The 65,754-nt window shown below is 38.6% G+C and overlaps 4 pseudogenes; 1 reads left to right on the top strand and 3 right to left on the bottom strand.

The window, feature by feature from the left end:
- Positions 1 to 25,807: 25,807 nt before the first annotated feature.
- Positions 25,808 to 28,971, bottom strand: LOC144364759 (ubiquitin-protein ligase E3C pseudogene; annotated as a pseudogene).
- Positions 28,972 to 34,980: 6,009 nt separating this feature from the next.
- On the top strand, positions 34,981 to 37,448 carry LOC144364736 (H-2 class II histocompatibility antigen, A-R alpha chain-like; annotated as a pseudogene).
- Positions 37,449 to 40,430: 2,982 nt separating this feature from the next.
- LOC144365781 (eukaryotic translation initiation factor 4E pseudogene) lies at positions 40,431 to 47,575 on the bottom strand (annotated as a pseudogene).
- LOC101968867 (HLA class II histocompatibility antigen, DQ beta 1 chain-like) lies at positions 47,572 to 60,024 on the bottom strand (annotated as a pseudogene).
- Positions 60,025 to 65,754: the final 5,730 nt, after the last annotated feature.

Below are 65,754 nucleotides of genomic sequence, written 5' to 3'. Positions count from 1 at the left end.
TATGGAGAGTATCCTTGACATTCATCAGTTCTTTTTATTTGAATTGCCACAAAACTCTAAAACACCCTGCTGGTGTAGCTGCCTTGCTACCCAAAATGATATTTACCCATGTGATGCCCAAACAATTCCCAGAAGATGCAAGGGCTAAACATATGGGCACATTTTTACTGGAATATTCCCTATGTGGACAAGGTAAAGTAGAAGCTTACTTGCTTATTACCATTTCTGTATATATCCTGTTCTGCCTGGTAAGGAAGAAGGTAGAGAATTTAGCATCAAAATAAATAGTTTATTCTAAATCACCTAGAAGAGGAGCTGGGCAGCTTTGGCTGGTTTAATAGGTATCCATTGTTTGTTTCAAGGCTTTATCTGAAATAAAGAAACAATGATAAAATAAAGAAACAAAGAAGGAGGAAGAGGAGGAGGAAGAAGGTTAGCAGTCAGTTGAAGAGGCAGCAGTTTCTTCCCTGCAAGTACATGTGCTGTCCTAAAAGAGCCTCCAAGCAGCAAACACCATGATGGAAGGAATTTAAAAAAAAAAAAAAAAAAAAAAACAGGTTTATTCTCACACCTTAGACACAAAAATTCAGGAAGTATATGCAAAAAATAGATAGTTCTTCAGATTGTACATGAAGGCCCCCAAAGACTGCAGTCTCTAAGAAAAAGGGAATGGCCAGGTGAGGCCTGCTATTGTCCATCTGTCTTCCTGCAGAGTTTCCAGGACACAGTGCAGGGAGGAGGAGCTCTAAGCAGGCCAGCTCTCTCAGTGAGTTGAGGTGGGAGAGTTCTTAATGTCAGGAGTTTAGGGAAGCAAGAATGTGAAATGAAGGCACCTAGAGAAGGTCATTAAAAATAAAAGCAATGGAGGTCAGCAGGAGGCTCCCCTCAGTCCTCAGCTCCTCAGTAAAGGCACATTAGAAAATTATCCAAGGAGAAGGAAAGAATGACCCAAAATGACAAGATGGAAAAATGGTACCTGAGGATACACAGGGCCAATGACAGTGTCTGTTTCCAAAAGCAATATTGAGAAAGCTCATCGTTTTCTGGGCCTTGGATAGAATACTCAGAAGGGTCTCCTGTCTGTAGTGGTGAATAATCAGACTACACTAAACACTTTCTGATTTACCTAAGAAATGCTAAATGACTTAACAAAAAAAAAGATGAAACAGGTTCAAATGACTCAATTTGCTAAAAGAAGTTTATGGCATAAATAAATGTCTAGTACTAACTTGGTTAACTCATAATGTCTGGCATTAGATTAAAAGTTGCCCAGAAAAAAATGAGACCAAGAAAATGCGATTTAGAAGACAAAGAAAAGCATCAATCAGAACTAACCTGAAACTGACAGTAGGGTTAAGATTAGAAGCTCATGATTTCAAAAATGTTTATGGTAAATGTATGACATACATTCAATAAGTTACATAAAAGGCATGAAAGATACATAAAACATCCAAAAGAAACTTTGAAGGAATAAAATGTCTGAGATATAAAATACACTGAATATGAGAAGGGATTAATGATAGATTGTATTGTAGAAAAGATCAAAGTCTTTGAAGGCATATAAACAAAAAATTTTCTTAAATATATAAAGGTGTAATTTTATAATATACATGAGGTGTCTGACATATTCAGGTAGGATATGTTTAATACTAATCATAGAAAGAGGAAGAAGTAAAAAACAGAAGTATAGAAGTAGCATTCCTATGTTCCTATACAGTAGTTTCCAAAGTGGTTTCTAGTAAGACCAGATATATCTAGTAAATCCTCCAAGTGAACATTGAGAAAATTCTAGGGAAAAACAACTGAGGGTATTAGTATACAACAAAATATTCACTTGACATATGCATAATGAATACAGGAAAAATTGAAGAACAAAAAAAATGAGACACATAGAAAATAGGAGTAAAATAACTGACAAATTCAACTGAGTAAATATTGACAACCTTTCCTTCTTTTTTTCCTTTTTGTGTGTGTGGTTAAAATTTTTAAGGTCTGCCCTCTTAGCATATTTTAAGTAAATATTGGAGTATTGTTAAGTAGAGTGACAATTCTGTATGTTCATGAATTACATCCCCATCACTTTTTCATCTTGCATAACTTAAGCTAGTTCTCTTTGACCAATAACTTGCCCCACACCAGATTCCACATAGAGTGAGGACATGCAGTCTTTCTGGATCTGGCTTATTTCATTTGGCATAACATCTCCTGATTCATCCATGTTACTACCAATGAGATTTCTTTTTTTAAAAGACTGAATATTTTGTTACTATTTGTTCCACAGTAATAGATACCTACAACAGACATTAGCACTCATAATAGGTTCTGCCCTAACAAAACTTTAAAAGGATGGAGTAGCTTGGAACTGGTCAATCAGTACACTTAGAAGGACTTTGAGGGGACTCTTTAGGAAAACTACAGTAAAAGAAAGACTGACTTTTTGATGCAATGGACAGAGGCAGTATGAAAAAAAAAAACTTAGAGAGCCCCCAAGTTCTATTAGCAAGAAGCAGTGAAGAAACTATATAACTGCAAATATAGGTTGCATTCAATTTTTTTAAGTGCATTACCAAGAGTGCAAAACAGATCTGAATGTAGAACCAAGAACCAGGAACTACTTTCAGGAAGAAATAACACTTAGACCTAATTAAGAAACCTCCAACATTTACCGGGCTGTATCTGAACAATGCTGAAGATCTGGCACTCTTTTGTGCCTCTCACTTACCCTGAATTAAAAAGTCCAGAATGGTTTTTTATGCCCCACTATTGTATATTGTGTATGCTAGGGTGCAGAGAGTACACTTTCATGAACCATATGTGGAGAGCTGCACTCATATTAATTCATTTAAGGAGCAGCATTTTTACCTGGACCTGGTTCAGATAATGAGAGTCTGGACTTTACACTGAGTATGTGATGGAATGAGATTTTTGGAGCCTTTGTATAAGACAGCTTATTGTACCTGTGGCAAGAATATCAAAATTTGTGTTCATAAGGATGATTAGAGCTAGGTGTGTTGGCACATGCCTATAATCCCAGAGGACTGGGAGGCTAAGGCAGGCTGATTATGAGTTCAAATCCTGCCTAAGCAACTTGGTGAGGTTCTGAACAATTGAGTGAAAAACTGTCTCCATATAAAAAATTTTAAAAAGATAGGATGTGGTGCAATTATTATGTGTCTCTGGGTTCAAACTCCAGTACTAAGAAGAAAGAAAAAAAAAGAATGACCATGATGATTTTCAAAAACTAAACACAGATTCCTTGATACTCAAGAGCACACGCTAATTTTCCTCCTCAGGAATGATGCTGGACTTACTAACCTCACCTTTATCAAGAGTATAAACCAGATATGACAGTATGCATCCACAGAGAATGAACTGGGACTTCCTACTGGCTCTGTTATCTCTTGGATCAGCCCTTCCTGGGTAAGCACCTGCCATGTAGTGGCTAATCATTTCAGGAGATTCGCACATGGTCAGGAGGTATGAGCTATGATGGAGGTCTTTGGGTGCTAATCAAGCCTGCCAGTTCTGGCCAGTATCTTAATTGCAATTTCATGAGATACTCAGAGGTAGACATACCCAGCTAAGCCAATTCTTGAACATCATTCACATAAAAGCAGAAAGATAATAAATCCCTGTAAGTTTAAGTTGCTATGTTTTGTAGTGATTTGTAACAAACCAACATCTATAACAAATACATGGGAAACAACAATGTGATAAACAGCAGAATTCTTGTTAGATGTTGGGGGTTTTAGCCCCCCATCTCCTCCTGACCGGCAGGAGAAGTGGGGAAAGCATGCCTGGACCCAGACGAGCCAAGAGAGGTAGAGTTCGACTGGCGGCCTGCACCCAGCCCTCCCTCGAAGGAGGACAATCAGACGTGCCAGGGAGACAAGTTGAAGCAGGATCTCCTTTATTGAGGAAGTACACACAGCTTATATACTGCACAGGAGCCAATCAGGATAAAGCTCAGAGGGGTGGATTAAGTTCACGTGTACACCCATCCCATATTCTGTAAGGGGAAGACAGGAGCTGTCCACAAGGGCGGAAGAGTTCTGGACCTATCCTGGAGGAGGTCTGCCTTTTCCGTCACCACCCACAGCAACACTTCCTGGCTAATGGCCAGGAGCCATCCCAGCCACATATGCGACCCCAAGACATGGAAGTAGGCAGCAAGTCATGCCCCACAGTTGGAAACAATGTAGTCCAGAAAAACTTGGGGTGATATACATCAATAACTAACAGAAAAAGGTTGCCAAGTAAAAGCAATCTATCCACAAATACTGTCCTTCAAAATAAAAATGACTTCTTAATTTATTTCAATTGTTTTTAGAAACTCATTTTAATTTTCTTATTAGCAATTTTGTTTTTCATTATATTCATACAAATTTTACTTAGGATTATATATTCATCATAACATTTCATTCTACTTTCATTTAACAGTGCATTCATTCACATGAATATAGAAATCTTGCAAGTCTTCAACCTTCCCTCTTTACCTAACTTTAATGTTATAAATTTATATTTAATATATCTATGCAGGTTGCACAAAAATGTTACAATTTTAGTTTATTACAGTAATATATATATATATATATATATATATATATATATATATATATCCCTTAACTAATTGGAAAAGGTATAAACAATGAGATAGTCCTTTGCATTTAGCCAGATATATGCCATATCTGCTCTTTGCTTTTCTGAATATTTGAGTTTGATTTGGCATCATTTGCCTTCAACTCAAAGAATTCATTTACAATTTTCACTTAGTTACTTAGTAATTGATACTTTTATTTTAGGCTTATCTGGAAATCTTTTTGTTTATTTTTCTTTCTTAAAGGACATTTTTCATTGACATATGCTTATGGATTGACTTTTTTGTTTGTTTAGAGCTTTAAAGATTTGTCCCAATTTCTTCTTGCTTATGCACTTTGCTTCTTCCAAGACAGGCAAAGACTTCACAAGGAAGAGAACAGCAGCCAAAATGCATCATGAACCTAGGCTCAGAAATCTGCACAGAATGCTAGGAAATCAACTGCAAAAACACAGAAAGCAATCTCTATCTCTTCACACTGGTTTTATCCCTCGTGGTCTAATGTTTGGGAAATTAACAGAAGGAAGGTCAATAGCCATATGTTCATTACAAAGTATCCAAATCAAGCTTTCATCTGAATTCAACTTCATTCCCTGATAAAATCTGTAGACTATTAGCAATTGAAAGGAACTTTCATTGAAGTCCTTAGAGAAAACTTGAAACTGTTGCTCAGTTATTTGAGGAAGAGAGACTTGAAGCAGAAAAGAGGAAGACATTATTCAAAGGCAGAGCAGAAGGAAAGGAACAAGCAGGAACCACATGAGCAAGAGCAGTTCATGAGGGATGGTGAGGTGGCTTAGTCTAAGATGTCCAGATTGATTGATGTGAACATGCAGACTGCAGAATGGTTTTGGACAGGGAAGATGTGCAGAGAGGGCCTGCTTTGTTACGGGATGAGAATCTGGCAGAGAAATGACTTCTGTAGGAAGGTTGTGAATCGAAATCTGCAAACATAAAACAGCAAAAATCAACTTTTGGCAACATATCATTGCTATGATTTGAGTATCCCCCAACTTTCCAGGTTACTGGAGGCTTGATTCCCAGGGTGGTGGTGTTGAAGGTGTTATGGAACCCTCAAGAGTTGGGGCCTAGTGGAAAAGCTTGTGTCACTGGTGACTGGAGGTAGTTTTGTGATCTTTAGTAGTTTTCATGTGACTCCTTTGTGAGAAGTTATTATAAAAGGAACAAGCCTGGCCCACCACACCTCCCTCTTTCTTTCTGCTTCTTGCCCTGAGAAGTTACCACTATCTTTGACAAGGGTTCCTATCACTGCCATCCACTACCTGCCAACTGCTATGGGGCCAGAGCTGAGGCAATATAGGCACTGTGCCCATGATTCTCCAAAAATATAAGCTAAATAAACCTCCTTTTCCCCTAAGTAGCCTGTGTCAGGTATATCATTACAAAAATGAAAACTGACCAGTACTAGTACAGGTGTCACATAGTTATAAGTACAGCATCAAGAGTGGAGGTAGGGGTGATGGTGAGTTACTGGTAAGTCTGGTAGTGCTGAAAGCCTTGCACCCTTCCAAATATGTGCAAAGTACCACTATTGAATGCTGCAGTCCAGCTGCAGCAGAATAAACTGGGGGGCGGGGGGGTGAACAATTTGTGTAGATTGATACAGCAGGAGTGGGAGCCATTTATTGTAGGACAACAGAGGTATTTATACATTTTACACAGCTTATCTTAGTTAACATAAACTCGATACAGCAGTCAACCAATAAGGAATCTCCACACTTAATGGCTCACTGATGTTACTTCACAAACCACTCCCTCTGGCATATTGTCAGGCGCCATCCAGACTTGTTTACAGACTCTAACATTTGCCAGGTGCCATCCTGACTTGTTTACAGACTCTAACAATTGAATTATTTGGTTTAACCCTTAAACCTCAACTTATTTATCTCTTCTGGGCCCTGCTCTTTACTTCAGATGGAAGCAGGTAAATTTTCTGGACAAAAGCACATTATAAACATCTCTGTGATTTGTCCATTTTCTTCCTACACAATCAATAGGCGAAGTCATTCACTCACCTCCAGCAAATAACAGTATTATAATAACCCCAGAATGTCTGAATTCAAGCCTGTGAGAATGTGGTGTAGGGGTGGGTTATGAGTTATGCAGCAAGAGGAAGAGCTAATATCTAGAGTTTGTGGGAAGGAACAGGATATGGCTATGTGAGTGCCAAAACTCTTCTTCATTTTCAAGCATGATTTGGATGGCAGGGGAATGCCAGAATCAGTTTATTTGTTCCTTTTCAGGCATAGTTGGAAAACCCCTTTCAAGAATTAAAAGGAAGGCAAATTGTTATGATGCTAGTATCTCATTACTGGTAGAAAATTGAATTCTTGGTGGTGAGAAGACTGAAAGAAAAGAGAGATTGATTAAGGGCCATCTCCCACCTGTTGGTTACCAGAAGGAAGTGCAGGGTCAATACTGAAAAGTGAAATCAACAGCTGCAGGTCCTGGTTAGACATTTTCCAATTATCTCATTAATCTTTATAACAACTCTTCAAATAACATTCTAGAACATTTTTGGAAGTGACAATAAGACCATGAAAATCACATCCTGAGGTCAAAAAGAAAAACACATTTTTTTTCTTTTTGGAGAATATAACTTATTTTTAAATGTATTAGTGCTATAATCATACAAAGCATTCTTCAAGGTGATGCATTACAAGTATGAATGGGATCTGTACAGCTCATTTCCTATCAGTTCAGAGCCAATATAAAGTTACTATAATACTATGCAGCAAGTACTACATTGAAAGTGTTTAAAAAATAACATGAGAGCCCAAATTGGTGGGACAATAAGTTTCCAAAGGTTGACAAAATTATTTAAATGTTTTACAATCCCATAACAACATTAAAATTAAAATTTGAGTTCTCTGTGTATGTGAGAGATAATATCACACATTAAAAGGGAAAAAATTTCAGGGAGATTAAGGGAACAGAAGGGGCAAAGAAGAGATAAAAAAATTATATCACAGGAGCAACAAAGGATGAATGATGCAGCCCAGGAGATGAGTCCTGTATTATTTAAGAAATGAGAGGGAATGTACAGAATAACCCACAAAGGCAAATGAGTTGTCTATCTGCAGATAAGGTGGAAAAGCAATCAGGATATCATTTTGACAATTCCAGTGTAGCCATAAGATAGGAGGTGACCCACCACTATACCACTTTCTAGAATGGAGGGTTTGGATTTTCAAGATCCAAACTACAGCAGAAAGGATGTGGAGAAATTGGAATCCTCATATATTTTTGGTGGGGGATAAAATGATTTCATCATGTTACAGAACTTTTTGGCAGTTACAGATAAAGATAAACACAGCTTTGCCCCATGATTCAACTTTTTATTCTATCCTAAAAGTAATGAAAATATATCTTCCAAGCAATTATACAAAATAATTCATAGACTCATAAAAGAAAATAAAACTTAACACAACTCAAGTGCTCATTTACAGAAGAAAGGATAAGCAAATTTTGGTATATTCATACAATGGAATTCTACTCAGAAATAGGAAGAAACAAATCACTTATGGAAGATAAAAATATGATGCAGAGCATGAAGGTGGGAGCAAGCCTCAGGCCAGGGAATCAAGGTGTGAAGATCTGGCAATTGAAAGAAGATTCGAGGCATAGTGGGAATAATTGTCATCCTTTATTTAGAGGCGGCTATAGCCATTAGCCAACACCCCCACCCCTGATCCATTTTTGTTGGGAGCCGGCGACCGCACCCTGAAAATGGCGCTGGCCTCCTGCTTCTGATGACTTAGCGGTTAGAGTTGTTAGAAGTAAACAACTCCTTGTAAGGCTGTGGGGCTGGGCTCTGGCCTGCTTCCGCTGCGCTGTACCTATTAGACTTTTCCACGTGGTGCTAGTTCATTGGCGAGGCTGGGTACTTAAGCTAGGGCAGACCGACCGCTCGCGCTCTTTCCTTGCTTGTTCCTGTTTTCTCATCATGATTCAAAGGTCCTGAGTAAACTGCTGGAAGAAGAATCCTGTGTCATGTTTCCTTTGCCGGCGAGGGGTCGCGACACATTTTCATAGGCTCTTTTTATATACAGTTCAAACAAAGAAGGCACACTGCCAACAGGTTACATAGATGGGGCACATGGTTACAAGCAAATGTTTATGACCTTGAATAGATATTTTGGATCAGAGTGTTTCTGGCCTTGATTAACCATAACATAACTGGTTTCCAGCCCTGGCTATGCATTTAAAAATTAATATTAAATATAAGAGTCTGCTGGAAGTCTCTGCAAGGGAGCCTAACTACAGCCATTTGGGGTATCCATTCATGTGTCTAAAATGGGCCCCTAAAGTTGGGGCTGCAGGCTCTAAATCTGAAAGAAAGTCAGAAGTTGATAACATCATCAATATAATGAAATATATGCATAATGAGTGGCTGAGTCCACCAGGGGCAAGTCACTGGCCACCAAATCATAGCATATGATTGGGCTATGTAGATAACATTGTCACAACACTTGATATGTCCATTTCTGGCCTTATCATGTGAAGACAACTGCTCTCAGCTCTCTGGAGTGGAGTAATAGAAAATAAAGCAATAGCTAAGTCCAGCACATAATGGTAAGTGCCCAATTGCAATGTCCTTTGGTCCATAAGATTATGCACTGAAGAACTACTGCATGCAGAGAAGGTACCACCAACTCAGTTCTTGATAATCTAGTCATTCTCCAAGTGCCCCGAGGCTTCTTCACCAGCCACACTGGAGAGTTAAAAGGGTGTGTGGGGCTCTCATTATGCCCATCTTCTCCAGTTCCAAGAGAGTAACTTCAATTTGTGCATGTCTCCCTGGGGGGCAGTACTGCCTCATTGTCACAGTCCTCTGGGTTTGGGTTAAGACTTGGGCAGGTGTTTTGCATATCCTCTCATAATCACCTGCACAACTCACAAACAGAGGTGAAACTTCCCTGCTGTGGTCTGTAGCCACAGTTTTAGATGTACTCTGGGATTGGAGACATATGTACTCTTTATGCTTGTGGGGGCAAATGACTATCCCCAGCTGTAAGGACACTGTCTTTCCCTTAATTGTCCATCACCCATAACCATCACTATGAATATATTGACCTGGGAACTAATCCATGTTCACCAAGGATTAGTATCCATCAAGGCCAATACCCTCTGCCCATTGTTCAGGGACCAGTGGATAGCAAGTTCCACATGTCACTTCAGTCCCAGCCAGTTCATGCAGGGTGGGCACCTTGGCCAAATTCCTAGTTGTACTGAAACAAAATCCCTTCATTCCCCTAGAAGAAGCCAAGTGGTCTTTCAATTGCACAGGTCGGGCATTTCAGGGTGCTTGTTTACCTCTGCCTGTTCTCAGGTATTGCTGCTGTGGGTGTGGCTGCTTCCACAGCTCAAGAAGGACTGCATTAGGTGATTGTCTATCTTCCTGTGATCTACTCTTGCTGCCAGGGGTGGTGCTCATACTTGTGCACATCTGTGATTCTAAAAGCCCTTCTTTCCTTTGTTTATCTTGTTTCCAGGTCTATTTCCCTCTGTGAATATTTTTTAACTGCCATCTACTCTCAGCTTCCCCCAGGCTAGCCATTATAATAATAACTTCATTAATGGGACACCCAACAAATGGAGCTAAGATAGCCATTAAGGACACAGAAGTGGAAGGTGGAACATTCTGCAAAACCAAGTCTCTCATGTCACTAGTAAAACTTTCATCATCTGGTCCTCATGTGTTCAGATTAAATGTGGCCTGACGCATGCCAAGCTCTCACAGAATCTGCACCATTATTTTACTGAATGTGAATTTTATAAATATAATAAAAATGTTCAAACTATGAAATATGAGAAATATTTATCTGAACATAACCTGTTGGGGTTTTAACATGATTTCTCTTATTTAACTCTGAATATTAAAAACAGATGATGTTTATAAATCAAATTTGGTTATATAATGGGAAATGACCAAATTTGTAAGACTCTTCAGCCAAAGTCTGAAGGCTAAAGCTTCTGTGTTTTAGTATATTAATGGGTCCCTGGTATAGAACAAATCTGCTGTTGTTTTGAAGTTATTGTGACAGATACCAGTAAAGCATTCCAAGCAGCAGTGATTATTAGAGTTTATATAATTAATTAAACATTTTTTACATAATCTATAGCCTGTTCATCATTCTTATTGATTTTTAGAAACATAATGTTAATTTTAGAACTTCATATGAATTTAACTTTTACTTCTACTCAGGATTCTGGATTAATTTTTCAGTTCTTCATATTAAATGGAATATATTAATAAAAATTTGTTCTATTCTTTGTTTCTTATGTACTAGATTTTATTGGTGTTGTGAGAAGAAACACCTTTTCTCTGCACAGTAGCTCCATTCCTGTGAGTTTTCTTGACAGTTTAGTCCTCCAGAGGCAAGAGATGAGCCCTACACTGATCCTCATTGGCTGGAAAGAACATGTTCAATGACAAATTGTTGCTTCACTTAAACACAACTTCTGTGAAGGCTTCATGTTGATAAATTCTAGTTCAGCTGTGCTCTCTTGGAGGAGATGAAGAAGTGGTGGGTTGTGGTTCAGCAGAGAAAGGCTGGGCTGTAAGCCACTCTGAAAGGTGGTTTCTTTTGTGGTGTTGTTGTTTTTTTTTCCCCTTCCACCCTGAAACTACCTTTAGGATTTGGTTCTCTATACATCAAACTACTATTATTAATATTGCCATTAGAGACATCAGAATAAATTATCTCCATATAGGGAGCATGGGAGGAATAGATGAATTTAACATAGGGCAGAGGGATTGGAGGGGAAGGGAGTGGGCATGGGGTTAATAATGATGGTGGATGTGATGATCAGTATTATCCAAAGTAGAGGTATGAAGACACAAATTGGTGTGAATATACTGTGTATAAACCAGAAATATGAAAAATTGTGTTCTATATGTGTAATGAGAATTGTAATGCATTCTGCTATCATATATAAATAAAAATTAATTAATAAAAATATCTCCATATAAAAACAGCAAAGTAACATGAAAAGAAACAATGCTTTTGAAAATTAAGCAATGTAGCAGGAAGAAAGCTAATTATTCTTAAAAGTTTCTCTATACTGTGGAGGTCTCAAATAACTGTGTACAGATAGTCAGTTTTCAGAGGTGACAACTAGAAACACAATATCAACTTTTGAAAATCCACGTAGATGTTGAATGACACTGCATTAAATGTGTATATTACATTCCTGTCTGGGAACATACAAATCATCTTCTTTTGTGCTCTCAAAAAGAGCTTTGTAGTATTCTCTTCGATTCTTTACATTCCTTATTAAGTATATGAATTAGGAATTTATTGTCTTTGCTAAAGAATACTTTTTTTTTCCTTATAACTAGGTGTCCTTCCCATAATTCTTCATGACTTAGTCTGACCAAGACAAACCATGCTACCTGCTCTATGGTTCTAACTGCCTGGAGAGGGAATATCAGGTGTCTCATTTTGGCATCACTTAGAGCTACCTTCTGCACAGGTTGCTTGTCACCAACGACTGACTAGAGAAGAGTGGGTGACAGAGTTTGGGGATTAGAGTCAGGAATTGTAGATAGCAAGAGGGCATTGGTGTGCCTTCCAGGGGAATCTGCTGCTTTGTTGGGAACAGTTTCCATATGCATAGAGGAGTGAGGGCTCAGCAGGGGAAGGGCTGGGACTTTGTGCTCTAGGTCATCATCCTGGGCTAGGACTTGAACCAAGGATGGCTTAGACCCACAGACTGAAGGGGAAGGATAATTATCAACACAAACATCTTAAAGTGTCTTCACTTCTGGAAACACAGAGGACACTTTATTTCTTTATGGATCTGCTTACTAAACTGTCAGTAAGCCCACGAATCAACTGTACTGGAGTGAATCTGACCTTTGCAGTTTCAGAATCAACCAACAAATTCTAGGATGGGACAAGGTAGGAAAGAAACCAGGATGGGGGTGAGGGAATGGACCTAGATGTGTCTGGGAGCTGATTAGTCTTCTGCAAGTGCCTGGGGCAGTTTTTAGAATCTAAAACACAAAATTGATATTATTTTCATATCCCTCCTCTCCACCCCATTCCCACCAAAAATAAAGAAATGAAGGGCTTCTTTTGACTTGTGACCCTGAGAATTTCTTTTCAGATGTGTGGGATCCTTATCAGTCAGGCTGGTGAGAAAATTGATATTGTGATGATGATCATGATTAATAATATTGCCCTGATGATGATAAGAATTAATAATTACTATAATAATGACTAATTTTTATTGAACACTTATTAATATGTTTCAGACACTCTCCTAAGTGTTTTTACTCTAACTGGCTTACTTTTTCTGAGATGCAGTGAAGTAGATCTATCATTATTAATTCTCATTTTCATTTTACCAATTAGGACATTGTAGCATGAAGGGGTTGAATAGTTCCCTAAGGCTACATTATTAATGAGGTGGAACCTGAATTGAAACTCAGGCACTCAAACCTCAGAATCATGGGACAGAGGAATTTGAGGCCTGGAAGGGGCTTTATGCCACACTTCCCCTGGTAGGCACTGGACCATTGTTAAACCACTCACTAAATTCTTCTAAAAAAGTAATTGCATAGGGCCCTGTCCATGCACACCTTCAACTGATGTCACCTCCCCCTTTCTGTCATGAGTGGGAAAGGGCTCTTTCTTCTCTTTTTGTTTCTTATGCCTGATAGTATTTGATTGATGCACAGATGGGTGTTCTTTGTCAGATTCAGTATAATTCAGGTGCTGGTTATTTGAAGAGATGATGCACTTTATAGCCCTCACAATCATCTGAAGCATCTGAAATTTTATTCAGTTAGATTTACTTCAAAATCTTACAGGTTCAAACACTTCGAAGCTGACAAAAGATTTTCGCTTCACCAAAAGCCTTGGTACTCTTCTCTCTCTGCTCCCTTGGGTACCTCAGGAGCCATGGGTTCAAAATAAAAGGCTCATTGGGGTTAGGGAATAGTCTTTCATTTTTTGTTTATATGTAAGGAATTATGATGGCATTATTTTGAATCCATGAGACAAATAGGGGAAAAAAAGACCATAGTGGTGAGAATGGAGAAGTATAATGACTAAAGATATATAAAATAATTGAAATGGATTTGAGTGCTCAACTAAGAACACAAACATTTTTTCTAGCCATGATCCCAGGGGGACCCTGAAGGCCTACAGGAAAGAAAAAAAGGAAGAGAAATTCTGTACAGTGCTCCATATGCAAATTTCCCCCAAACTGAAGTTTTTCAGGGCCACTTGCCTTAGACCTGCCTTAGATCTGACAATACAATATCAAGAGGAGAAAAATGTGGTAGTTCTATCATTTTTTAAATAATTGAATTTATTTACTAGGATCACTGGATACAATGTTAATATACAAAAATTGATTACTAGCAAGAAACAAGAAGAAAAACTTTTCAGTGTCACTTAATAGCAATTTATGTTGTAATATAATTGACCAGAGCTCCTAAAAATTTCCAAGGTAATCAAATACAGGGAAATTTTTTAAAAAACTATCACAGAGAAAAGGAACTTAAAGAAACATGACAATCAAGTGTAATGTGGGGTCTTCCAGGGGACCCTGGAACAGAAAAAACTAGGTACGTAAACACTAGGTCAGTCTAAATAAATCATGGGTTTTAGTTAGAAATAATGTATTAGCATTATTTAATTAATAGTGGTAAATTTCCATACTAATGTAAGGTGTTTATAATAGAAAAATCTGTGTACAGATGGATATCATGTTTTAGTAAATATCATTTCAATCATACGGTGAACTCTGTTTTAGAGGCTCAAATTTTCTGGAAGTGTAAAATTGTTCTAAAAATAGTTATTAATATAAAGGAAGGAAAAGTTGAAAATTAGCTCAAGTACACATGGATATTTAGCATATAATAAAAGTGACATATTAAATCAGTGAACTTTTCAAATAAATGGTGTTGCAACCCATGATAGGCTCTTGGAGAAAGATAAAACTGTATCCATACAAGAAACAATTTAAAAACTCTGAATTAATCAGAGAACAAAATGTAAAAATATGAAGCTATATAACTGTTAAAAGAAAATTTAGACATATTCTTTTTATAAATTAAATGCAGGAAAAATTTTTCTAATTGTAGTTCAAAAATTAAAAGAAAATAAAAGAGGGAAAATAATTTTTTATTTATATAGTCATGAGTATGGAACCTAGGGCTTTGCATATGCTAGACAAGTTCTTTCCCACTGAACTTTACCTCTAGCCCCATAATGTATAAAGTTAACTATTTAAAATTTATAAACAAAAGCTTTAGTACTGCAAATATCAAAAGATCTCTGGAAAGCCACAAGGCAAATTAAAAACTGGAAGAATATATTTGTACTATGCATTGCTTAAATATGAAGAAATAAAAATTAAGACACAGAGATTAAAATACTTCTATAAAAATAGACAGTAGGCTTGCACAGAAAAAAAGTAAACAAAAGTATTTGAAGCAGGTGTTAGAAAGCAAATTAAAACTACAGTGAAACTAGCATTTCATACTTATTAGGTAAGTAATAATAATCAAATATGAAGGCTTTATGACCATTGCCTGGACAAAGCTATAGTGAAATTGACAACCCATGTATTGCTGATGACAGGTGAACGCTGTCCTGCTATAAAATGTGTTGGCAATATCCAACAAAATGGCATAGGCATTGACCCTTTAATCTACCAACCTCACTCCTAAAAATTTACTCCACCAAGAGGAGATCATGTGTGAAAAAGTTAATTTAGTGTTTCATTATTGGATAATATTAAGTAGAAAAAAATGTTGAGAAAAACTCTAATGCCCACTGTTTTAGTCAGCTTTTGTACTGCTGTGAATAAAAGACCTGAAAAGAACAACGTGGAGGAGAAAACTTATTTGGCCCATGGTTTCAGAGGTTCCATCCATGGTTGACTGACTCCATAGCTCTGGGCCCAAGGTAAGTAGATCGCCATGGTGGAAGAATGTGGCAGAGGAATGAAGTTCAGGACATGTTATCCAGGAAGCATATAAGAGTCCTTCCATCGTTTATCATTTGTAATCCTATGAATGTCATTAAAGTCCTTCCTGATATTATAAATATAGATACACACATCAGTATAGATATAAAACTTTACAGAATTAGAATTTTTGTCTTATAATCTTTTTCACACATAATCTAGGGTGGATAGTTTCCTATATCACTGAGCAGTGTCATAAAATTTTATCTTTAGTGGGTACTAAAAATCACTGTATGCTTGAAATGATATTTACTAAAACAATTTTTTACTTGGGGACATACCATTCAGGCGGCCTGGCCTGCTATCTGTCTTCGCAAGCAAACTACTTGGAGTTTCCTCTTAAGAAAATTTGAATAGGCCCAGAAAAAATAATTACATGTTATGGATTTCATGGTCACTCAGTAAAGGAGACAGACCTTGTAGTATTAGCCCAAATCCTATCAAATCCCATTTTTTAATTCATAGCTATTTTTTAATCCCTTTTAAAAGCTACCTATGGGAAGCCCCAGGCCAACATCATTCTAAATGGAAAAAATAAATGAAAGTATTCCCTCTAAAAACTGGAACAAGACAGGGATGCTTCTTTTTACCTTTCACCACTTCTGTTTAACATAGTTCTTAAAACACTGGCAGAGCAATTAGACAGATAAAAGAAATTAAAGGATATGAATAGGTAAAGAAGAACTCTAATTATCACTATTTGCCAACAATATGATTATATACCTGGAAGACCCAAAAAATTCCTCCAGAGAACTTTTAGAACTAGTAAATGAATTCAGCAAAGTAGCAGGATACAAAATCAACACCCATAAATCAAAGGCATTTCTGTATATCAGTGACAAAGCCTCTGAAAGGGAAATGAGGAAAACTACCCCAATCTTAATAGCCTCAAAAAAAAAAATACTTGGGAATCAACAAAATAGGTTAAAGATCTATACAATGAAAACTACAGAACCCTAAAGGAAAAAAATCAAAGAAGACCTCAGAAGATGGAAAGATGTAGATCCAGCTCTCTCTCTCCTCAGTCTATACGCAAAGGACTTAAAAACAGCATACTACAGGGACACAGCCACATCAATGTTTATAGCAGCACAATTCACAATAGCTAAATTGTGGAACCAACCTAGATGCCCTTCAATAGATGAATGGATAAAGAAAATGTGGTATATATACACAATGGAATATTATTCAGCATTAAAAGAGAATAAAATCATGGCATTTGAAGCTAAATGGATAGAGATGGAGAATATAATGCTAAATTAGTCAATCCCCCCAAAAAAACAAATGCTGAATGTTTTCTCTGATTTAAGGATGCTGATTCATAATGGGGTGGGTGGGTGGCATGGGAGGATTAGATGAACTCTAAATCGGGAAAACAGGAGGGAGGGGAAAGGAGGGGGCATTGGAGGTAGGTAAGATGGTGGATTGAGGTGGACATCATTACTTCATACATTACATGTATGAAGACATGAATGGTGTGACTCTGTCTACAACCAGAGATATGAAAAATTATGCTCTATATGGATAATATGAATTGTAATGCATTCTGCTGTCATATACAACAAACTAAAATTTTAAAAATTGTAAAATAATATCGAGAAACACAGAACATTTTTAAGGGAGTAAGAAGGATGAAGAAAACAAAACAAAACAGATAAAACAAACAATCAGAAATTGAAGGCAGCTTTAAATATATTTACATAAAGCAAAACAAAGCCAAATATTTTTTATTATTATTTTCACAGAGATCGGAGAAGTCAGCCTTCCTTAGATGGAACAGAATATCCCTTTTGAAAATTAACAACACATGAAAATATTTACTACAATGTAATGTATTTATCCTATGCTTTCACAATATTGAATAATTTTTAAATTGTATGAAGAGTTTGAGCAAAAATTATTGTAAATCTATAGACTGTATCTCCATTGAAGTTTATGATCCCTTTTCATTAATTTGTATAATTTGTTGTTTTTTTCAGTAAAATATCATTTTTACTATCTCTTGATTATATGCATTTCTTATAAAAATTATTCTTTGTTATTTTCTATTATTCTTTTTTTTTCAGATTTGGAACTGTCTTTATTCACAGGTGACTTGACAGTATTTGCAGAAAATATCAGATCAAGAAATTCATAAAAGAACTGTTAGAATAAAACACATTTAAAGTTTGTAAGATCAAAATCTGCATATATATATGTATATATAAACTATATTTCTACACTGTAGTAAGAAGGAACATTTAAAAAATGGATTATAATGATTATATTCACAATAACCTCAAAAACAAAACAACAGAGATTAAGAAAAATATTCTAAATCTTCTATTATTCTTTATCTTAAAGGAATTTTTTCTCCTAAAACTCTGAGTGAGCCTTCTTGGCAGTGTATTCTTTCAGAGACAACTGATGCTGCCCTCTCTCCTTTGCCTTATTAGCTGGAAAGAAAAGTATTGAATTATGGGTCATAGTTTCCTGGAATTGCGATTTATGGAAAGATTTATGTCATCATTATTCCTATTTAACCACAACCCTAACCAAATAACCACTTCCTATGCTCAGGCAGCTTCTCGTTTCTACAAATATTGTGTGTTGTTTTTCTGAGGTTCTCAAGGTAATTTTAGATTAAAAATATATTTATATATAATGTATATAAATGTGGTATATCTGTACAATAAAATGTTGCTAGACAATAGAAAGGAAGACATCATCAACATATACAACAATGTCCATATACAAGATATGACTATATATATTCATTCATTTATTCTTTGGCCAATCCTCCAACATATGAAGAAGATCAGAACAAAACTATTTACAAGTAACAGCATCATAAAAGTAGAGTTTAAAAGTATGGTCACTATAACTTTCAACAAGACTCTGTTCTACAAGACACTTTCTGGGCATATGAATCTAACATACACTAATTACACTGTAGAAGGTTTCCCAAAAGAAAAGAAAGCAGATGGTAAGTCCATGGCAATAAGAACAACCTGAATTTGTGTGGTGTGGCAGTGAGAGTGGTGGATAGCTCTGGGCCAGCCACACACAGCTGCTGTCTCCATTCCTTAGAGGAGTGGAGCTTGAACAGTGGGATTGCATTAACCAGGACTGTACATGTAGAGGTCACACTCAAGCAGAGATTAGAACAATGCTGCCTTCCTTTTTAAACTAGTGGCAATAAGAGCCCTATGCTAGAAACCAGTCCCTTGAGTCTTAAGCCCCATGCATATACTGGGCCTTGAATAAGGGCACAGTATAATTTTTGGAACTTGAATCCTTCAGGACCTGAGCTATGTTAGCCAGGGCTTTACTGTCTCTGACCCCAACCAGTGGCAAATCAGAAAAATTTGGCATGATTTACTTTGCATTACACAATTTGCAAAATGTACAAATATGCCAAAATAGATTATACTGTCATGTATAACTAAAAAGAACAAATACAAAATTTTAAAAATTAAAAGAGTAAACCTGTGATGGCTGATATTTTGAGCCAAGTTGGTTTGTAAATATTCCTGAATCAAGAGCAACATGTAATAGTAGCCTGGGCATGAGAATAGGTTTATTTATTGCAGTGGAAATTTACCAGTGACAGATAATACATCTCACTACCCACTACATATATGTTTCTTTCTAATGCTGAATAAATATATACATAATACTAAGAATTTTGTAATGACTGGTACAGTGAAATACTCATTTTTAGCACTCTTGGATTTTCTCTCATGCAGTTTTCTCTTAATGCAGAATGTTTTCTCTGATATAAGGAGAATGATTCCTAGTGAGGTAGGAAGGGGGGCATGGGAGGAATAGATGAATCTACATAGGGCAGAGGGGTGGGAGGGGAAGGGAGTGGGCAGGGGGTTAGCAAGGATGATGGAATGCGATGGACATTTATCCAAAGGACATGTATGAAGACATGAAATGGTGGGAACATATTTTATAAACAGCCAGAGATATAAAAAAATGTGCTCTATATGTGTAATAAGAATAGTAATACATTCTGCTGTCATTTATTTTTTAAAAAATCAATTTAAAAACTTTTTTTAAACCTGAATATATTTTGCTCTTCAAAAAAAATATTCTCTATCATTACCAAAACTTCTCTATGATCATTTGTAAACCAGCCCCACCCCCAGCCAACAAGCAGTTACTAATCTGATTTCTGTCACTATAAATTAGTCTGTATTTTCTAACATTTTATCAAATTAATCATAAAATATGAACTCATTTTCTGTCTTTTTTCATTCAGTTTAATTATTCTGAGGCCTAAGCATATTGTTGTATATGTCAGTGACGTCTTCCTTTTTATTGTCTAGCAGCAGTTCATTGTATAGATATACCACAAGTTCCTTATCTACTCACCTGTTAATGGACATTGGAGTTGTTTTGGGAATTTTGGCTATTACAAGTAAATTCTGAATAGCCCATACAAGTCTTCCTATGTAAATTATTTCCTTTTCTCTTGGGTAAATAATTAGTAGTGAAATGATTGAATCATGATGTTTTGTTTTATTTTTTAAAATGTTGCCTAAATATTTTCCAAAGTGATTGTACTATTTAACAGTAGTATAAGAGAGTTCTAGTTATTTCACATCCTTGCCCACACTTGGTATAGTGGTCTTTAATGTAGCCATTTCAATGCCAATATAGTAGCATTTTGCTGTGATTTTAGTTTTCATTTTCGTAATGTCTGCTGCTATTGAATATTCTAGTGTGCCTAATTACCATCTTTATATCTTTCTTCCTTGATGAAGTTTCTATTCAAAATTTTTGACCACTTTTAATCGGGTTGTTTTCTATTTTTGCTAAGAACATACATGTTCTTTATTTATATAATATAAAAGATCTCTGTCAGACATTGGTAAATATTTCTCCCATTTTGTGGTTGTCTTTTTAATTTTGAAATATATCTTTTCAAAAACAAAAGTCTTTATTTTGATACAGTTAAACCGGTTGATTTTTTATAGTTTTTTTTTTTTTATTTCTGTATGTTAGTTAAGAAGTCTTTGCCCAACCTGAAGGTACTTAGATTTTCTCCAATTTCCTTACTGAATTTTTAAATTTTTCACTCCTGTTTAGGACTAGTATTCATTTCAAGTTAATTTTTGGTTGTGTAAAAGTCTAGTTGCAATTTTCATATATAGATACTCAATTGTTCTGGCACTATTTGTTAAAGAAGATTATTATTTCCCCCATTAAATTGCTTGGGTGTCAAAAGTTGTTTACATGCATATATTGGTGAAATATATGTAAGTAGACCTCTGGAATCTGTTCTATTCTATTTGTCTACATATCTACCTTTTCACTAACACCATACCATCTTGATGTTGACAACATAAAAAGTCTTAAAATCAGGAATCATAAACTTCCACCTTTATTCTTTTTTCAAAAGTATTTTTCCTATTCTATCATCTTTGAATTTCCATTCAATCTTAAAAATAAGCTTATCAATTTTCTTCAATAAATCCTGTATGTATTTGGATTGCAGTTGTGTTGAATTTATACATACATAAGTTAGGGAAGAATTATGTTAACAATATTGATTCTTCCACTACTTGAACATGGTATATCTCTCCATTTATTATCTTAATTTCTCTCAACCATGTTTTATAGTTTACAACATAAAAATTGTCAGGTGACAGGAGAGTTACAGGAGAGTTTGAAATAAACAAAGGACAGGAGAGTTTGAAGTAAACATGTTGTGATGAAGAAAGGTGCCTAAGCTAGAAAATGTGTGAAATAGATAAAGATACAAGGTAAACATGTTTTGAGGTATTTTAGCACAAAACAAGTGTGATTGTCTAAGATAAGCAAAGATGTAAGCAAGGTATGATGTAATAGAGACGATCTGTTAAGATAGGATAAGAAATAGAAATTATGGAATAAACATGTTTTTGGTTTGAAGTGTTGTAAACAACTATAGTATTTAAAGGCCAGGAAGGCTGAGCTCTTTGGCCAGTTCAGACCCACTATGTGGTGGGTCAACATCGAGCGAACTGCGTCCCGCCAGCCTCTGTTCCTGTGCCTCGTGTGATGTGATGCCCTTGGAGTGAATAAACCGAGCATTCGAAAAGGAATCTCGTGTGCGGTGGCTTCTTTCTTCAAGACACAGATCGTCAGCCGGGAGAGGTTACCTGGGGCAGGGGCAACCGTGACTTCAGGACCACCCGGGAGTGGTCGGGGGACCTCGTCGCCGTCCCTTGCTTGTGTCAGGTTTATCTCTGCATGTTTTGTATTTTTGATGATACTGCAAGTTAAAATTAAAAATTTCAATTTTTGATAGTTTATTAGTGCTACATATAAATAAAAATGGTAACTGTTATTGAATTTGTATCCTGAAACATTGCTAGTTTCACTTTTTCTTTATCCTGTTTGTTTGGTTTTGCCACCAAAAAATAAGACACTCTGTTGTAGGGTCTGACAAACCATAGTCAACAGGCCACATCCTGTGGGGGTTTTTAGCCCCCTGTTCCCTCCTGACCTGTGGGAGAGATTGGGAGAACATGCCCCTACCAGGAGGAACCAAGAAAGGTAAAGGTGGACTGGCCACCCACACCCAGCCTTCCCTCTCTGGAGGACAATCAGAGGAGCCAGGGAGAACAGTAAAAGCAGGATCTCATTTATGGAGAAAACACATGCATTCTTTGATTAGCTAATGTAATGTACAGGAGCCAATCGGTAAAGGTCAGCAGGGTGGGGAGAATTTACATCTACACCTATCCTACAGGCAATAATGGGAGACACAAACTGTCCAAGCTGAGCTGTCCATGAGGGCAGAAGGGTTCTGAGCCTATCCTAGAGGTGGTCTGATTCTTCACCACAACCCATGGCAATGCCTTCTGGCTAATCACTAGGCGCTATCTTAGCCACATGTGGCCTCAGGACTGGGAATTCAGTAGCAACCAGCAAGTTAGGTTTCCTTTTTTTCTGATGCAACATGTCCCACATTACATCATGCCCTACAAAATCCAGCCAACCACCTGTTTTTGTACAATCTATGAGCTAAGAAAAGTTGTTACATTTGTCTATGGTTACATTTGAGATGATTGTACAAGTATCTATATAGTATCCTTGATTTCATGTCTTAGACCACAAAGCCCGAAATGTCTGATTTTTATAGGAAAAAAATGCCAATCCCTTTAAATCATGTTACCTATGGGGGAAAAAAAAACATACTTTGCCCTTTCCAATTGGAACCTCTCTTATTTCTTCTCTTGCTTTTTTCACAATTGACTAGGAGTAGGAACAGCAGACATTCGTTGCTGAGTCCCTATATAAGAGCAAAAGCTTTATTCTTTCAATATAGAGTTTGATGTTTGTAGCCCTTTTTCAGATTGATAACATTTCTTTCTATTTCTAACTTTCTAAGTAAGTATTTCCATCATGAATCAATGTTGATTTTGTCAAATTTTCTTTTTTGCAAAAATTGAGTTAATGATTATTTCCTTCTTTTTTCCCAATAATATTATAAACCACTTTGGTAAAGTTCTTCAGGCTAAAAAAAACCCTGCAGTCTTTGATTAGTTGTGCTTAATTATTCTTCATATATGTTGTTGAGTTTGGTTTAACTAAAATTGCACTGAGAACTTTTCATCTATACTTATGAAGATATTAGCTCATGAGGATTTTCTTGTAGTATATTTAATTGTGGTAGAAGATTAATTTGGTGACAAGAGTTGAGATGTATTCCCTCTTCTTTCATTTTCTGTAATAATTTATATAATGATGTTATGGCTTCTTTAAGTGCTTGGAAGAATTTGTCAATGAAAGGATTGGGAGGGCCTGGAGTATCCTTGAGGAAAGGATTTTAGCTAAAAATTCAATGAATTTATTAGGTACTGGGCTGTTTTAGGTTATTCCTTTTGGGGGGGGTACTGGGGGATTGAACCCTGGGGCACTTAACCACTGAGCCACTCCCCAGATCTTTTTTATTTTTTTACTTTGAGACATAGTCTCACTGAGTTGCTTATGCCTTTGGTAAGATGCTGAAGCTGGCTTTGAATTCAGATCCTTCTGCCTCAGCTGCCAGGATTACAGGCATTCACTACTGCATGGGCTAAGTTACTGCATTTTCTTGAATGACCTTCAGTAGTTGTATTTATCAAGGAGTCTTCCTATTTCATCTAAGTGGTCCAATTTATACGCATAAAGTTTTTCATAATTATTTTAATCTCTGCACAATCTGCAATGATGTCTCTTCTCTCATTCCTCATATTGGTAAATTGTGTTTTTCTTTCCTGGTTAGGCTCACTATAAGCTCATCAATTTTAGTGACCTCCAGAAAAATAAATATATTTTTATTTCACTTAGTTTTCTCTCATTTCTCTAGTTTCCATGCCAATGATTTGTACTTTATTATTTCCTTTCTTCTGCTTAATTTGGGCTTATATTGATATTAAGTTTATAATTTCTTATTTTGTACCTCAGAAAGAGGCTTTATTAGGACTTATACTGCAATGGAAAGGGAAGTAATACATGGTTTTCTAATTTCTTTTTTTTTTGCATTTAAATAATTTGTTATTCAAATTAAGAAATTATACATTTTGTTTTGATTAACAGTCATTGTCTTAAAAGTGTCGTTCTGTTTGTTTTCCCATTCAGAAGCATATTGCTAATTCTGATCTATTGACTACAAAGGCCTACATGCCTCCAGTGGAGGGGACTTGGGTACACAGGGACAGGGTCTGCAGCTCTCCCCAGCACCAGCTCGGCTGCTCAAGTAGCCAGCACTCCGATGCTGTTGAGGAGACTGAGGACCTGATAAAGTGCCTATGTGAGACTCCCCCTCCCCACATGCACCAGGGATGCCTATCTCCATGTCAGAGCAGCAGCTGGAAGCACAGGGTATAAGGTACTCCAAGACGCCCTGGGTGATGGGCACTGCAGCCAGACTGAGGAGGGCGTGTGGTCACAGAGAGACACATCCCACCACTTTGGTCAAATGACTTTAATAGAAGCTGATGGGCCTCCAAGCCCCCAGCCACTATTCACTGAAGGCCACATGTGTGCTTGGCCTCCCCCTGAAGCGCTCCAGGCACCACGTGGAGATACACAGAGGAGAATGCAGTGACCACCTCACATCCTCAAGGCAATACCCAAGCCATCATGATGCAGGTCAAGGCTATACTGAGAACAAGCATGCCAGTCCCAGCTGGGAGAAATGGCAAGAAAAACACAAGTACTGTTAGACCAGGACCACTAACTCCAATTAAAAGTCAAATTAAAGCAAGCTTATTATTTCGACCGGCCGGACTGCCTCTCCCTCCCCTAATGGCGGGAACAAGACAGCAACCCCAGCTTTCCTACAGCCCAGCTTTACAGCCCAGAAAGTTACACAAAAGGGGGGTTAAAGATAACAGAACTCTGACAAGCATCACACTAATGGTAGTTTACTTTTTTTTTTTTTTTTTTTTTTTGCTGGCCCCAACATCAGAATTTATGAGGACCATTAGAGCCTCAGAGAGGATCATTGTCTGGCCAGGGAAGGCCAATATTTATGAGGTGTCACTAAAGTTTCAGAGAGGGCTGCTATCTGGTCAGAGAGCCAGGCATGGGTGAGTTCAAGGCACGGACAGGCATTCCAAGCAGGTTCAGAATTTGCAGTAATTTATAGTAAAGCCGAAATTATCTTTTCATGGTTTTGTGGCGAGATACCCAATTTTAAGAAAAGATCAGCTTGGGTCTATCAGTACGACTACCATCACCTACTGTCCAAACCTAACCACCATGGCGGGGGTGGGGGGGAGCAGCAGAAAGTGCCTTTAGTTTCAACAATTAGGCTTGTAAACAATGAACTACATGAGAAGCAGTGGCCCAGGAGGGCTGCACTTGGGCCCCTCAGTTGGTCACAGACTTTGGGGTGCCCACACAGAGGCCACGGCTCAGAAGGAGTCTAACAAGGTCAGCAAAGCCAAAGCTTCATCTTTGGTTAATTTCACTGAGATGCCATTAGTCTAAAAACTGTGCTCTTCTTGGCAAAGTGACTACATCAGCCACCTGGCACAAAACAATTGTTATTTTAAGTTATCTGAAAAGCAAAGTCCATCTAAATAAGTGACCATGTTATAATAAAAAATCATCTAAAAAATGAAGGGAGGGTGGAATGTCAGAAGGAGGGAGGAGCCTGGAGAGCCAGGGTCCAGGCTGAGCTCTCTCTGGGCCTGGGGAGGTGCTGGCTGCTCTGTGAGGGTCGGGTCCAGCTCAGCTCAGCTCGAAGCCAGCAGCACACTGGATGGCATAGAGCAGCTTGATTCGCAGAAGGGTCTCCTCGTAAAACTCTGGGAGCTTCAGTAGGTTCATGCAGGTGCTGGCTGTGGGAAGCCCCCATTGTGAATGCAAAAGGCCGGGTATAGCTCCTGGAACCCCAGGAGAGGGGTCACAACTTGAGCAGCTTGAGCTTCTCTTCATCAGTGAAACATTCTACCACTCTCCAGAAGATTTTAATGACAGGATAACTGGCAGAATAGCCTCCATAATAGTTTGTAAAAGGATTTTAGGTCCTCCAGACTTATGGGAACTTGTGCACCAGAAATTAATACCTGAATTTCCTCTGGTCAAACATTCGGAGCCACTCCAGGCTAAGGATGTTAGGCAGGCCCTGTAGGAAAGCCAGGCAGTGTGAGTGGATCTGCGTGTTCAGCCTGTAGTCTGCCACCAGGAGGATGTATGCAATGTGGTTGGCACTGGTGACAGGGGTATCCTTCCCACCAAGCTTGAGTTCAACCACCTGGGGCTCTCCCAGGTCATTGTTCACCATGGTGAAGTTCAGGGCCAGCTCCTCTGCATCTTCCTTGAGCTCTTGAGGAACAGCAGGTTCCTGTAGACCTCGGGGTCTAAGGAGGCCAGTGGTCGATGTCCACATCGGCACTGGTACCCAGCGGCTTGGAGAGGAAGAAGCCAGCAAAGGGCAGCTCCACCAGCAGGTTTTCATAGAGAGCCTTTCCAAGCATCCTGCCTAGGAAGTAGTAATGTCTGGCAAAAGAATCTCCCAGGAGCATCTGAGCAGCAAGACTGGGGTACAGAAGCCCTTCATTAGTCGTCCTACAGAACCCCTGGTTAGGGTTAAATCCTGATTTTAGTAGTTCTTTTAAAAACTCCCTGAAAATACCACCTCCATCGATGCCAGCTTCATCCAGGCCATGGACGTTGAGCAAATGCACACAGATCTGCTTTTTCAAATCAGGTTCATTTTCTGGGGAAAGTTTGTCATAAGCATCCTCATAAATATAGTTTCTTTTTATTGTGACATTAATTCCATCCAGAAATGGGCCATCTCCTTGAACTTCTTGTTAATCTGCATAAATCAACCTTGAAAGATCATCACTTGCTCCTCAAAGGGGACCACAAAAGGCAGCTCTGTCAGGACAGTCAGTTGCTGCTCCTCAGACACAGACAGCTGTGGGGACTCCAGGCCCACCTCCAGGATAGACTGCAGCGAGTCAATCCCCTCCATCCGAAGGAGCCTCCATACATGTCTGGATGCAGGCACATAGAGCTGGGTGAGCTTATCTGCTTTAGTATCTTCTTGTTCTGATAGCCAATGATTTGGAGGACAAAAGTTTCTCCTTGTGTCTCTGGACTTCAGCATTTTCACTAGGTTGGTGATAACCTTAAACAACTGAATTCCAGTGCTTCTGCTCCATCTGTATACACTGCTGCATCTCAGCGCTGGTGGTCACACTGATGCTCTGAAAGGTGGTGACATACTCCTCCTGCACCACAGGCTTTGTTTCCGGATAGGCCAGCTTGATGATGCCTAGGCAGGCATCATGCAGGCAGCGGGACAGGGTGACCATCTCCTCCAGCGTGAAGGGCATCATGGACGACCGCCTCTGCCCTACAACTTCTATGGGATCTCAGAAGAATTCGTTATCATGGATGGAAATCAGTGAGTGAATGAAGAGGGAGCTGAAGAGGTAAAAGAGCGGGATGATGCGGCCTGAGTCCTGGAAGATCATGGGAGAGCCCCTGGATATCACCTGAAGCAGTGGTACCATCGGCCCTGTGATCATCCGTGTTGTCATGGAAGAGATGAGGACCCAAAGGTGCCACAGAAACCTGGCATTGAAGGCTAAACTGTAGAGAAGCCTGACTTTGGGCACCATCAGCGTGTGACAGATGGAGCCATCCAGGTAAAGACCTCCTCGCTGGCCGAGTCCCTCCACACCAGGTTCAGCACGGCACTGGTCTGCTGCTTCGTGCTTCGGTGACGTATGGGGCAGAGACTCTGCAGTCCTGGGGCCTGGCGGGCTTGTCGGTCTCCTCACTCTGGTTCTCAGAGTCACTCGTGGAGTCCTGGGAGCTGGCACCTTCAGGGGAGGCAGGTAACTGGGAGAGGAAAGTCTGGAGCACATGCAGATACACCAGCAGGCCCTCCTCAGAGAGTACCCCCAAGTCATTTTTGCCAACAGTTAAAACAAAATAGAAAAGCCAGGTGCTCCACCACTCCTTTTTGAACATCTACTCTCTAGTAACAATAGTGCATTCAGAAAGGGCTCTTAAGGGAAAAGAGTCTGTACATCTGCTAATGCCAGAATGACAATCGGAAAATCTGATCTGTAAAAGGTGCTGCCAAAAACTCCTCTGTGAAGGCTCAAAAAACTTGCTGCCTTGCACCTTCTGGGCAGGAGCTGTAGGTAAAGTGCAACGGTTTAGGACACTCCCCAGCAAAATGTTTGCTATAGATAAATCGGAATATTCAATACTTGATGGAATCTTGCTGTTAATCAACAAATAGAGAGACTATAATACCCATTGTGTTTCATGTAGTGCAAAACCTGTTCAATGACTGACACCCCATAGCTAGCATCTAGTAAACAGGCAAGAAAGTATTCTCAGAGGAAAAGACCTCAAGCATTCTCAGTGGAAGTGCGACATTCAAACTGTCATCATTACAGCTCTGCAGCCACCTGCAACAGAGGCTCATGAGCCTCTTTATCTGAAATAAGCTTTTCCGTCTCTCGGATCCATTCAGTTGCTTGACAAACAGGGAGCTGTTTAATTAAGTTCTGATATAACCATACCAACCATTTTGAGTCTTCGTTTTGTTTGTATAAAAACATAAGCTGCCTTATAAGGAGGGTTAGATAGAGTGCACCAGTGATGGAGAAAGTGCTACCAGACTCTGCGGAGTGTGCACAGAGATTGAATGCACTCCTCTGGAGGGAATATTGCTGTTTTCTGTCTCTGTAACCTGGAATAAATGACTGAATAATTATTGCATTTTTTTTAATCTTCGCCTTTCTTCTTCTTTTCCTTCTTTCTTCCTGAGTGCGATGTAAAAGAGAAGCCTTTTCATCCTTCCTGCTGGCGCCACCAAGCTACACCTTGGGCCTCCTTTTCAAGACCCCTTTGAATTTAAACATCTTTGCCGCCTATCCCATCTGCGCGTCCAGGGGTGGGGGGAAGGGGGACACGGGGCCTCTGGCGGGACTGACGCTCCTGGTGGTGTCTGTGCTCTGCACTCCGCCCAAGGCGACACGCGGGCGGCAAAGGGGCGGGCAGCCTTGGAGCTCCAGCTTGGTCCACGCCCGCCGCCAAGCAGAGCCCATGGACACCGCGTCTTCACCGCCGCTGTGGCTGGAATGGAATTTCTTAGGGTAGTTTCTTAGTTCATTGATTTGAGATTTTTCTTCATTGTTTTCTGTCTTTGTAGCCTCGAATATATGACTGAATAATTATTGTGATTATTTATTGAAACACTGCTTTAGATGTATAAATTGTGATATATTGTGTTTTATTTCATTCATCTCAAAATAATTTTTAAATCCCTTTCTGCTTTTCTCCCCTGATCCATGTTTTATTCAAAAGCCACTGTGGGTTTTAGTTTTCAAATATTTGACAATATATTTTTGCATTTATTTCTAATTTTATTTCATTTTGGTCAGTAGGCAAACTTTGCATAATTTGAATCCTTGCAAATTCATTGATCCTTAGATAATCCCCAAAGAAGCATTTAACATAACTCAGAGTTCATTCATGTTTAAATTTCCCAAGAAAATAAGAATCTATCAATATTTTTATTATTATATATGTATGGAGTTCTCCCGTTTTTACTAAAACACCTCTCTATTCTTTAATATTTAAATTATATGTACTCTTCTGATAATTTTTAAATATAAATTATAAAATGAAATATGACTTGTTGAAGTATCAAGAATTCATTTGACAGTGGCAGAGAATTATGAAAGCAGTAGGAACAAGGGCTGTGGCTTGCACTAGAGGGAAGGCAGTGAAGTTAGTTTCCTAAGCATGTTATTTTTTATTAGTAACCTCGGAGTTTCTGGGTCTGAAAGCAAAAGCAGAGTTGAAGTCCTGCTTTATTTCATGCTTTTTTTGCTGCTCAAACATCCAAACCCACACCTCAGATAGTGTCATTTACTAAATATATGATGGGATAGTCAGTGAAATCAGAGCTGAGCTGGTTGCCAGGCTCTGGGTAGAACTTCTGGCCTTTCCCAGGGAGACCTGGGAGGGGAAGGGAGAGCAGAAAGTGCTCCTGGAATTCCTAAAGTGCAGAGTCTCCCCCTGCTGGTGCGCATGACCTAATTAATACCCTTCAGATGTGGATATCCTAGGCATCTTGAACTTCTCACAGCAAATCAATGTGTTTTAGCACAATTTTTCAAAAGAAAGACCAAACATAACTCAAAAAATGTTTACTGTAACTTAAGTTTCTGAATCCATGGCAAAAATTTTGAATCTACCACACAAGTAAAGGAAAGTTTTGAGATAACTCTCTCCTTAGCAATACTTTTCCCCACTATTTCCAATAGTTGTTGCTCAGTTTTTCTTCTTTCAGAAAAGAAATATTTTCTCTTTGGTTCTTATCCTTTTACTTATAATTCTTGGCCTATTTTCTTTCCGAAAGTTTTTTAAACATTTTAAATATTTTTTTTCTTTTTCTTTTGTTTCTCTATCTTGTAGTCAAAAAATTTTATCACTACCTATCAATCTGCACATTTAATTCCTGTTTAATTCCTTTAAATTATGAATGAATCTTTTCCATCCAAAGACTTTGCTCAAGAAAAGTTTTCTATTGTTTTTTTCTATTTTCTTCCTATTGTCTTCTTTCTAGAATACCTGTACACAGCAATATATTTTCTTAATTATGTGTTTCAGTACAGATTGAACAGGAGTCTAGTTTTATTTCTTCTTTCTCTCCCTCCTCTGGTTTTCCATGACTGTGACACCATTACCCAAACACTCTAAATTGATAACTGTTTAGTACTTCTGCATCTGCCTTAAAGACTGCCCCCTTTTTATACTCAAGAATGAAAGCAATTTAGAAATAAAATAACCCTAACACTGTTTTATTCTTTCTTCTTTATGGATTTCACTTTGTTTATGTTTGCCTTCTTTTGCCTGTCCTCTGTACCAATCACTGCACCACTGTGGCAGATGCACCACAGGAAGATCACATGGATAGAGAATTCAGTCACACAATCAATGCCAGAGCAACAAGCACTGGAGCTCTCCCAAGGCCTGCAACACAATGAACAGCAATACAACAACCAGGTTCTTCACGAAACTTAATTTTTACAAGACTTAACCAGTCATCGACAATTTGGTTGGACGGTGGTGCACCATCATCAAAAGGCCAATCAAGAACATGGATGCCTTCTTTCTCCACAAGAGTAGTGTCATAGGTTGCTTCACATACTCTTACTATTGTAGTAACACCATACTTCTTAAGTTCCTCTATAAATTTGTTTAAGGTTGCATTGGTTGTATTGTGCGTAATAAGAAATCTCATGTTCTTGTATGTGACTTCCACAGGAGCAGGGCAGTTCATTCGAGCCATGTTAATTTAGTTAAAAAACACTCAATAGTGTTATGAAAGAATTTTAAAAATTGAATACAGAAATGATGCAAAGTAACTGAAGTCTACTTCAATATACTCCACTTGATATTCTCAGTGCTTTGAGTATGAAGTTGGGAGTAATGGGAAATGAAATGAACCTCCTAACAAGAAGCAGCAATTCTTCAATCCAGTAATACTGAGGCAATAGAAAGGAAGTGCACTGAGGTTTACCCCATCCAGGTCAGAACTCTTGTAAAATGCTCGGTGGATTTTCAATTCAATACTTCTGTGTCCAGGTTAACCACTCTTATGGGGGCTTCTTGGTGGAGTAGTAATGAATTTCTACAGTTCACTTGTCTGCATAGAGGTCGTGCTGTGCCTGGTAGTAATCTCCACTGCCCTTCAGAAACTCCATAAATGTGTGACCAAGAACACCACAGAATTGAGGAATATGTTTACTCATTGAAGATTGTGGCCTAATCATACAGCCGGTCCCCAGGCGGCGGCGATACAAGCGGCGGCGGTGGGGCGGCTGCAGGGCAGGGGGTGGCGGTGGCCGTCGCGGGGCGGCGGCGGCGGTGGCGGTGCAGGCTGCGGCGGGCGCACCAGACTACCATGCAGTGAGCAGCTCCAAGGACAGCGCGTCGCCTAGCCGGCCCGGAGCCGCAGGAGCCAATACGCGAGCCGAGGCCCACCATACTTTCTTAATCTAAGACTCACCCCAGTACATATCAGCCTCCTCTCTAGGCCTTTACATGGCTATGTCATGGACACTGAAACAATCATTAAAGTTTAAACCCCCAAAAAAAATTCAAGCAAAGAAAACTATAAAAAAATGGAATACAATGAAATCTTTAAAATATTTCCTAATCATAATTTATTTATTTATCTAATAAATGGTACTGAATTCCTACTGTGTGCCATGAAGTATACTAAGTACTCGAGGTACAGAAGTGAATAACACATAACATCCCTATTTCTTATGAAGTATACAATATCATGGAAAACACAATTTGCATAAAAACAAATTTAATTTTTAGTTGATTAAAATTTAAGACTTAGTCAATTTTTTAAACCTTATTTCTCAATAACTTAAAGAGGGAAAAGACATAAATGGGGACTTTGACATCAGACTATGCAAAATAGGAAACCCCATGCTATTAGTCCCTTTACCCAAGTTCATATGTTCAAATCCTACCCTCTGAGATGATGGTTTAGGAGACTGGGACTTTCATAGATTATTAGACTGAGACAAGTGCCCCTATAAGATATTTCTAAAAATTCTCACTGGATTTTTATTTTTCTTTCTTTCTTTTTTCCTTTCTTTCTTTCTTTCTGTCTTTCTTTCTTTCTGTCTTTCTTTCTGTTTTTTGTAGTAGGAATTAAACTTAGGGGTGTTTTACCACTGAGTACATCCCCAATTCTTTCTTTACTTTTTTGCTTTTAGACAGGGTCTCACTAAATTACTTAGGCCTTGCTAAGTTGCTGAGGCTGCTTTTGAACTGAGATCCTCTTTCTCAGCTTCCAGAGTCACTGGGATTACAGGTGTACACTATTGCACCCAGCCTCACTTGTCCCTTCTGCTATTGAAGTTATAGTGAAAAGATGGCCTTCTAGAGAATAGGTTCTGCAAAAGTCACATCTGCTGGTGTCCTGATCTCAGTTTTTCTAAGCACCAGAATTAAGAGAAAGAAATTTCTGCTGTTTATAATTCAACCAGTTTATAGAATGCTGTTAAAACAACCCCAAATGGACTAAGATAGAAAATAGGTACCAGGAGAAGGGTACGGTACTTGTGTAACCAGTATGGAAATAGCTTTGGAATTGCAAAATGGATACGGGCTGCAAAGATTTTCTGCTGTGTGCTATAAAAGGTCCACACAATCATGGACAGAATGTGAAGAATGATTCTTGCAGAGGCCCAAAAGGAAAAGAAGAGAGCTATAAAAAGAGAGCCTCAATCTTCGTAGTGAATAGCTGAGTAATACCTAAGAATCAAAGTAATCCTGAAAAAATTGCTTGTAGATTTTCAGAAGTAAAGGTCATTCTGATGATGAGGTCTCAGTTGGAAATAAAGAGCATGTTATTAGGAACTGTGGTAAAGGTGATTATGGTAAACTGTGGTAAAAGTGATTATGGCAAAGAATGTGGTTAAATTGTGTTTGTATCCTAGTGTTTCCTAGAAGGTAGATGTTGAAAGAAATTAAATTGTATATTTGGGTAAGAAAATTTCTCATCATAGTGTTGGATATTCTTGGCTATTTGTACTATATGATAAATGACTTAAAATGAAGTTGTTAATTAAAAAAAATAAGCAAAACTTTAAAATTTGGATAATCCTCAGCCTATACATATTGTTAAAAATGAGATGGCCTGGAAGGAAAAGATAGCCTGAAGAAGATGCATCTAATGAGCTCCTGATTCTGAATGACACCTGCAGAGATGCCAACATTAGATCACCAGCCTTTGCCTTTTCTCTTGTGGCAACAGCCCAGTCTCCTCCAAGCATTATAACAGGGACTGTGCCTGTCCTCCCACCAGCTGCTCTGAGTACTTCTACTCAGCTGGCCATATTATAATGCCTGTGATGGGACAAATACAGACCTCTATCATGCTAAAGTCAACTCCTCACCGGACTGCTGCAATAGTCCCTCCCATGCCTGAGGCTGAGTTCCATCTACATACCCTATAAATACCCTCACAAGGTGAAAGTGGTTCTAGAAACTGCACAGAATGTAAGTAAAGAAGTAAAACAATAAGGCCCAATTCATTCCACAGCACTGATCATCTTTCAATGTGCCACCACCAAGCAAATGGCAAGAAGGTCTCCTTAAAGAGGGAGACAGATGGCCCCTAACTACTCAGTGACAGAAGTAGTTACTGTGAGAGACTTCTAGCAGTTACTGTGAGTAACTTCAAGCAGTTAGTATCACACTCTCTCTGAACGAACTGAGTGATGATGCATTATGCATGAATCTTCTTTGGTCAGTCAGTGTCAGCAGAAGCTCAGTTGGCAGCTTCACAGTGACCTCTCCATCAGGTTGTTTCACTTGGAACCATTTTCAGTTATGTCCTATGCAATAGACAGTTATTTTGTATTTAGCTAGCTTTGGTTTAATGTGCTACTGCTCTGTCTTTCTGTTACACATGCCATTGTTTTGATTTATTTACCATGTGTGCTCTGCCATTATGATTTTCATTTGTTTGGCTGGTTGAATAAATTTGTGACACTTAAACACTTGAGTTGATAGTTTAAAATTATACCAGTACTTGATCCAGCTTCATCTCAACTATGTTAAACCTGGACATTTTAGATGTTTATCAACAGGTTTTTATGGGGAAGAAACTAAATGTATGAAATAATAGATGTGTGATATTAGTAAGTAATGTTGGCTGTGAACAAACTTTTGAACATTTAGTTGACAACATATTGGGTCAACTGAAAAGTAGTATGATTTTGAAATCTGAATGCTGTGGTTCTCAGTATTATCATTGTTTATTGAATTTATTTCTTATTAAAGTGTAGATTTTAAGAAAAAAATGAGACAGCCTGTTTGGGAAAGAGCAGACTATGGCCAAGGGACCATTTGATAAGGAGATTAGTATGGATTAGTCATCTCAACCAAAGCCAGGTGCTAGTCTGAAGACAATGACAAGGTTAGTCAGCCATCTAAACAGAAGCCAGGACCTGTTATCCCAAGCAATGGAAGAGTGACCTCAAATGCATTTCAGAGGTCACTGGAGTTACTACCATCCAGCAAAGGCCTAGAGGGGAAGTGCCCTGGAAACACTGAAGTCACTGCAGAAAGCCCCTATTAGAGTAAAGCCCAGAAGATCCAGGGCAGTAAGACCCAGGCACACAGCCAATACCTAGGTTGGGCCACCATAAAGAAATGGCATGAAGGTGGAGCCTCCCAAACCAATGGAGTCAGTACCCTCTGGAGCCTTGTAGGCCCAAATAGTACCCCAGGCAAGACCCTTGAGCTCAAAACATCAAACCAAAGAAAATTATTTTCTATTTGCAAGGTTTTGGACTTGATCGAGACCTGCCACTCCTTTCTTTTTTCCTACTTCGCCATTTTGGAACAGGCATGTCTGTTTGATATCTGCCTCACCATTGTACTTTGGAAGCACACAACATGTTTGATTTCACAGCTTTATAACTGGAGAATAATTTTCCTCAGAATGCCTTGAATCTGGGATATCTGATTTAGGTGATATTTAGATGGGAGTTTGGACTTTAGACTTTTATTTTGGTGCCAAAACAAGTCAAAAACCTCTGAGACTCTTGAGTTAGAATAAATAAAATTGGGAAAGACATGGATTTGGGAGTCCAGAAGCAGAATAATAGAAGTCATTTATGATATATTGTTATAGCAACCAAATAGAGTAATACACTGCAATATTCACAGTATTTCCTATGCCTTCTTGTTTATGAAGTTTTTTTCCTCTCCCTATATCTCACCTGCCCACTCTTATCTTCATGCTCTGGAATGGTTATTCTTCAGCTGGCCATGTCGGCACTTATGTCACAAATATCTACCAGACATATGGTGACTATGGCCAGTTTACATATGAAGTTGATGGAGATGAGCTGTTCTAAGTAGACCTGGAAAAAAAGGAGACTGTGTGGAGGCAGCCTGAGTTTTGCAATTTTGCATCATTTGAAATTCAGAAGGCCCTGTGAAACCTTGTTGTGGTCAAAAAAACTTGGACACTTTGATTAAAGATTCCAACTTTACACCTGCCACCAATGGTAAGTGTCCACATTCTGCTTCTCTTCACTGTGCCTACCTCACATTCCAGATTTGAGTTCTTCCTTCCCCGGGGGTAGGTGTTATCTTTCCATTACATGGTAAATTCTTCCCCTTTTCTAGTACACATATAGTCCACATCATATTCTTTTAATCCTTAAATATCCCTGTGCTAGGTTTCATGAGATGTTCCTTGAATTCCTACACAAGGATATTCCCAACTTCTTGGCCTAAGAAGCTCTAAGTTGGTTCATTTCTCTCTCTCTCTCTCTCTCTCTCTCTCTCTCTCTCTCTCTCTCTCTCTCTCTCACACACACACACACACACACACACACACACACACACACACACACACACACTCGCACGCGCGCACACACACACACACACACACACACACACACCAGTATGGGCTCCCAAAGAGAGAAATGTGTTTTGTATTTCAAAGTGAAAAAATAGAAGCAGTAACTGATATAAAAATTATTCTAAAATGACAAGAAAATATCTCATTAGTATCTGGGGAATACTAGGTGCCTCCAAAATGATTAAAAATCTCAAGGCACAATTATCATAAATACCAATAAGTGTGCTGTTTTCATTGTAGAAATCCCTGAAGTGGCTGCGTTCCCCAAATCTCCTGTGAACTTGGGCATTCCCAACACCCTCCTCTGTCTAGTGGGTAACATCTTTCCTCCTGTGATCAATATCACTTGGTTTTGCAATGGACATTTAGTTCCAGAAGGTATTGCTAAGACCATCTTCTATCCCAAGAGTGACCATTCCTTCCTCAAGTTCAGCTACCTCACTTTTGTCCCCTCCACTGAGGATTTCTATGACTTCAAGGTGGAACACTGGGGCCTAGAAGAGCCGCTCCTCAAGCACTGGGGTATGTTGAAATCCCATCATCACTTGTCTACCTTCCAATTCTACCCCCAAGGTACATGGTCTTGCCTGAACCCTTTAACCCCCATTGCCACAACTTTATTTTCCATAATTGCAAAGTTGTCCAATAATTGACTTCACTCTTTCCCAAAGTCTAGGTGTCTTGTGCATTTCTAAACACATGCACCATTTTCCCCACAGACACACCCTGTCCTGTGACTATCTTTCTTTTTTCTCAGAACCTGAGCTTCCAACCCCTATGTCAGAGCTGACAGAGATTGTGGCCTGTGCCCTGGGGTTGGCTCTTGGCCTCATGGGTGTTGTGATAGGCACCATCCTCATCATCCAAGTCCTGCACTCCCGTGGAACTTCCAGCCACCTTAGGACCTCATGTGTGATAACCTAGAAAACAGACAGGTAAGGACTCGATGTGTCATATCTGGAACTGGAGATAGGGAGGCTGGGAGTGCAGGGTTGGCATCCTGTATGCCTGAATGTCTTTGGAAATCTTCTAGGCTAATTGAAGAATGGCTTGACCTTGGACAGGGGCACAGGCTCCATCAACCTCATGCTGTCTGCTGTTTCAGATAATCACAATTTACAAGAAAGAAGAGGAATGGTTGGCTGACTCTAGCTCTCTGTGCAGGCCTTGCTGTATGACTTAGACCCACTTATTGCTCTAGTTTATCATATTGCTCCTTTCATGCTCTCCTCTCTGCCCTGCTTGTGTGGAATTCATGAAACATTTTTCCCACAGAGATTACTTACTCTTATAAAATCTTTCAACTTAGTCTTACATGATCGCCTACCTTTCACAAAGAGATCTCTCCCACCCATCTACCTACTTGACTTTTGGGTCACCCTCATCCAAAATCTGTATGAAAATTAAATAAATAAATCTCTTTCTGTGGTGTCTTTGCTTAGAGTATACTTTTCCTCTGTCTTTTTCCTAGAACTGATTTAAGTTGTGCACAACAATAGAAGAACTTATTTTGAAATTTTATCAGATTTCTTAGGTCCTTAACTTCTTTATCAGGCCATATTAATAACACCACAGCTGAAGTATCAAAATGATATTGTATCATAATAAAAGATTTTTTTTATATTCTGCATTTCCTTTTTGCTCTCACTCTTTATTTACCCTTTTCAGGATCATTGAGTATGGTGAATACTTTATTCCCTAAATGTAGTATTTTTGTGAAAAAAGAAAGAGCAATGCTTAAGATTTGAGTTTTCAAATAGCATTCTAAAATCTCTGGAAGAAATAAAAACTTGAAATAAAATATTTTTAAAGTCAAAAATTGGATTTTCAAGAACATAGAGTCAAAATGTTCTTCACAAATGTTGGATTAGTGAAGATGGCAGAAAGATTCAATATATCTGCTCCCATATTTAACCCCAGATGAGATAGAAGCTCTCTGGATTGGCCAGAAAGAAGATAAAAGTGAGAACAAGAAAATAATAAAATGCTGTTTGTGTCCCAGAAAGTGCCCCATTTGTGGGTAACATCAATGAAAACAAACAGAGAGAGGCAATATACTGGATAAAGGCACCTATAGCAGAGGTGGCTAAAGCCTCATCCTGTGGACATTTATAATAGTATAAAAACATTTAAATCCACTCCATGCTCAAGCTCATAAATTGTGATTATTGACATTATAACTTAGGCACTTTTATTATATAAAATATTGTCTATTTCCTGAACATGTTAATCACCCAATATTTTAAATGTATGCCCTTCCATAACCTAAAAATAGATTGTTCAGGAGATGGTGATGCTAACTCATACCATTTTCACTAAAGGACCTAATCTAGGTGCTCAAAGTGTATGCATATGGGCAGCATACTGAAAAAAGTAGTATATAACTGTGGAGAGCAGTGACAGAGATGAGACAGCAGTGACTGAGATTTGAGGGTCTCTGATGGCCTTATGCCTGTGGCACACCAGGTGCCTGGGAAAGTTTCTGTGCAAGGGTACAGGATGCCTCGATGCTATGGTAAAACCTTGCTTAAGGAAGCTCTGTGCAAGAGTTTTATCAGCTTCAACCTTGATCTCAGGCACATATCTCCTGAGAATAGAAAAATTCTTATGCTAAACAACTACAATGTTTCACCAGCTCTGCTACTTCTGAGCCTGAGAGCCTAAATAATGTACCCTCTTGAGCACTACAAAACTGCTCCTAACATTGCACATTGCAAGTGTGGATTGCAACTGTGGAAAATCTGCATAGATGTTTCTAATTCTGTAACTTTCCTAAATATAAAGAATAATGCTTGCATAGTCTTCATCCTGATAATGAGACATAAAAAAATAAAGATTGCTGGTGTAACTCTCTAGATCTGCTTCTCTATCAGAGAGCAATGCTCCACCAGATCTCAGCTTTATCTCCAAAATACGCATGTGTGAATCTCTGTATTTTCTAATTCCCCATGGCCCCTCACCAGAATGACCAGTTTGGCTCTGCTGTTAGGAGCGGTTTTGTAGTGCTCAAGCAGAATGATGGTTCTCCTTCTTAGAAGAGGTGGAAAATCCTCAAAAAGAATATACCAGTGATTTTTTTGTCTAAAATACAATTCACTGTACACATTTTATTTACACTTTTATACTCTGTCTTTAAATAAGTGGGATTACTTTTATACTTGAGCCATTTTAAACCAAAGCAAAATTACCTAAGTAGTGCAAAGTGTTAAAATACAACATAAAAAAATGAAATCAGGCATAGTAATTCTAGTTAGGAATGTAACTATGATGTCCTTTTCTATAATCCATAATTATGTTCAGGAAATCACACAAAGATAAGTCGCTGATTTGAATGAAATATATAAATTTATAGCTAGTTTTGTAGTTACAAAAAACAAAAAAATTAAAGTATGCACAAAGTTAATATTTATACCATATTCCTGAATGCCTCACCCATGTTACATGCAGCAAAAAACAAATGGAAAACTGGAATCAGAATCATTAGTGTTATTGAGTAGAGAAACAAATAAATCTAGCAGCCTTCATCAAGAGTACAGTAAGTATAATGCTGTCAAAAGAAACAAAATAATTGTGAGAAAACTGTATGCATCATACTCTTTCAAACTAGTAATATGTTCTGCACACAATGAAATATAAACTCAATTTTTTTCTTATTAAAGTATAGAAATGCAAGTTCTTTTGAATATTGTCAATGAGTAAAACTTGTTTGTAATGGCAATTCTACTAAGCTAATACAAAATGGGCCAGGAATACATTTATGGAATCTGGGGGACTGTGTTGATTGTAATTCTTTGATTGGGATAGTGGACACTCAATTTTTAAAAGTTTTAAAAATGGACACCGAAGTACAAGACAAAGGCAAATTAGACTTCCTTATATCTCAGCAACATTTAAATGAAATCAAATTTAAATGCAATCCACTCTGCTTTTGAAGAGGCTTTGGCTCAAACCCCAAATCTCAATTGCTTGAGGCAGTCTTCTTTGAGAACACTCAGAAAGCCTCTTCTTAAACACAAACCTATTTTTAGAGGCAGAGCCTCTCTTAGTAGCTGTGTCTTCATAAGACTGATAACCAATCTCTATCTTTCTTAAACATTCTCCCTATATGTGTAGCAGCCTCTCTGTTTTCACATTCAGTAAGTCCATGTTGCTGTCTCATCACCTTTAGCTCTAACATGAAAACAGCTCCACAAACATCATCACTGTGGTCATCAAAATATTCTCCAATAAGGCACAGCAGTGTCTCTAGACAAAAGAGGTCAAGGTCACTTCGTTTTTGCTTTTTGTTCAGTATCATGAGCCATCTTCCACCCCATTTGTTTTTCTCATCTTCCCATACAGGCTCAAAACCATCCTTAAAATTTGAATAGTCACAGCCAGGCAACTAGACCTGAAACTGGAAGTGGAAGGTCTCATGTGACACAGATCAAGACAAGAGGGGAGAGGTGAGTACTTCATGGAAAAGCAAAAATCTTCTAAAGAAACAAGGAAAGAGGGAAGTGGTATAGCAAGTACCTAAAAAGTGGGAAAGCAAATTTTAAAAGTAATAAATCAGGGTTTGGTATCCTGTGACCCAGAAGATCTGTTTGGTTTCAATTTCATTCTTGCAGATATTCATTTTTCAAAGCATGAATGTTAAATTCTAATTTTTGGTAGCTTCATCGAATCATTTTCTTTCAAGGTTTGTATTGACAAAAAGAACACATAAATTATTTGAATCTAAATACTTTCTCTTGTGTTGTAAAATTGTGAAAAGAGGTATCTTGCATGTATTAATAAGAAAATACCAAAGGGGTTGATAAGTTATTCCTTTGCTTCTAGACTCTATTTAAGGGTTCTGTTGATCATGTAAAAGGTACACATGGCTCTCAGATAAGCAATGTAGGACAACAGTTTCACCAACTGCATCATATTCAAAAACTAGTGATTTCTTGTCTTTCTAAATTTACAAAGGAATAAATGATACCAGAAACCTGTTACTGATCTTGAGGTAAGAAATTATATTAGAAAAAAATAAGAGTAGTTTGAGGGGGAAAATTAAGTATAGTTCCACATTGTTGGTAAAACATAAAGTATAGCATATTACTCTTTGGCATTTAGCCTGGCCCTTCATGAGGATCACACAGATAACTAAATCATCTGAAACTGGTGTCCCCTGTCTAAGACAAGACTTAGGTACAGGTGGTTTAATTGGGAATAAGAATGATGGAAAAGTATAGGGAAAGTGTAAAGGAGGGAGAAAACACACACACACACACACACACACACACACATACACATACACACACACACTCACAAAGGGATGTGTTGTTAAAATTACTACTCTGGGCAATGGAGATGATATTGCTGCACAGTAGGCAGAGCACCTTCCCTAACTGTCATCTATAGGACAAAAGTCTTACCTATTGTCTTCTACCCCTATTGGTTGAGGACTGCCTCCAGAGGCACTGACACCTCTAAGTTCCTAGGCTACATGTTAACATGGGCCAGATGGGCCCTGAATATGGCTCTGAGTATCAGGACAAGATGTGCTTGAGGGAGGGAGTCTGGATTTCCTCATACCCTCCCGCAGCAACTGCAGCTGACATCACATGGACCACAATGTCATGGTGGAGGGACCATATTCCAGCCCTTCTACTGCCAAGATCCAATGACAACCCTCATTAAACCTATTGCATCACTGAGTCTTCATGCTTATGGATGATTATAGTCATTATAAAAGACCTAATAAAGAAGGTAATTAAAGGATATTCCAATCCCTGATAGCCCCAAAACTGCTGTTGGTATTCATCTTCTCCCAGCTCTACTGCATGTTCAGGCTCTCCCTCACTCTGGACCTGCATTCCAACCTGCCCAGCTGGCTTCCCTGATGGGGAACCACAGGTTTCATCACCCCAGGTGGCTCACCTTGTATCATTGTTTACTTATATCTAGTTTATCATATTTCTGTGGCTCTTTTATCTTTAATCTTCAGTAATTGGATTAGAATGGCTCTGGTGTTGGTTTATTTTATCTTTTCTGGGGTTCACTGAGCCTCTTCAGTTTGTAAATTTCTGTACTTGAATATAAACTTATTTCTTTTTCAAGTACATTTTATGCAACTAATCTCTTTAATCTCTTCTTTGGGGCTCCAGTGACATGAAAGCTAGACCTTTTTATATTGTCTCACAGGTTCCTGAATCTCTGTTCACTTCTTTAATACTTATTTTGTTTTTCAAGTTGTATACTGGATATTCACCCATCTTCAAAATCATTTGCACTTTTACCTGTCATTTCCATTGTGCTATTGAATCTGTCAGTGAATTCTTATTTTGCTTAGGTCATTGTTTTATTACAAATTACTCTTGTGGGGGATGTTGGGGTTTGAAACCAGGGACACTTAACCACTAAGCAACATCCCCAGACAGTTTTTTTTTTTTATTTGTTATTTACAGACAGGGTCTCACTAAATTGCTTAGGGCCTTGATAAGTTGCTGAGCCTGGCTTTGAACTTGTGATTCTCCTTTCTCAGCTTCCCAAGACACTAGAATTACAGACATGTGCCACCACAACCAATTCCATTTTTTAAAATAATATGCTGTGTGGTGTGTTTCCCTGGTAAAAACCTCTAGAAGCGGTCATATTTCCCCAGGATTATTTCTGTGCCAAATAAGTTTGGATTATATTCTTCACATTTTGAATATACATGTGGGCTCTGTGTTCTATTAAATCCTCTGGAAAATGTTGAAATTTTTGCTTTAACAGGCAAATAACCTCATCAGGACTAGAAGGCAAGCTCTGTCTCATCTCTGTGGATGGTAGCACTGATGTCAGTACAGTTTCTCAATCCTTAGCAATGCTGCTCTGTGCCTGCCCTGAGCATATGGCACTCAGTGTTTTCTCTGGCACTTGGATGGTGGTTTATTTCATAGCCCAGCTCCTAATGCATTTGGGGAGTTGGTGGAAGACTGAGCCACTCAGGTGCAACCTGAGATCCCCAAAAGTTATGATGATGAATTTATAAAATGACTGTCTGCTCTGTGCCATTTCTCCACACACTCCAGTTCCTATAGGTCCCTTTACCAGTTTCTCAGTCCAGAAAGATGAGCTTCTCTCAAAGTAGTTTCCAGTACTGTTATATGATTCCACCCAACTAGAGCTTCTTTTGAGGCAAATGGAAAAATAATGTGAAAATACCCCCAAGCTCCATAAGTCACAGTTTTTATGGCTGTCAAATGGGTTTTGCTCTCGGGGTTTTTAATGCCTCCACCACTGCATCTTAGTGCAGCTTCATGGTTTTGGCCATGCCCAGGACAGAGTTAGAATAGAAAAAGAAAAAAAAAAAGAAAGCAAAAACAAACAAGGTGTATTTCCCCCATACTCTCTATAACTTTCAAAGAACTCCTTTCCAATCTTCTGGCTAGAAACAGGGTGTGCCTTTGGAGTTTCTTCTCTCTGCTCCATGACCACAGTTACCCCCATCAAAGCCAAGAGAGAAAAGAGAGAAGAACCAGGACCCCCTCCCTGACTGCCATTTCTTCAGGTTCCCCTTCCCTCCTGCTACTGTTTACTTTTCAAGGTCCACAGGTGGCACTTCACACATTCAATTCACTATTTTTTATTATGATCACTGGGAAAGAGAGACTATAGTGGGCCATGTTCCAACTTAGCCAGTACAGAAAGATTCTGAGCATTACTGCTAAAGAATGTTTTAGAAGATTTGGGGATTCTAGGTTTCTTTGGGGGCCAAGACTATTCTTGATGGATTTTAATGATGTCTTCCATTGTTTTCTGGATTCCATTCTTTCTGATGAAAGTCAATCTTAACTCTTATTCTTTTTTGAAAATAGAGCACTTTTTCCTTTCATCAAATGAAAGCTTTTCCTTTTATCTTTGGTTTCCAGCAAGTTATTCATTCTATTTAAAGGCATATTATTATTTGCCTATGTTATGAATGAAGTTGAGTTTTTTGAACCTTTGTTTTGTCTTTAATTGGTTTTAAAAAGTTCTCTGTTATTATGTTTCCTTTCCTGCATCCTTTATCACTTCTTTCTAGAATAATTTTAGTTATATTAGACCATTTGATAATGTCCCACATATTTGTAATGCTCATTTCCTTCTTCTTTATTTTACTTTATGATAATATATTATAGTGATTGGTGTCATCTAAAATCAGGGTTAACATCTTAGTGAAATTAATGTATACATATGTTATTTGTTTTATTACATAATATGAGCCAGGTAATATTCCAAGTTAGATGGTAGTGAATGCCCCCTAAAGGAAAAAAACAAAACAAAATTGAGGGAATGAGTAGGTATAGCTAGTCTCAAATATACTATTTGAACTGAGACTTGACTGACAAGAAAAAGTCAACTATTCAAAATCTACAGCAAACCACTCCCACTCCAGTCAGCAAGAACAGTAAGTGCAACTCCTAAAGCAGAGACCAACTTTGCATGTGAGAGCAACAAATAGGGGGACAGTATAGCTAAGTTAATGGGGAGCCAAAAAGAATTCTATGTCATGAATGAGTAAAACCACAGAAAAAGGGATAGTGAAGAAAGTTACTTGGATTTCTCTGTTATTTTCTGAAAACTCCTGGCCACAGCTGACTGAAAGGGCCATTGCGGTAATGCTGACTTTTCTCCACTGAAACCAGAACATATGGTTTGAGAGATGAAAAAGGAAGAAGGCCATCATTCATTAAAGAAAACAAGTTGTAAAAATATAGTAAAATAGAGCATAAGACACAGGCAAGTCAATTATTTCTTGAAAAGAATTATATTTGAATTAATGTTCTGTGAGTTTTAAGGAAAAGATTAACTTGAATTTATTGTTTTGTTTTGTTGGAGTAATTGCTGTTACATGTTGGGCCTAAAAGCCATTGATTTACACATGATCTAATCTGGAATAAGACCATCACTCATAATTTCCATGGAAGAAGATTTGATCTGAAAATTACTTATGCTAATAATAGAAGTGAAAAAAAAATTTAAGAGTGCCCTATTCCCATATGTAGTGGGTTGGAATAAAACAACTCTCAACCTCTTCCAGTGCATTTGTCTTGACTTCAAAAGGTGCAACGCTGAAGAGGACTCTTCCTGGGTAACCTTTGGTATCATTTAGATTTACTAATCAGAAACATTCTGTGAGAGTTGAGCATGATTAGATGTTCTTTCAGCTGAAAAGGTACTTATTTTTCTGTGTTGGAATGAGGAGAGATCTTCATGTCTGATAGCTCTCTTTAGAGATGTAAAGAGGCAACACACAGCAAGTCCCCTTTACCAGTGCAAATTGATCAGAGCAGCTCACTAAATGGAGGGGCTTCCCCATGTGGCTGTCCCAACCAATGTGGTTCCCTGGTTAGAGAAGAGGGATGGCTACGTAGGTGGTCTTATTCCTCCAGTTCCCCTGGTAATTCTCTGAGGTATATTAAGCCTTGTAATAAACTCTTATCTTCCTAAAATCAGCTAAAAAATTTTGCTCTGCCATTGTTCTTTTATCAATATTCCATGTCTATCAGTTGAATAGAAGAAAGAATCCTTGGTGGCAATTCAGCTCCCTCTTCTGAAGTAGCTATGACTTTGAACTCCTTTGTTGAGCATTATATTTAAGAACGTGGTTTGGAGGTTTTTGTCTGTATCAGTGAATGAAAGACTTCAGCAATATTGAAGAATTAGTCATCTTCAGAGTTCACATAAAATTTAAATTAAATAATGAAAAGAATATCGTAGAGAACCTCTTCTTTTTAACATGCTTTCTCTGGTTAATAGAAATTAGAAAACAATCATTTTTCTCTTGCCTTTGGCATAATCAAGAGAAACCTTAGAATAAGAACTTCAAAATAGGTGATTTTGAGAGCCCTATTCCCATACAGCAACACCCTCTTGGTAGTTTACTGAATGTGTTTCCCAAGGTTACAGAAAGTTAGAAAGGGAGACAAAGCTAAAATAGCAGAAAAGGAAGAAAACAAAACTATCTTTTTAACAGTATAAATGTGATACAGGAAATGCAAACAATTCTGAAGATGACTCATGAAATTTATTTTTATAAGAGTTTAGCAAAATTACTGACTTCAAGATCTTATATGATGAAGCATTCTATTTCTGTTGAAAACACAGTATTGAAGATTTTATTTTTTCTTCCTATTATGGATTAAATTCAAGAGCACTTAACTGCTGAGCCACATCCCCAGCCCTTTTTATACTTTATTTAGCAATAGGGTCTCACTAAGTTATTTAGGGCTTGGCTAAATTGCTGAGGATGGCTTTGAACTCGCCATCCTCCTGCCTCAGCCTCCCTACCTGCTGGGATTACAGGAGAAGATTTTTTAAATAAGGTTTTTGCAGAATCAGTTTTAGCAGAGAGGGTGGTGAGAAATGCAGCACAACCTGCTCCTGGGGACCCTTTGTGGGAGGCCAACCTTATGGGTGACTGAGTTACACTCCCCAGCTGGGTGCTGAGGCACTCAGTCACAGAAATGGGTGTGACTTGCTACAGCCCCATGGGTGAAGCTATGCTCACCTGTTCCTTTGTAATATAACCCCTTGCCCTGTTTAGGATAGAATCTTCCATGGAAGTGCCTTGTGTGTGTCCCCTCCTCTTACTGTGCCCTTGGGTGTGGCCTACCCAGGTGTCAGTCAACCTGCTGACCTTTGACATCATGAATATAGACTCAGCCCCTGAAACCTGACCCCTTGCCTCATTTGAATGTCTTCTCCTCAATAAAAGGGGTCAGCATGTGCTCTCTCTCTTTCTCTTTCTGTGGACCCTTAAGGTCAGAGGAGCCGTCACAGAGGCCCCAAAGAAAAAGGTATTTGTGTCTCTTGTGTGGTTATTTCATGCAGCCCAGTTATCCCAGTTTAACTAGAGTGGCCCCTGAGCCTTTTAGTCGCAAGAACAGAAACCTGGCACCCTCTGGGGCCCTCTGCCCCAGGCCCACAGGTGAGCTGAGGGTCTGGGGACGGGCTATGGCCTCTGCCCTGCAGACCCCAGAACTCCGGCAGCGCCTGCGCACTGGCTGACCCAGGATGTCCAGGACCCCCTGGCTGGATGACCTGAGGGTGGTCATGACCTGTCAGATCTGGACCCTGTGGGCTGCCTGGTCTGCTGCCCCAATCCTGTGGGTCCCAGGCAGAACTGCCACTGAGGACATGGTGTGCCTTTGGGTGGTGGCGGGCAGGACGAGGCGAGAAAAAATGAAGATCCTCCAATGCCGTGGAGGCCAGTGGGGACTTCGAGGGCCAAGAAGGCAAGCAGATGACGAAAGCTCAACCACGCCTTGGACAGCAGAGCAGCACAGACCAGGGCCCTCTGTGACTCCTGGTTGCCGGCTCCTGGCGACACCACCTTGTAGGACAAGGCAGAGGCCTTAACGCCCTGGAAGGTGATTGATGCCCAGGTGACTAGGGTAGACTGGTTAGCGGCCTGGTGGTCGGTGGTCCTCCTACACAGAGAACCTGCAGAGCAACAGGCCATAAGTGACCCACTGGAAATGCCACCGCCCTGTGGGAAGATTCCATGGCCCTTTGGAGAAGCCTGTGTGTACAATATGAAAGGCCGCTCTCAACTCCCCCACCTTTAAAACTAGTGACAAGTCTGGACCTTGTAAATGTAAAGAGGTTGTCCACGTGTGAGAGAGGTAGACAGTGACATCTGTAAATGCCCGTGTTAAAACCTCAGAAATGTCTTCTGGAAGGGACTTTGAAATGAATTTGTTAGACCAGCTCTAGGAGGGACACTTGTCCACGTTTGTCCAGTGGGTTAGAGGACACGGAGAAGCCTTTAACAGCGAGATGGAGGAGGTCCCGTGCCAGATGGGTTTGTGTAAAAGACGTTTTTCAAAAAATAACGATTGTTTTGTGTGCATTTTATCCCTTATTACTATATATATATATATATAGTTGAAAATGCTAAGTACTTGTTTTGAAATATCTAGATGTTCTAAAGTGCCTGATATATGTTAAAAGTAGAAATGGTAAAATATAGCACATTTTGTAAATTTTCTTATGAAATGATTTGGGGGTAAATAGCCAAACCTCCTGCTGAGTGGTGCAGATTGTGAGCTTCTCCTCAGGAGCACCATGCCAGTGTGGCAAGAGTTGTTCCTGGGTCTGTGGGTTTTGTTTTACTTTGCTCTGTATGTAGTGTATATAAAGGACAAATGAGTCCTAACCTAGTCATTTCTAGATGTTAAAAGGGTGCCAGTATATGACAAAACAAATTGTGTATATTTTACATTAAAATTCCTAGGGAAGATTCTCTTCTGAAAATTTGAGCATTATAGCCCACTGGGTCAGTGAAGGGACAGAATACTCACATTTTGAAGACATTTTCAAATTAGAACTATTGTTACATGTGTGCAGTTTATTCAAGATTATCATGTACACAGTGAACAAATTGAGTTCTTACTTGAAACTCCTAGTCTGTCTAGATGTTTAAAAATGCCCACTGTATGTTAAATATAGAGGTAGTAAAATGTCACTTTGTAAATATCTTTTTGATAAAACTCATATGAAATATTGTCTTTTGGGAATGGAACTGTGAAACCACCTCTGTGAGCAGTAGAGTACTACTGTACTTGTTGAGTGATGTGGAGGAGGGCGGGAACAATTGCAAAGGGAAATGTGATTGTGTGTTCATACTTAGACATGTTCAGACATCAGTTTTCTGCATGTTTTGTGCACTTTGTTTTGCTGTGAATCAAGTATCTATGATGGACAAATGAGTCCCAATTTTGCAACATCTAGTCTCTAGATGTTAAAGAGTGTATGACCAAGTAGTTAGTAAAATTAGCACATTTTGTGTATTTTCTGTTGAAATTCATAGGAATGCTTGTCCTCTATAAATATAAACTTTTGGATATGAATTTGTTCAAAGCATTCCATATGCTTCTACTTGTCCACTGCACTGAAAGAAGAGAAAAGAAAGTGAGGATGGAAAGGTTCAAGGACAAAATGTTAGAAGATACCTCTGATTATAACCATTGTTACATGTGCGATTTTATTTACCAGTTCTGGGTGCATCATGGACAGGTTCTTATGTGGAATATCTAGTCCTATTTAGAAGTGCTTGATGAACTTAGAAGTAATAGGATGAATCTTTTTGTAAAGCTTTTAAAAACTGATGGGAAATACTGTGTTTGGAATTGTTAAACCACCTCTGAACAGAACACTGTCTGTACTTGTTCACTGGGTTGAGAGAGGCAGGAGAGAAGTTGCAAAAGGTGTTTGGTTAGAGTGTGCTGGACAATTTCAGCTTACCCATTGCCCTGCAATGTGCATTTCATTTGTCTTTGCTGTTCTGTATATATTGTGTATATACTGGACAAAGGAGTCCTAATTTTATAATATCTAGCCTTTAGATATTAAAGAGATTGCCATTGCATAACAAAAGTAGAGTTAGTAAACTAACATATTTTGTACACTTTATGTTAAAATTCATAGAAAGGCAGTCTTCTGAAGAGTCCTTTCGGAAGTGAAATTGTAATATCACATTATATGACACTCAGATATGACACATGTGACAGAAAATAGAAGTGGAAGAAATGAAGGATTCTAGGCCAGAATGATCCTACTTAGAAGACACTTTCAGATATAACCATTGTTACATGTGTGTAGTTTATTCAACGCTACTGTGTACTTAGTAGACAAATTTAATTCCTTATTTGAAATATCTAGGATTTGTAGATGTTTAGAAGTACACAAAGGATGTGAAAACCAGATGTAGTAAATGAAACTTTTGTAGATTAAAAAAATATATTGCATATTCCAAAACAAGAAAATATAAAAACACCAAAGTTAACACTGAAAAATAAAAAATAAAATCCAGCTCTATGGAGATATCCCACCATCACTACCAGTATATGTGTCAAAGTGACAAAATAGCCAAGACAATTTTGCCATCATGAGTGAGGGAAGGAGACACTACAGACATCAAAGGGTATGATAAAAATGTATACAAAAAAAGTAAAAGGATTCCAGGAATAGGCTAACCCATGAACAAAGGTCTTCTTGGGCAACCAGTGAATATTTACTGAGCACTTACTGAATACCATAGGACACAGCATTTCAAAATATGTGATCTGATTAGTTAAAACATAAATAATGCAGGACTCTGAGAACCTGGGCTACTACTGATCTCTTTTTAGAAAAATCCAAGTAGCAGGACATCCTGGGGATCCATACTGTAGATGTTTACCATCAGACTTACATGGACAGATGAAATCTCAAATGTATCAATACCTGCCCTAACTTTGACAACTTTATTTTCCCTGATGACCCCTCCAAAGTAGATAGTAGTGGCAGATATATGTTGGAAATGAGTGTGGGGATGTTCTATTATATAATTCCAGAAGCTACTGCATTTGTATCCCAGTGGCTTCCCTCCTCCTTATCTGGTAATAGGTAGCATAAATAAGCAATGGGAAACTGACTTCACCCAGATTATTATACTTTTATTGTCATTATGCTATTATGTCCTCATGTTTTCAAGGTAGATGAGTTTATCCTTTCACCATAATTTACAAGGTCAATAAGAACCACCCAAGGCAGAGCTTGGATTTGGAGGTTGATATGATTTGAAATTCCCTTTCTATAGTGGCACAAATGAAACTTAAGTTGTATGTAAACTACACAAATTATACTCGAAGCATCATGGGTGTGGGGACTGAGGAGCAAGCCCAGGACCTCATGCATGTTAGGAAAGGGCTTTACCACTGAGCTATTCCCTCAGGAACAAACTTTTAATGGGTAGAAAAAGAAACAGAGAAGGACACTTCCTATATAGAGGGAATGACAATTGATATCACTATGATTATATTATCATTATTACAGTTACCATCTATCCAACCTTGCTTGGTTTTTCATACTTTTCTTTTTTTGAGGAAAATAAAATCTGTCTTTCTGCACAGAAATTGGTTCAAAATTAAGGCTTGACTTAGAGTCCTATATCCCATAGCTAAAATGATTTGTTGAGAAATTGGAACGTCACTCTATCAGGGATTTCTCCAGATTGTTAAACTGGAGCTGACATACTTGAAATCTTGCTATTCAGGTGATAGACTGGTGGTGAAGGCGATCCCCCACTCACTGTCTTGACAGGGTCACAGTGAGGATGAATGCTGGCAAAGCCACGCTGGTTGGTGGGTAACCGAAACCATGAGACCCTTTTTTATGTAATTGGGACTTTGCATTTTCATGCTTATGTTTCTCACAGGAGGCATGAGTATGTTAAATGCCAAACAAATTAAATTTCAGATGGCTAGAACAGAACAGGTAGTTCATGCCTTGGAAGCTGTTCTGCTACCCACCCCTCAGCATATCAAGGACAAAGTGAAAGGCTATTCTTCTATCTTAGTACATTGTGGACAAACCTAATAACAGACAACAATCATACACTGAGAAACAAACTCTTTGAGAACTAGTGCACCTTGACTGAGAAACAAACTCTTTGAGAACTAGTGTACCTTGACTGAGAAACAAAGAAACTCTGAGAAAGCAGCTCAACCAGTTTTATGAGAATAAATTTAGGAATCAATTAAAATAGCTTTATAAGACACAGTTTTAGAATAATGTTAGAAATATTATTTTATTTAGATTCTTAAGTTTAGAAATTCTTAAGTCTTTAGTTATATAGGTTTCTGATATGTTTTAAGGATGATTCATAAACTTTAGGACATTTTAAATATAAGATTTAAAGGGACTTCTTTAGACGGGAATTTTAAATTAAAAATAAAGTACAAGTGTACTTTAGGTTAATGATTAATTAGGAGACTTAGAGTCTGGTTACGTAGTTTGGCATTAGTTAATAAGAAAATAACATATCTTGGGAAAAATAGTAAATCTTGGGAAAATCTGAAGGAAGTAAATTGGTGACATGTTTTATTGATGATTCTGTACTTTTGATGATTGTATGGCTGGGGGTCATATCCTGGAAGGATGTAGATCAGTGTGCTCTCAATCATGGTTAAGGAAATGTCATGTCTTGGCAAAGTTTTAAATTATATAATCAATGACGTATTGTGAATCTATAATGATGAGAAAAACTGTAATAAAAAGGGGACCCAGAGAAAGCAGCTTTAGCTCTCTCTCTGGAGATTGCTCAAACGGAACGACTCCTGTCTCATCATTTCGCCGACGCCACTCCTCCTTCAGGACTCCCTGGACCCTGCCGGGGCTGGACCCCGGCAGACTGGAAGTCTGAGATGTTCCTCTACATACCCATATTTCCAGAGGAGAAAATAAGAACTATCAGGAAAAGCAGAACTCAGACAAACACAGAGAGCACAAGCAAGAGAGAAAGAAACACACACAAAGACGGATAAAGAGAGGCAGAGAGATAAACATAAAGAGAGAATGCAGACAAGGAGAAAGATAATGGACCATAGAAGGACAGAAAGAAATAACCATGAGCACCATGAGCACAGCCCAATGGATGGATTGAGGAAAAAAAAGAAAAAAGAGACAGCAAGACATTCTAATGCAGGTAAGAAATAAAAGACATGTGAGAGAGAAGTTCATGGAGGAATGCAAATGGAAGAAAGTTACAAAAACCATCTAATATATTAACAGAGAGAGGATCTTTCAGATAGACAGAGATACAGAAAAATGCGTGATAATAAAGAGACAGCCAGGCACAGTGGTGCATGCCTGTAATCCCAGCTGTATGGCGATATAGGAGGCTGAGGAAGGAGGATTGTGAATTCAAAGCCAGCCTCAACAACAGTGAGGTACTAAGCAACTCAGTGAAACTCTGTATTTAAATAAAATACAAAATAGGAATGAGGATATGGTTCAGTGGTTGAGTGCCCCTGGATTCAATCCCTAGTACCAAAACTAGATAGACAGACAAACAGACAGACAGATGAAGAGATACAGAGTAGAAAAAGAAGCACACTGAGAGAAGAGAGTAAAGACAGGAGGAAAAGGTCAGAGAGAAAGGAAGGAGTTAAGAGATAAAGGAGAAAAGAATCTCAACTTAGTTCTTGATCTAAGCATTTTTCAGAAGCCAAATGAATTTATGAACTTTTAAATTATATGTCAAAAAAATAATTTTTTCCTTAAGACGGTATTAGTAGAGTTTCCATCACATTCAATCAACATATTACTTTCTAATAAAACTCCCACTGACAATTATATAATCTGGTAGTTCAAATGCAACCCAAAATCATTGTCTTTTGCCTCTGTGTACATAGTCAACAATGCCAGATGACATTTGTGGGGCAAGGTTGGCTAATTTATAGTCTTAGGTGTTGTTAGTTAACATGATGGCACAAAATAATTCCAATGCCTCAACTATGTAAAATGTGTCAGGCTGCAACAGAATCCAAGAAATACTGTTGCACACAACCCCACTTCCAAGCCCCAGATAGTGGACAATTGAATGTTTTCATACCTTTTCACATTCTTATATGGCACCTGAATTAGACCAGGTATGGGGACCCATGACTTCCCCTAGTCTCCTCCCCTTTGGGGCTTCACTGAACTAGTCCTCTAGAATCTGGTCTTTTCTGTGCCAGTATCTCCCACCACCACTTTTACTCAATCAGAATCAGAAACACAAGGGACTCACAAATCTATTTAATTTTGAAAAAATATATTGAAAGATAAAGGAGTTTGACATGTAATTCATGGGAAGTCTTCAGACAGAGAACAAGATCAGGAACATGTTGAAAGTACTCGTGGCCCAAACAGATGTGGCAGGCAGCACAGGGAGCAGAGTTGGGTGGAAAGCAGTCACAGAAACTCAGGAAAGACCAGAACAAGAAGAGGGCCAGGGGCCTGGGGTTTTGGCTCAGTGGTAGAACACTTGACTAGCATGTGTGAGGCACCGGGTTCAATTCTCAGCACCACATGTAAATAAATGAATAAAATAAAGACCCATCACAACTAAAAATTGTGTGTGTGTGTGTGTGTGTGTGTGAGTGTGCAAAAGAAGAGGGCCTGGCATCTGCTGCTCAGGCACTTTGGGACTCAGGTCTTGATGGGGGACAGGGCTGGCAGAGGTGGATTCCTCACAAGCCTGAGAGAAGTGAGGCTAGGAACTTGCACAACGGTGAGAACAGCAGTAGACCATGGAACAGTGGTAACAGGAAGAAAAATGTTGGAATCAGTGCATGAGCCCTGAAGGAAAGAGAAAAAATAAGTCATAAGTTAAATCCCTAAAGAAAGTCAGCCCCCTGCCCAATACCCCTGGGGCCTCTCTGCAACTCAGAACACTAAGGGTGATTTTGTACAACCACCCACTCCTCACCATCTCTCCTGGTATCTGATTGAAGAGGATACTGCACTAAAGTGAACACAAAGCTTCCACAGAGGCATGTGGAAGAAGGCCCCAGTCCCATCAGCAGTCTAAGTGCTTTGGTGAAGCACAGGTCACGTACTTAACTGGACAGATAAGAACTGTAACCTCCTGTCATCTCACCTAACACCCAGCTCAGCACAAGAAAGACTCATGGCCTCCCTAATTTCTGCAATCTACCGCTATCCCTAGTTTGGCTCCCCCTTTTTACTGAGCTAAGAAAAGTTACAACAGAAACACTTAGTGCTAGCCCCATTTTCTTCCCCATTTTCTCTAAAGGTGACTTACCTTTCTTATTCCAAAAGATGACACTAAGGCCCAAGCCAAGAAAGATCAGTCCCAGCACAAGACTCCAAATGCCACTCAGCATCTTGTTCTGGGCAGATTCTGACAGTGACCCAGGGAAGTAGAAGCCTGTGCATCAGTGACTGGCCCCACATCTCACAGAGTTCTCGTCAGGAAGCCTGGAGTCCAACCCAAGATATAAGAGATAGAGGTGCCCCACCCCCAAACAGAGGAGGGTGAAGGGCATGCAGAGACCCCAGGAGAACAGTGGGTGGATGAGGGTTTGGGGGAAAAAGGGAGAGTGGGTCCCCATGATAGGTCCATCTGAAAATCCAGAGACCATCCCCAAACACCAGCCTTAATGTCAAAGCCCAGAATTTCACCACTGCAGAAGATATACTGCCAAGCTGAACCTCAGCCTGGGGATCAGGTTACATACAGCAATAATATCTTGGAACCAAAGGAGGTCAGTACTCAGCATCTGCCTTTTGACTTCAGATCTCATGCCTCCATGACTCTAGGCTCAGAAATGACACTAGGGGTTGTGTAGAGGAGAAGGTATGAATGTGTCCAACAGCAGAGGAAAGAAGAACCCTAAGCCCACATGACCCAATGTCCTCCCTGCCTTTGCTTCTTTCTGTTGAACCTCTGGTATCAATGAAATGGCCCTTACACCATTCTACAGTGATGGGACTCTGGAGGCTGAGGTGCTCCACATGGCAAGTGTAGACATCTCCATGCTGGGGTATTACTTCTAACATCACAAGAATTTGGTAGGTCCAATCCCCATTCTGAATAAGTGGTGTGGATACAACTCCAGAAGTCTCTTCCTCTTTATTCCAGAACCATCTGACTTTAACTTGTCGAGGATAATATTTGTCACTGAGCAGATCAGCAAATTGTGGTGGTTTACGGGCACTGTCCTGGCTGGAGAGATGGTGACTTTAGGCTCCACTGGGATAAATTACAGCAAAAAATAAAGTTAGAGAATGAGGCAGCAAAGAGGGTCTCACCATGGGCTTAAGTCCCTCCTTTGATACTAAAGTGGAGAAAACAGCACATATTAGTGTTCACAAATACCAAAGTTTTCACCCATTTGTGGAAGATTTTTTAAGAAATTGATCACATAGAAATAGAGGGTAGAATAGAGGTCACCACAGCCCAGGAAAGGAATAGTGAGAGGGTGAATAATGGAAATCAAACATACTTGGAGGAGAGCACGTTTAATGTTATACAGCTCCACAAAGAATACTCTACAATAATTAATTACACACTTTGTAAAAACCAGAGAAAAAGAGTTTGGGTTGCCAATACACACAAATGATAATATTTCAGGAAGTGGAAATGCTGATCTCCCCAGTTTGATCACAGCACATTGTGTTGAATTACAACACTGTACCTCATAAATAAATACCAATATTATATGTTGATTTTTAAATGAAAAAAATATTAATTAAATGTCCCTTTTATAAATATATATGTCAGCAATGCATATACCATCTTGGTCCTTTAAGATTATTCTGCCTAATGATGTCCTAGTTGTCTTGCTTTAAGTACAGTCTGAGATTTTCACAGAATACAATTAACTAACAATGCTCTCCTCCTCTGTATTTCCCCACTATGTTGTGCTACTGCACCAGGGGCTCAAAATCAGTGCTATCAACCAACCATGGACTAAACTTTGAATCAAAATAAACCTCTCCTGTATTTAAGTTAATTATCTCAAGCACTTTATTACAGTAACTCAAAGCTGACTAATACACTCTTCCAATGCTGCCTACCAAGTATTTCAACAGTTTTTCCTTCAATTCAAATGCCCTCCCAATTTTGCCAAAATCCTAGGAATCCCCAAAGTTGCCTTCCCCACAGGCCTTCCACACTAGTTCAGAGATGAGTGCACTTTGATCAGTCCTAAACTCACCTCTCTGCTGAACAGTGAAGGAAGACGTCTATTAATAGTGGTGTCTGCACAAGGTGTCTACATGGGCCCGATACTCAGCCAGAAGGTCTTTCTGGGCATTCCAGCTCTTGGCACTTGACATCCTCAGCTCTGTTACAGCCACAAACACCCCCACATCACTGTCAAAGCACAGGATCTCTTCCTTATTGTAGATTTGTCTGGCCATGAGCCTCACTCCCTGAGTCCCATTGGTGAAGTAGCAGGTGCCCTTAAACTGGTACATAAAATCCTCTGCAGGAGAACCAGGCCATGTTAGATTTAGCTCAGGCTTGCATCCCAACCAACCCTGTGTTTGGTTTAGGGAGACAAGCGAGTAAAGGAACATGACAACAAAGACCAGTGACTAAATAAAATCTGCTCTCAACCCTCAGAATTTTATTCCCAGGATGAATGAAGTGATTTCTCTACCTCAAATCCTGCATTGATCATTTATTGGAGAAAGTTAAAAATGTCAAACAAGGAAGATCATGGAATAATGTTTGGAATACAGAAACAAAATTGCCAGCATTTTCATATGCTGGGTCTGTAAATAACCAAAATCCTAAATAATCTGCTAACTAAAAGAATTTAAAGTAAGGGAGAGTTCAGCAAATGGCTGGATACAAGATCCATTTTTAAATATTCTACAAATAGATGAGCAACAAATGTGAAATCAAATGTGAATTACATCATTTATAATGGCATGAAAAATTATGAAGAAATCTTATAAAAATATACAAGAATTCTAAAAGGGAAACCATGAAATTTATGAGATACATCAAAAGGGTCCTAAGTAAACACAAAAATACACCTGTACATGAATTGGAAGACTGAATATTATAAAGAGGACATTATCTCAAATGGTCTTATGGATTCTGTGGGTATAATTTAAAATTCCTACCAATTTGTGATTACTCAAAATTTATAAGTTGATTCTAAAATGCAATAAAGGTTCATAAGGCAAAGATGGTAATTAAACACCATATTTTGGGCACAGACATAGATAAATAAATGGCAATAATGTATTCCAAAATAAGTTTCATGCAACCATTTAGACTAAATATATTACAAGGGTGGCACACAAGGTGGTCAGTGAGGAATGAATACTTTTGTTAATAAATTATTTTCTAATAAATGGGAATACATCAGAAGGAGCAGAAGAAATTGGGCATACTTCTTGCACCATATGTAACATAGACCTAAGTATGAATGAAATGCTACAAATCTGTTAGGAGATAAAACTAGAGAACATTTTCATGATGTTGGAGTTGTGACAGATTTCTTAAATCATTAAAAGCACTAGACATAAATAAAAAAGACTGATAAATTCAATTCAATAAAAGTAACAGCTTCTTCTCATCAAGAAATATCATTAAAAGACTTACACAAGGCCAAAAGTACAAATATTTTCAAAGCACATACTGATGATGTGCTTGATTTGAAATATATTTTTTATCTTTTTGAAATAAATGAGAAAAAGATAAATATGGAAAAGAATAGAAGTTCCCATAACACTACACACTCACCAGACATGGAAACATTAAATAGTCTAAGATACCAAAAGCTGTCAAGAATTGGATTTTCTTTTGAACAGCTCATGAGACAACTAATGTGAATAACAGTTGGACTTTGTCTTGTCAAGTTGAAGATAGGCAGACATTGCAATTGAAGTATTTATTTCAGTCTAGAGAAATGCAGACCCAAAGGTTCCAGGATTCCAGGGTACATTTTCTTTTAAGTAAGACCAGCCCAAACCTCCATCCACATAAGAACAGGTTAAGTACATTGCTCTGCCCTCATAAAATGGAATATACTACCCAACAACGAAAATGGATGAATGTTGCATCAGAGATTTGTGGCAAGTCTTCTCAGACATAATTTTGAGAAAGGAAGCAAGACAGAGCACAGCATTTATGGAACATTTAGAGGAGGAAATATTAATCTATATTGTTTAAGGATACATTCACATATATGCTAACAATGAGCAAAACAAATTAGGATTAAAAGAATCACAATATAACTTACTCCTGGAATGTGAAAATGGGTACTGTTGGAAAGGAGTACACAGAAGTCATTTGAAGAATTGGTAATATTTACATATGTACAACTTGATTAGAAGTTATTTGGATACTTCTTTGTAATTTTTGTTACGTGTGTGTGTTAAGATGTCTGTTGTGTTATTTTCCTAATAATTAGTTAAAAATACACTATAATAATACATACCCTGGAGTCATCAATTTGTATCTGTGTGTGTGTTTTAGAAAGACCAGGTGAGACAGTTGATGTAATACTATCACTACACATTTGGGATTTAATGGGTGCAAAATAAATATCAATTTTGGAGGTTTTTTTTCACCATTGTCATAGCCCCCGTACACCATCAATACTGAATCAAGTCCTAATTAGCCCAGAATTACTAACTGCCTGTCCTTATCCCATTCTTCCTCCCAAGTCCCACATGTCATCTCCATGACCCCACTGCTTACCTCCAAGGCATGGGTGATTCATTGTGCTCTTCAGGTATTGAGGCTCCAGAGACTATAGCTCTGGTCTGAATTTGTCTGATCCCAAGCCCCTAAATAGATGAATACTATTGGGCCCAGAAAATCCTCAGAGTGGCCAGTTCTTTTAACTTACCTGATGCTTCTCAAGTACCTCATTTGCATTTTGTACTGTGTCTGATATAGAAATGTACTTTGTCTTTTTCTTCCAATTCTGAGATCCCAAAGTCCTTTAGAGATATTAGCCTCCCTTCCACTGCAGAGGTTGAAAAAAGGAATCTAGCAAAACTCTAAGAAGGAGAAATCAAGACTCTTGTAAGAGTCCTTCCAAATTCTACCTGTGGTTTGTTGAAAATACAACAGACCCAAGCTTAGGCTCCAGAGCCCCCAAGAAATTATTTCCAAATCTGGGCTCTGAATAGCATCTGTCCTGCACTTACTTGGGGAATCTCTTCTGTTAGCCATGGGAGTCCTCAGCACCATGAGAATCCCCATCACAATTCCAGCTTCTCTCCAAGGGGTCCTGGGGATTATCACAGTCATCTTTTCAAACTTGGAACAGAAGCAATTTAACAAAAGCACTTGGCATTCAGTACAACTGCTACCAATTGACCTGGCATTTCACTTCACAGAGATGGAAAGCAGGAAATCTCCTATGAATTTTAGGATTGGACAATTCCTAAGGAAGAAACCAATCAACCCTATGACTTAAGTCCTCATTTGTCTCTAGGTAAACATTTTTAATGGAAGTTCTCAACTCAAAAAAAAATCTATTGTTGAATACACCACCAGTAAACACCACATCATGTACAACCTCAAAGAGGGATCCTAATTAGAATAAGTTATACCCCATGTATGTATAATATGTCAAAATATACTCTGCTGTCAGGTGTATCTAAAAAGAACAAATTAAAAAATTAAAAATTAAATAAATAAAAAACAAAACCAAAAAATTGTAGAAACATTATCCACTGATCATTTGCTAGGTATCTAGTGGTAGATCATCTTCAAATATCACTGAACTTTGTAAAATGCTGAAGATATGTTAGGAAGATTCAGGACCAAGAACATGACTCAAGGCATGTCTTCTTGTGACATTTATTTAAATTCTGTTTCTGATGTTTGGGGTTTGATGGTGGCTAAGGATGCCAGAGGGCAGGAAGAAGTGGAATACTATTCCTTGGGACATAAAATTATTATCTAAGAGCTCTTCATTTTTCCCCCTGACTTAACACTACAAGAACTAAGATACAATATGAAAGGAAACAGATTATAAAGAAAATGTATTTGTATCACGGTTGAAGAATTTATTGATTTTGTGACTCTGGACAGATTAAATAATCTCTATTTAGCCTCAGTCATTGTACCTTTAACAGGTACCTTTAACAGGTACCTTTAACTTTCTCTTTGACACCATTGGTATTCAGACAAAATAAAATTTTATAGATATGACATATTAATTGCAGATCCTGGCAAAGAGCTAGAACCCCAAGATAAAGCCATGTTATGTGTTTTTAAGGGGACAAAACAGAGGCTGTGATGAGGAAATAGTTGAGAAAAGTTCCCTGGGTTATTTAATCAACTGAGTTATTTATCAACACATGTATTTTTCATGGCATTCAGAGGAGGCCCTTCAGGAAATAACTGCACAAGGATGACTTGACACCTCCGAGCCTATTGATACCCCAGTTCCAGCAGCAACCAGAAGGTGACATACATTAGCAGGGAGTAGATCAGGTTAAGCTGAAAGTTAATAGGAATTTTTCAAATTCTAAATCTAATCTAGAGAAGAATAGACGTGAAATTATTATTACAGTTATAACAACTGTTTCTATTAGTATAAACAATAATAACTATCATTTTTCAATCTTAACATGTGCCTGACACGGCACATTTAAAATATCTTGACACAAGTAACCTGAACAGACTCTAGGGTAATTATTATTATCTAACTTTTCATATAAGGAAACCATGCTTCAGTCTGAGTAACTTGCCCAACATCACAGTTTATCATTTGTTTTAAAGATGTGCCTTTGATCATCAGTCTTAAACTTCATGCAAATACTTTAGTCATTTATATTAATAATGTTTGAACAAAATATTGAAACAATGAAATCACATAATTTCAAATAACACAGTTTGTGTAAATCCATCAAATACATCACCAAGAACAAGCCTGAGGGCTGTCGATGGAATTGGAAGAGTGACAGTGACCATAACACTCTACAATTGTCCTGCAAATAACACCCCGATTTTAATTTCTGCTACATATTAGTATCAAATATAAATTTAGTTAATGATAGGTATTAACTGATTTAAGTGCTTTCAAAGCCACGTGCACGCACCTGTCGTCCCAGCTACTTAAGTGGCTGATGCAAAATGGCTTGAGCCCAGAAGTTCAGGACCAGCCTGGGCAGCACAGCAAGACTCCTCTTTGAGAAGAAAACAAGTGCTTTCACAGAACTTATAATGTTTGAAATGAGACAAACATTCATATTTTTAACCCCCTCAGTTGCATTCTCCTAATGAATTACCGAGTAATTCCTTTAAATTTTTATTAAGCAAAGAAAATCCTCATGTCAGTCTTTGAAATAGTTAATTTGGCAAATTTATTCATTCTTTATATATCACGTATGGCAAAGAACTGGAAATCCACTAAGGAGAACAGAGAACGCTGGTTAGTGAGACATGTTCCTGGTACCACTATTGTATCTGGATAAATTTGATATTTACATAAGGAAATCTTGTCCATAGTCTGCTTTTGGTTTTGCCCCCCTCCCTATCCCCTATAGCATCCTGATTTTCTGTTTTTTTTCAAACTTGAAATGTTCAAAAATCAATGGGAAGAATTCAATATGGGATAAAATAACAATTTACAGAATGCCTACAATGTGTTTCTCTACCTGCTGAAAATATAGATAAGATTGTTCCTCTGATGTGTATATATTCCATTGGGATACGAATGCTACAATGTTTTTCAAATAAAATATTTGTCCTCCCACTACCACTCTACCAGGGGTTACAAAATAACATAGAAGAAAAGCTGGCATGGTCCCTGCCTCACGGAGCTTAGATTTGAACAAATGTGACAAATAGGTATTTTTAAATTGTGTTAAGATCTCAGACAAGAGCATTAGAGGCAAGAGAGGTCTCCGTCGCCATCTGTTGGTCGAAGTGCACCATTGCGTCCCGGAGCAATGACTGGGAAGTTGCAGAGCAGAGCAGGACTCAAGGGCAAGATTAGGGTCTGATTTTTTTTTTTTTTTTTTTTTTTTTTTTTTTTTTTAAGATATTGGCAATCCAAGCCAGGCATGCTCGGCTAGTACGTCCTGTGTTTAAAGAAAAAGGAGAGTGTGATTGGAACAGTGCAAGTTGGTTGGATAATGGGAACAAGGTGGGAGAGGCAAGCAAAAAAAAAAAAAAAAATTATGTAAGGCATGTAACTCCCATTAGGAGTTTCTATTTCTTCCTAAAGGTAATTAGATCAAATATCTCTACCCTAAAACATGGCTGTCACAGTTCATAAAAGTCATAAAGAAATATGGAAATTTTCATGGCATTTATTTTCTGGGTTTTTTGTTGTTGTTTCCTCTAAGAAAAATTATGGTTTTTTTTTTGTTTTCCCCCCTTTTCTCCTTTTTTTTAAGAGAAAGAGAGAGAGAGAGAGAGAGAGAGAGAGAGAGAGAGAGAAGAGAAAGAATTTTAATATTTATTTTTTAGTTTTTTCGGCGGACACAACATCTTTGTATGTGGTGCTGAGGATCGAACCCTGGCCACACGCATGCCAGGCGAGCGCGCTACCGCTTGAGCCACATCCCCAGCCCCTCCATTTTTTTCTGTTTGTTTTTGGGGGGATTATCTGTTTGTTTGTTACTGGGATTAAACCCAGAGGCATTTTATCACTGAGCCACATCCCCATTCCTCTTTATTATTTATTTATTTATTTATTTATTTATTTTTGAGACAAGGTATTGTTAAGTTGCTGCAGATCTCACTAAGTTGCTGAGGCTGGCCCCAAACTTAAAATCTTCTTGCCTCAGCTATATAAATTGCTGGGATTATAGGTGTGTGCCACTGCACCTTGCTGTATTCTCAATATCAAGGAGACAGTACCCAGGAATAGAAATTGAAGAGAAGTAAACCAGGGGGAAAGCAATCAGGAATAAAAAATCACCATGCATTTTCCTTTCAAGGTCCTGATCCCCACAGCATTCATGTCTCCCAAACTGTATCACATCATCAAGAAATTTCCTCTATGTAGTGTCCATTCTGTTCCTCAAATCCCATGCTCCAAATATTTCCTCAACCAGAGACAAAAGGAGAATTCTGACCCGACCCCACCTTTTCCTATAGAATATGCAACACATTTTTGTCAGAGAAGACAAATGCTGGTCGTTCCTCAGATTGGTAGGATTCATACTCTAGGAGTTAAGAAAACCCTTAGGGAATCAACCAAATTATGTTACATGCACGTATGAATACATCACAATGAATTCCACCTTTATGACAAATTATAATGCAAGAAAAAAGAAGAAGAAGAAAACCCTTAGGACACGGACACACAACACACACACACACACATAAACTTTCGGGTGATAAACATTCAGATAAGATGTAAAACCTGAATTCTTCATCTGGGGAAGAAGACGGGAAAGGATAAAGGGCTCTTACGAATATGGTCAAGATGGAGGAAAGGAAAAATATATAATTCAGGTGAGACCTTCCAAAAAAAAATAAAACAAACAAAAAATACGCTGTGCAGTTCTCTGCTCGCTAACCGCTCTAAGGGAGGATGAAGTCTTTTATTCAATAATTAGGACTAAAAGAGTCTAAATGGAAATACAATGGGAGTATACAAACTGGTGGAAAGAGAACCAAACAGGAAATCAAAAACCCTGAGCTCTATTCCTGGCCCTGCCACTAAGTGCCTGAAGGAACCCAGATAAGCAATTTAGAGGAGCATGGCCTCAATTTTTCTACTTCACTCTTTCATTCAACAAATATTTATTCAGTGGGACTGTACTAGGTGATGATAATACATTAGTGGAGAAAATGTCGGGTTGGGGTGCAGGAGCGGAATTCCTGCCCGGGAGGAGCTTAGCTCTAGCAAGACCAGATCTACAGAATGCGCTGACTCACTCACGTCCTCCACTGTCCTCCAGCCTGACCCCTACAATTGGGTCCCCCAGAAGCAGGAGGGCTTCAGGGGCTGGTCTGGAAAGCTGCCCATCACCCCTTCTCCTGTCCCTGGTTTTCCATATCCCACCATCGCTGCTGTCAGAACCTCGCAGATTGATGTAATGTGAGAAAGAAGAGAGAGGCCAAGGCTGCGTGGGGAGAGCCCCTGTGAATAGTCGGGTTTCCACGGGGATTTCCACCACAGCAGAAGAAAAACAGCTTAAACTTCTGTCTCCGTCGCCATCTGTTGGCCGAAGTTCATCATTGCATCCAAGAGCAATGACTGGGAAGTTGCACAGCAGAGCAGGATTCAAGTGCAAGATTAGGCTTCTGAATTTTTTAAAGATGTTGGAGATCCAAGCCAGGCATGCTCGCAAGAACACTGCCACCGAGTTACACCTCTAGCCCAAGTTTCTAAACTTCTTTCATCCGGAATTTTTTTCAGTATTTCATTTAGCATCTTGACTGTGCCGTTCATTATGACATGGAAAACCATCTTCTTTTAGCTCTCACGCCATGTAAGGACATTAGAGATGAGATCTTTATAAGCCCCAAACACCACCCACAGAAGACCTGCTACTGTCTCTCCTCCACCTTACCTTCCCCTTCCCCTGGCACATTCTTGGTCAGAAACCTAACAGGTCCCCACACCTCCCTAGGATAATGATGAAAATGAAACCTTCTAATGAAATAAGCTGACAGAGTGCAGCTTCAAGCCAAATCCTGAATGACATCTTTGCTCTCAGAGGCAGTTTACAGACTCTTATTCTGTCTGGTGATGTATTAAACACCAGGATGACAGGAAAAGATAGAGGACTCTAATGAATGTGGTCAAGATGGAAGAAAGGAAATATACATAACTCAAGTGAGACCTCTCCAAAAACAAAAGAAAATACCCTCTTCAGTTCTCTGCTGAATAGCTGCTCTAAGAGAAGATGAAGGGGCAGTTTACAGAATAGTGATTATGTTTAATACTGAATATGTATTTAATACTAATAGTATTAAACATTTGGATAAGATGTAAGAGCCTTCCTGTTTTGCATGGAC

The sequence above is a fragment of the Ictidomys tridecemlineatus genome, chromosome 8, assembly GCF_052094955.1.
Source record: "Ictidomys tridecemlineatus isolate mIctTri1 chromosome 8, mIctTri1.hap1, whole genome shotgun sequence".
Taxonomy (NCBI): Eukaryota; Metazoa; Chordata; class Mammalia; order Rodentia; family Sciuridae; genus Ictidomys; species Ictidomys tridecemlineatus.
This window is presented reverse-complemented; position numbering and strand designations above follow the sequence as displayed.